This window comes from Pistacia vera, unplaced genomic scaffold (genome assembly GCF_008641045.1).
Source record: "Pistacia vera cultivar Batoury unplaced genomic scaffold, PisVer_v2 Contig405, whole genome shotgun sequence".
NCBI lineage: Eukaryota > Viridiplantae > Streptophyta > Magnoliopsida > Sapindales > Anacardiaceae > Pistacia > Pistacia vera.
In genome coordinates, this window is record NW_022196230.1 from 637,378 (window position 1) to 709,466 (window position 72,089).

Genomic DNA, 72,089 nt, shown 5'->3' on the forward strand with positions numbered 1-72,089 from the left:
AACTAAAGGACAACAATCCATTAGAAATCTCAAAACGATATCTTATATTATCCAAAATGGATACTGAAATAATGTTTCTAGAAATCTCAGGTACAAAATAACGGTCTTTGAGTTCTAATAATAAGCCCGAAGGCAAAGACAAACAATAAGTCCCTATAGCTAATGCAGCCATATGTGCTCCATTTCCAACTCGTAGGTCCACTTTTCTCTTGGTAAGCAATCTACCCTACCTTAGTCCCTACACATCAGTACAAATGTGAGTACCACATCCTGTGTCAATGACCCAAGATGTTGAAGAAGAGAAGTTAATCTCAATGATAAATATACCTGAAGTCGAAGCATCTGATTTCTTCTTGTTTGCGAGGAAAGCCTTGTAGTGTTTCCTCTAGTGGCCAAGCTTGCCACAATAGAAGCTGACTACCTTCCCACCTTTCCCAATGCCACCCGCAGGCTTGAGCATTCTGTCCTTTAGGCTTGGGCTTGGGCTTGGGCTTGGGATTGGCCTTGGCCTTTCCCTTACACTTACCCTTTCCTTTACTGGCAGTGTTAGAGTAGGTGCCCTAGAGCCAATCAATTATTGTAAAATTGACTCTGTAATAAATGTTTATTTATCAATAAAAGGCACATTCTTCTATATCGTGTATGTAATGATATATGTCCTTAGGATGGTAGAACCGTGACGAGGGTATCAAGTGTTTCAAATCTTGATAATGAGAACCCTATGATCACATATGGCGGCCATTCTAGAAACATTGTAGCCCCAGTATTATTATAACCAAGGACACAGATAATACGGTAAAGCTATCATAGTGTTGAACGACCCTGTCGTAAGGTAGTGACTAATCTCACTTGTCTAGGTTGTTTGTCGACAACCTGGTGTAATGCATGGGTGCTTGCTAGAGGCAAGTTCACTGGACAGACCCACCTGAGGATTCCATATGAATGGTAACCCCAGTGTCTATGGAATAAATCCTCTAACGGATGGTGGTGCATGTGATCCTTAGACTTGAGATCACCGGAGCACCTTTTGCACAAATTAGTGTAGTTTGACACTAGGCAAATGTAGCTCTATTCAGAGCTATTAATACGGTAGTGATTGGCTACATTGAGAAGTGTATCGAGACTACGGTGGATCGACAAAGGATTCATCACTCCTGGGTACGAGAGAAGTTATCTCATTGGGTAATTCAGTAAATGGTAGTGACACTAAATTTGTTGCCATAATGGGATTGAGTTGATGCTCAATCCAATTTAATATTCCTGTCATTGGTCCAAGAACTAAATATGTACCTCAGTCTCGATGAGATAATAGTTGATGAAAGGATTTGATTGCACGGTAACCATACCGTTGATAGGCTGCGGTTTCGCTGAATCTGAATATGTCAGGTGGCCATATGCCTTTCTAGGGGCCAATCTTGGTCTGTGTGTAATGAGACGATTAATTGATGTTAATCGCGATACTATACACTGTCGATATGATGAGGAACCTACGAGTCACACACTTAGAAGATAATTTAAGAATTGATTTTTGAGAAGGGTATTTTCGTCTTTTAGGATGAAAGGGTACTTTGGTAATCTCACAGTGCAATTAAATTTGCTAAGGTTGTTGCCTGTATTTAATTTTAATACTAAAATTAAATTAGTGATATTATATTTAAATATATCTATGTATATATTTAAATGAATTATTATTATTAATTGAATGTTAATATATAATTATTTATTAATTGATTTTAATTATAATAATAATTAATTAATTAATTAAAATACCATAAAGGGTGTGTTTGGTTGCAAGGGTGAACTGGGGTTGGAGCCCATGGCTATTCCAAAGTGGAATAGGGTGTTAATTGTTGCACAATATAAGTGCAACTTAAAATTAAAACAAGAGAGATTTATTCATTCAATTAAAACCCTAGCCACCCTATCTCTCTATCTCTCGAGAAGAAAACTTTTCTTGTTCTTCTTTCTTGATTCTTGAAGCCCTTGATTGTTCTAGCAAAATAATCAAGGGTTCTGCGGATTATCTTTGTGTGGACTTCCATGAGTGCGATCTTACTTTGGATTGACTGGCAAAAAATCACGTGAACAGTAGACTGTGAATAGTAACCATGAACAGCAATCGTGAATAGTATCATGAACAGTGTTCCTATTCGAAATCAGAGATATTCGAAGGAGCATCCAAATGTACGTAAGTATTCTAATCCTTGAATGGATTTACTTTATATAGATTTTTGTTTATAAACATGTAAATGGTATGTAACGCCCACATCAAGGTACGTAGCTTTATTTATGCCCTAATATCCTTAGTTGAATTTTGTTAAAGCTATCTTGGACAAGTGTGAAGAAAATTCCTTAAACCTTCATGAGGGGTAAAATGGTATTTTCACTCATAATTAGTTAAAAAAGTGGGGAGTGAAAAGAAGTAGAATAACATGGAGAAGTTAATAAAAATTAGGGCACTTTTGTAATTGACTAAGCGACATAGATGGAATTTTTAGAAAGTACAAGGGTAAAATGGGAAAAATATATATATATATATATATATATATATATATTCCCATCAAAATGACAAGCTCATTGAAGTCGTGGCACATTGTAATTTTCACAAAATTTTATCCAAACCCACAGTACTGATCAAGTCATTAAAATTGACCAAATAATATTAAATTCTGAATACCCTTGTGGATTAAATCCTGAACTCTTAAGTTGATTAATCCAAAAGCATAACCCAGACACACAAAATCAAGAAAAAGAGTGTTCCCCATGTTGAAACTTGAAAATCAAATCAATGGAAACATATCTAAATCTAGTTGTCAACAATCTGGCCCTGGCCGACCTGTGTTTATGGATNATGAGAAGTAATTTATTATATGTGATGAGAAGTAATTTATTAGTATGTGATGAGAAGTGACTTATTAGTATGTGATGAGAATTGATTTATTAGTATGTGATGAGAATCGATTTATTGGTATGTGATGAGAAGTGATGTATTTGTATGTGTTGAGTTGATGGGATTTTGGATGAAAAATGAAAGAATGGATGTGGAAGGGTGGAGGATGAAATTCGGCTAGGTTGATTGTTGGCTTTAGGGAGTTGTTTGCTCCAATTTTGGTGACTTGAGAGATATGTGGAAGTGTAACCAATTTAAGGCTTGTATGTGCATGTAAGGTGTTTGATGAAATGTCAAAAAAACTGCATATACATGAGTATGTTGGATTATTACTTTGTTATGGAAATGTTGTTGGTAGAGATAACTAGTTCCATGATGATATCTTTATATGCCATAATACATTCTTACATTCTTACATTTGTGTTTAGAAAGCATAGCAAAGGATGAGCATATTTACATACACATATAAATGTATGAGAACATTAAAGAATAAAGAGAAAGAAAGAAAAGCAATTAAATGTATAATTATTGTTTTAAGAAATATAATTAAAGAACAATTCAAATATGAAAATTTACTTAAAGAAATATAAAAAGAGAAGAGAAGAGAAGGTTTTTGCGATGGGGAGCCGTGAGTGACAGAGAAGAATAACCTCGCATGCACGCCGCCTTTAGTGAGTGGCCTCAAAATAAGAAAGAAGAATTTGTACAGTCCGTAAGAAGTGCATGTGGATGAGGACTGTACCCAAGAAAGAATTTGAGAATACACTCACATGGCCAGGGTTCAAAATCCATGCCTCAACTGAGTCCGATCGGCAAAGAAAGAATAGAAAAGAAAGAAAGAAAAGAATAGAAAAGAAAAAGAAAGAATAGAATAGAAAAGAAAAGAAAGAAAAGAATAGAAAAAGCAAGAAAGAATAGAAACAGAAAAGAAAGAAGAGAAATAGAAGAAGAAAGAAACGTAGAAAAAGAAAGAAAAACAGAAAAGAAAATGCATTGCATAGAAAAAGTTTATGCATTTGTGCATATGCATCATGTTATTTCTACTATCTCGAGTTGGTTTCCCTATTTGTGCTTACATATCGATAAGTGAGAAACTAGAATCGTAGAAAATAGAGAAGAATATAGAAGCTTGGTGTAAGGAAAGAAAATTCAGAATCTGAGTAACGGAGAAAGAACAGAAGTGTTATGGGTTTACTTACTGATCAATTACTGCTCAGCCTATTGATTTCACTGTTTTTGCTGGTAGTAGTTGAGATGCGGTCGGATGGGACGTCAAGTAGCGGAGGAGAAAGGCAACACTGTCGAACTGTATTTTTGAGTTTATTTTTGTGACTATGGTACTTGATGTAGAGATTTGTATATAAAAGTAATGCTATTTTTGGGCCCACTACCTTATACATATATCCATATATGTTTTTCTATGATATATTTAGTGAGTTTTCATTTTATACCCCCTAAGTATACTAGCTAGAAAGAATATTACACTGTATAATCTATACTCAGATCTAGGCAAAGAATGGTAATTGATTTACCAATTGAATTTTTGTTTTCCGTTGCGTATGGTAGATCAATCACTTATAGGCAGCTACCAGTAAAACAGGCTTGGACTTTTTCAAGTCATGCTTTGCAATCCTTAGCATGTTCAAAAGCTCCGATGGGATTTTCACCATAGCGTTCATATTGAAGTTCATTATGAATAGTGCATAAGAGTCAGGCAAGGATTGCAGAATTAAATCCACTTGTAATTCTGCATCCAACTCAAACCCCAAAGTCTCAAGCCTCTCCATGTGCTCGATCATTTTGAGCACATGAGGGCCGATTTGGGCTCCCTCGGTCAGGCGACTTCCATACAGTGCTTCTAACACCTTGTACCTCTCATGTCAAGCATTCCCTTTGTAAAGTTCCTTGAGGTGTAGAATAATGGCAGCAGCATCCATATTCTCATGCTGCTTTTGCAACACTAGTGTCATCAATGCTAACATCAAGTATTGAACGCCATCAGCATCATCAAGGAACTTTTAATAAGTATCCTTTACTTCATGAGTGGCATCAGGATCAAGCTCAGCCATGTCTGACTTATCAAGTATATAAAATTTCTTTTCGCACTTAAGTATAATCCGAAGATTACAATACCAGTCTAAGAAATTGGATCCACCAACCTGTTTTCTTTCTCGATTATCGGTCGCAGGTTCATACTGCTCATTTTTAAGTGAATCTAAAATTTAGAAAAGTAAAGTCAATATAATGTTTATTATTTCTTAATATGCTCTTTTATTAAAAAAACACTCCCACTATTTTCCTTAAGCCAATAGCCCTCACTATTAATTCGGGAAAGCCCTTGGCTTTTCTAGTGGACTAATATCCCATCTGGCCCATTTCAAACCTTCGTTGCCAAAATGGGTTGATTAGGTAGGCCAACAAACTTAATCCACATTAGTTGATAGCTCCCACTACCAACCTCAAATGTGAAGTAAGCCAATCACACAATCCAACGGCCTAGCCATCGTCCTCAAGTGTGATTCCCAATATCAGAAGAGTGGACACTACATGTTGCCATGTACACTCAACATGTGTACTTCTCTACTATGCCTATGATGTGTTTATCAACCTTGGCTATGGCGAACAAGTAAAACTGTCATTTTAAATCGACCCATCATCATTAAGGAAAACTCCAATAAATTTTAACCTCCCATTGGTAGAAGTGTACCCTTCGCCATGGCAAACAAGGTACTGACAAACAGTGATTTGATTAAAACTATGGTGATGGAAGGCATACGTGACTTACTATATCTTATTTAAGGGTTTTTATTTAATGTCTCACCAGATTATTATCTTTGCTAGAATGTCATTGTTTGACATGTTATTGAACATTCAACCTTAGCATGCATTCTAAACAAAATAAAACGTGCCGGCACATGGCCCACTAAAACTGATTTCCTCGCGCCTAGAGGAATCGGTGGGTCAACCTAGGGTTTAAAATAAATCTTGGATCTCCAAGTTATTCCTCTTCATAATTCCTTCGTTTCTTCTTCACGATCATTAAAAATAATTTTATAATAAAAAACCTATTCTAATTTACATCAATAAAATAGAAACCTCACGTTACATACGAGGGTGGTGAGATGAGGAGAAGAAATACATGGAGATTTAAGAGAGAGAGGCAGGACACGCATGTCCTATTTGTTTATAAAAAACCAATAAACAATAAACAACAGGTTTAAGGCTCATGTACCGGACACCATGCAATTATCAAACAAGAACATTGCATAGATTAAAAAACAATCAATTTTTGAATTGGGTGGGATGAATTATCAACTTACCACCTTAAACGTGCAGAATGAATATTGGCTTTAAAGGTTCAAAAAATAGCGATTTAGCCCCTGTGTGAAAAAGGGAAAGAAAAAACATAACAATAGGTTTCTTGCCACAGCAAAGAAATTCTTCGCCCCGATGAAGTTCATGCACACATGGTCGCTGCGGTGAAGTTTTATTTTGCCGTGACGATCGTGAACTTCAAGAAAACACAAATCATTCTAGAGAGTTTTATGCCACGACAAAGTTTTATTTCGCCACGGCTAGATCTACTTTTCCGGAATTTCACCGCGACGAGATTCACTTTTTGCATCTCGACACAATTAATGTCGTAAAACAGTGAATCAGGCACAATAACGTATTTTGCAATTTTTATATACCATAGCCTGTCAACGGTTTGGTTACCGTGCAATCAAATCCTTTCATCAATTATTATCTCATCAAGACTGAGGTACAGAAACAGTGTCAACCTCAAATATCCTCGACATGTTGTATTCAGTTACTAGACCAATGATAGGAATATTAAATTGGATTGAGCATTAACTCAATTCCACTGTGGTCACAAATTTAGTGTCATTGCCATTTACTAAATTACCCAGTGAGATAACTTCTCCCGTACCTTGGAGTGATGAATCCTTTGTCGATCCTCCATAGCCTTGATACACTTCTCAATGTAGCCAATCACTACCATATTGATAGCTCTGAATAGAACTACATTGGGCTAGTGTCAAAGTACACCAATTGGTGCACAAGGCGCTCCGGTGATCTCAAGTCTAAGGATCACATGCACCACCATCCGTTAGAGGATTTATTCCATAGACACTTGGGTTACCATCCATATGGAATCCTCTTGTGGGTCTATCCAGTGAACTTGCCTCTAGCAAGCACCCATGCGTTGCACCAGGTTGTTGGCAAACAACCTTGACAAGTGAGATCAGTCACTGCTTTTCGACAAGGTCATTCAACACTATGATAGTCTTACCGTATTATCTGTGTCCTTGGTCAGAATAATACCGGGGCTACGGACATTTCTAGAATGGCTATCATATGTGATCATAGGGTTCTCACTATCAAGATTTGAAACACTTGATACCCTCGTCACGATTCTACCATCCTAAGGACATATATCATTACATACATGATATAGAAGAATATGCCTTTTATTGGTAAATAAACATTTATTACAGAGTCAATATTATAATAATTGATTGGCTCTAGGGCACCTACTCTAACATTACAATCAGGTGGGATGTTAAGAAGCAGAGGAGTTTGGCGGCATTGTCCAAGACTATCTTGTACCTATTAAGTATATCAGTTATTTTGTGTATATACTTATATGAATTAAAATTAGAATTTTCAGATTTTGCATTATATACCTCTATGTATATATGTTTACAAAAGTTATTTTGTGGATTTTATCATATATTTCTCAAAGAATTACTAGCTAGAGAGTATATTATAGTAAAGAAGGTAATATCACTCTTGATGAAGCACGCTATTTCTTTTAATTAATTGTTTTTGTAATGTTGGTAGAGTATGTGATGGTTTTGCTGTTTTTGGGAGGATTTTGAGGTCGGGTTTTAGCCCAAATGTTGTGACTTTGAATTCTTTGATTAAAGGATTGCTTTTGGATAATAGTGGTACATAGGCTATGAGGTTATTCAAAAAAATGGCTGTGTTTAGGGTTAGGCCTTATATGTTTCTTATCGTAGTATTATTCGTGGTCTTTGTAAAGATGGGTTGGTAGATAGGGTGAAAGAACTTTTTTTGGAAATGAAGAGTAAAGGAATTAAGCCAGATGTGGTTGTTTGTAACTCTCTAATTGACGGTTGGTGTTTTGTGGGAAATATGGAGAAGGCTGAGAGTTTGTTTATTGAGATGGCGGATCAAGGTTTGCAGCCTATATTACTAAAGTATAATGCAATGATAAGTGGGCTTTTCAAGGAGGGGAAGATGGAGGAAGCTAATGGGTTATTGGAGTTGATGAGTAAAAGAGGTTTGCAACCTAATGTGGTTACTTTTAATACAATGATAAATGGGCTTTGCAAGCAGGGGAAGATGGAGGAAGCTAATGGGTTGCTAAAATTGATGATTCAAAGAGGTTTGCAGCCTAATATAGTGACGTTTAATTCAATGATAAGTGGGCTTTGCAAGGAGGGGAAGAAGGAGGAAGCTAATGGATTGTTGGAATTGATGAATCAGGGAGGTTTGCAGCCTTATTTGGTGACTTTTAATACACTGATAAATGGGCTTTTCAAGGAGGCGAAAATGGAGGAAGCTAATGGGTTATTGGAATTGATGAGTCGAAGAGGTTTGCAGCCTGATGTGGTGACCTTTAATTCAATGATAAGTGGGCTTTGCAAGGAAAGGAAGACAGAGGAAGCTAACGGATTGTTGGAATTGATGACTCAAAGAGGTTTGTAGCCTAATTTGGTGACTTTTAATACATTGATAAATGGGCTTTACAAGGAAGGAAAGATGGAGGAGGCTAATAGGTTGTTCGAATTGATGAATCAAATAGGTTTGCAGCCTAATTTGGTGACTTTTAATACAATGATAAATGGGTTGTGCAAGGAGGAGAAGATGGAGGAAGCTAATGGGTTTTTGGAATTGATGAGTCAAAGACGTTTGCAACCTGATGTGGTGACGTTTACTACAATGATACGTGGGCTTTGCAAAGAGGTGAAGATGGACGAAGCTAATGGGTTAATGGAATTGATGAGTCAAAGAGGTTTGCAACCTAATGTGGTGACGTTCACTACAACGATAAGTGGGCTTTGCAAGGTGGGGAAGATGAAGGAAGCTAATGGGTTGATGGAATTGATGAGTCAAAGAGGTTTGCAACCTAATGTGGTGACGCTCAATACAATGATAAATGGGCTTTGCAAGGTGGGGAAGATGGAGAAAGCTAATGGGTTGTTTGAATTGATGAATCAAAGAGGTTTGCAATCTAATGTGGTGGCATTCACTGCAATGATAAGTGGGCTTTGCAAGGTGGGGAAGATGGAGGAAGCTAATGGTTTGTTTGAATTGATGAGTCAAAGAGGTTTGCAGCCTAATGTGGTGACATTTACTACAATGATTGATGGGCTTTGCAAGGTGGGGAAGATGGAGGAAGCTAATGGGTTGTTAGAATTGATAAGTCAAAGCGGTTTATCAAGAATATCCATCAATCAAAAGAAAAATGCAATACTAGAACTAAGTAGTAATTACTGTTCCAAGAGTTGATTTCTAAGGATTTGATCCTAATTTCACTGAAGCTTTGCTTATAAAATTTCCGGTGTGAAGCATGTAAGCAGGGTGTTTTAGTTGATGAAATGGCAGTCGTCGCAAAGAGACTATGAGATATATATTGAGGAGAATGAGCGTTTTAGGTTGAAGTGAGTACAATTTGAAAACTCTTTCACATGAACAAGGCTGCAAAATTGTTGTTGAAATTTGCATGTCTGGTGTGGTAGAAGACAGAAACATGAGACCAACAATGGATTCAAAAGTCAAGGCTCTTTCAGAATGGGAAGCTGAAACTGAAGTCAACTATGTGGAAAATTAATAGCTGCAATATTTGAGGTATAATTTTGTTTTTTGTTTTTGGTATGTTTTTGTTTTAAGAATTTCCAAGATGAACTTTTTGATTATATTAAGTATTAACTCATGGGATTTGTAAATGTTTTATAGGAAAAGTGTAATGTTTATGCAATATATTTGTGTAAGGTTTAGAAAAATGATTTTGTGTTTTCTATTGGTTTGTGAGAGAACAATAGACCTTCCTAAATGAAACTGAAAAGATCACAAGATACAATATAGTTTATATTATGAAATGACGTCTAATAGATTTGATATAACATTATGGCAAAATTCTTTCTCTTATTTTTTAGTCTTAATAATAAATAACATTGGCAAAGTTGAAAAATGTACCTTTAAGCTATTAGAGAAGGTGTTGGGGCTAAGAGGAGGATCCATTGAGACTTTACAAACAGAAGGAAAAAAAATGAATGAATGTTATATGAAGAAAGGACATTGAGTAGCGATGAAATCTATGAAAAATAAATTTTTAAAATATTAGAAAAAAAAAATAACAAAGTGGGAAGTTTATGTTGTGTTGTGGCTTGACTGGTTTTACAACCAGAATGTTTAACTGTTTTCTTTTGTTTTTGTTGTTGGTACTTGGTAGTTTATTTGAAGCAATGGTGGAAGAGAGGGAAAGCTAGATAGATTGTGATAGGGATGGACGGCTATGATTTATAGAATTTTTTTACATTATTATTAATTGTTTTTGGCATTAAATTATTTGTATTGAAGATAATTTTATATTGAATTGATAATTAAAGAAATAAATAATAAAAATATTATATACCAAATAATGAGTATTAAATTTGTGCAAATTTTAAATATATATTTAATGTTGGTGTAAAGATACTGGACAGGTTCTAGTAGTTGTATCTCCACCCATTTAACACATAAAACAAACTCCTTGTTCATGACCTTCTTTCTTTATCTTTTTCTTTTGGAAAATAATAATAACAAATTGAAGTTCTTGGCCAAGTTTTCTCATATTGCATTGCATAACAAAATTGTTTAACTCTTTATAGTAAAACTACCAGTACTAAAAATTTTAAGCTATATATCTATCAACTTAATTGTCCAAAAACAAATGAACAACTTTCTTACTTTAGCACAAAAAACATATGTAAATCAATCTAACTTCTACAATTCAATCTTATTATCTCGACCTATCATTTTCTCTTCTTTCATCAAGAGGAGAAGCCCATGAATTTGAGTACTTGAGTTGAGGTTGGTGAACATGGTACTTGGGTGAAATAGCCACGAATATTATAATACCACTGAGGAAGGCTAACCCTAATCCTAAACTATTAACAACCATGGATTCTGGACATCATTTAGATACACTTCTCCTACTTTGAAAAAATGTCAATTTCTCTAAAAGACCTGTGTCTGCAGTCGCCACAGCCAACCCATATGTGTAGAGACCAAGGAAAATGTGCCATGGCAATGCACTAATTCTTGATGCAACACCTCCCCTCAATGCCAAAAGCTCAAGAAGCCCACTATCCCTTGCAATTTCAATCAAAGTAGCTGCAACATTGTTATACTGTTCTCTCCAGTGTTATGTAATACCAAAACTAATCTTAATTTTTGTAAAGTTTATACACCATCCGAACAAAATTTGTTTTACAACAAAACTTTGTTTGCTTCTCCTGGATTTCTTCTCTTTTTGTAAGTTATTTGCAATTGTCATCTTTCAACAACCAAATTTCACAAAATCCCAGACTTAAATTATTTAGTACACTCCAACAATATCTGTGCACACCAAACACATAAATAGCTTCCAATGATCTAGTAACTTTAAAGATCAAATTCAAATTATATGTGATTTTAACACTCCTAACCTGTGATATTTGCAAGACTTGGAAGTGAATTTGATGAGTCTATGGACTGAAAATCAGGCCTTTCTAGCTCAAATTAATCTAATTCTGAAATTTAAAATCACAGAAGCTGGAAATTTGCGAAATCCAATTCTCTATAGCTGTAAAAATGGTAGATCTCTTCTTTACAATCACCAATTGAATAATAAATAAATGAAATAGAACAATTGCGATTGAAACTAACATAAGTTACAGAGTAAGATGATATCTAGATGATTGGCTCTTGGGCACCTACTCCAATAGTGTTCCCATCCGAAATCAGAGATATTTGAAGGAGCCTCCAAACGTACGCAAGTATTCTAATCTTTGAATAGATTTACTTTATACAGATTTTTGTTTATAAACATGTAAATGGTATAATCTATACTTAGATTTTGGCAAAGAGAGGTAATTGATATACCGATTGAATTTTTGTTTTCCGCTACATATGGTAGATCAATTACTTACACTTAAATCATCTAGTATCTACAAAACAGTAAAATAACAGAGTGAGCACTAATTGCTCAGTAAGTAACCCAAACTGCACTACTGTTTTTCCTCCGTTACTCATATTATGACTTTCTTTTTCTCACTTTGATTTTTTTTTTTTTTTATGTTGCATTCTTTTCTGATATTCTGCATTCTTTTCTGATATTCTAATTTGCTACTTATCAACGTGCAAAGACAATGAATAAAACTGTACATTGTCGAGCACATAAGTAATGCTAAATCATGCAAGTAGCATATCACATATGCAAAATAATAAACTTTCCTAAGAAAAGAACTTTCTTTTCTTTTCTGTTTTCTGTCTCTTATGTTGTATGTATTTCTTTTCTTTTCTGTTTATCTTTCTTATTCTGTTCTAATTTGCCGATCGGACTAGGTTGAGGCATGAATTTGGAACCCTAGTCGTGTGAGTGTATACTGGGTACAGTCCTCATCTACATGCATTGTTGACGGACTGTACTAATTATGTTCTGCTGATCTAAGGTCGCTCACTGATGGCGATGTGCATGTAGGTATTTTCTACTGGGTACAATCCTCATGCACATACACTACTGACAGACTGCACAAATGTTGTTTCTCTCTGCTGAGGCCGCTCACTTATGGTGGCGTGCATGTGGGCATCTCTATCACTCACGGGTTCCCCATCGCAACAACCTTATAACATAACATGTTGTAGAAAGAGAACAAAAAGAGATACTATACACATTACCAAATAAATTTCCAAGCTATGGAAATTCTACACTTGCATTCTTTAGTAAATGAGAAAATATACGTACTTGCATGTTAGCTTAAAAGAAAACAACAAGCCATTTTCTTTTCTTTCTTTTTCTCATTCTTTGCTAACATATTCTTTATTGTTCTAATTTACCAAATCAAGGCTATATATAAATCATATGCACAATATATGCATGATCAAGCCCATTTTTTGATGTTCTTTCCAAGTTCACATACACAACCTTGAAAATTCATTATGGCATAATGGTATGTCATAACATATTCTACCATTTTCTACTATCACAAATGCCATATCAAAGTAACACTTTAACATGAAATTCTTCTCTAACACTTTCATGTGCTATTCAAGAAGTAGTAAAGGTTCAAGTAACTAGAACCAAGAACTAAGGGCCATTTCCCTCATGGAACTACATGACCAAGTGATATTCTAAATTTTGCCATAACAATATGCACTCTTGAATACTAACATTTGCACTTGGTTAAGCCCAACATAATCTTTCTACTCCAATTCTTGCCTTTCTCTAAACCTTTCTTCAATAGGGTTTTGTCAACTCATGCATGCATTTTCTCTTTGGATTTTCATCAAACACTTCATATGCACCTGCAACTACCATGTTGGCTACACTTCCACATCTCTCTAAACCCACCAAAATTTGAGCCAAAAACTCACTAACTATAGCATCAAACTTGTCCGTTTTTAACACTTCACAATTTCATCACTAATTCTTCCATAATTCCACCAATTCATCACATACTCATACACTACTTCCCATGGCTGGAAATTATGCATCATTAAACATCAAAAACAGCCAACAATTCTCATATACAATCACATAAAAACATGCATGAATCATTCTACACAAGTCTTGCTCAAATCAAGGCTAAAATTAGGTTTACTTACCTTGAATGTGTGATATAACCTCCTTTTGCTAAAAGTCTCTTCCTCTTGGACCTAGATCATATAAAAACCATAAGAATTTAAAACTTTAAAGGTTAATCACACACCTGGGGCTAGAATCTTACCTTTGGATGCTTTAGGATTGAAAACTGTAAAAATCCTAGCCAAATTCTATGATTTCCCTTTGAAATTTAGTGAAACAAGGGTTAGAATGGCTAGGGTTTAGGTTATTGCAACCTTATAACTATATATATATATTCGCATTTTGCCCTTGCACTTTCTATGAAATCCCATCTATATCCTTTAGTCAATTACTAAAATACCCTCATTTTTATTATCTTCTTCGCATTATTTTGCTTCCTTTCACTTCCCACTTTTTCATCTAGTTATGAGTGAAAAGACCATTTTACCCTGATGAAGTTTTTAAGGAATTTTCTTCACATTTGTCTAAGTTAACTTCAAAGACCTAAGGGTATTAGGACATAAATAAAATTACTTACCTTGGTGTGGGTGTTACAATTACAATCTTTTTGAAGGAATTTATCAACCCTCACTACCTCTTCAACGTTATGTACTAAATCTTTTGGTATAGTTGTAGTCACTTTACATGAATTTGTCAATAAAGATGAGATTTTGGTTCCAGTAACTGTTTTAGAAGAAGAATAACAATGACAACAAAGGTTTTGGATGCCATTTAAGTAGCGGTGTTTGTGGATTATCTGGGGTTCAAACTAGCTTAGTCTTTTGTTGGTTTAGGGTTAAATAATACAATCTCACAAGAAATGACAGTGGGATCAAATGTATTTATCTGAATCCTAGAGGGTTCTCATGTAATTATCCAGACACTGAGGGCATGTTAAACGAAGCAAAATTATTTAGTCTTTCACTCTCTCTCTTATTCTCTCGTTAATGTAATGACACGTATTCACCTTTACTCTTCATCTTATTTTTAAACCATATTTGCTATATTATATTACAACATTGCCATTTTCTCTCCTTTCCTTATGTTATTTGCACATGTTTCAACGAATCAACATACAGTATTTGTTTTTTAGTTATCAATTTTTATTATTTATTAATTGTATTCCTTTGGTTGTATAAACTGTCAATCAAGAAAAAAGTTAAATAAAATTTTATTGATGATTCTATGTACAATCAATTATGAATAAGTTTTTTTTTTTTTTTTCCCTTTTGATTGGTTGCTCATATGTACAACTGAAATAAAAAAGTTTTTCTTGTTCTCCTGGTTTACTGGTATATATCTATGACACAGTCTGATTCATAAAGTTGTAAACTGACACTCGAAGTTTGACATGACATCTTTTGATTAGTCGATTATTTATACAACCATTACAAGGAATCTTTTTCTTTCTTTTAACAGTAATGTTTAGGTCCACAATCCAATCTTACAACCTTCACTCACAACCCCCTACATGGTAACTCTTAATCAGTCAGCTCGCAAATGGACAAACAAGACCCATAACAAGCAAGCGAGACCTATTTGCGAGCTGACAAATTGCGAGCTATTGGGGGTTGTGATATTAGATTGTATAGCTCTTCTTTTAAAGGTTTGCAGGTACATATACATGATCTACTCTAATTCAAATAGTTGTAAATCTAGTTTCTCCCTAAAGTTTTTTCTTTAATCATTCGGATGTCAAATATTAATTTTATACCCTTATTTCTAACACCAAATTTTTAAGGTAAAAAATAAAAAATAAAAATAAAGAGTGGCGTTATTTGTAACTAAATTTACATTTTACACACTTATTTTGTTTTAAGTTTATACACAATATTTAAAATTAGGCATATTTGTCCATTATCAACATGCTTGCATAGGTACAACGCAGACAACCCTGGACACTGAAACAGTGTTTTTTAATCAATTTTCAATAAAGTTTATGATTTTTATTATATAATATCCCATCAACTTATCCCTAACAAGTCAAGCCAAAATCCGAAATTTGCTCAAAAATGGAAAAACCATGTAATACCTGGCAACCTAAAATCTGGCCATGTGATATGAATTTTGATCCATGACAAGTACTATAAAGAGAGAACTGGCACATAAATTTATTTATTATTTTTTTTTGATGATCGGATTGTCCGGGCCAGCTTGCGCGCACCTCAACTAATCACTTAGGACCCTAAAGTTGACAATCGGATAAATCCCCTTAGTGATCACCCCTATTCGAAACACATAAATTCCTACCTTACTTGGCCGATAGTTTTGTCTCTTGAGTTCAAGTCTCTAAGGTTGTTAATACTGGTGGCTACTAGAACACTTATTCGACCGATAATTTTTAAAATCCCTAAAAAATAGTTGAGATGTGCACAAATTGTCTGAACACTCCAATCATTAGAATAAAAAAATCAATATTGATATGGATCTAAATTCCGAAACTGCAAATGCCATGTTCCTCCCCACGTGAATAAGATTAATTTATAATTTACTAATGACCATTTATTTTCTCGAAGATCACAATCAAATAATAATTCCCATTAAATAAAATTTAATTATCAATTTCTACAATCTATTTATCTATATAATCCTGCAGCACACCCTCTCTATTAATCGCCATTTGGACTCCACGTAGAATTCCACGTAGGATGCCAAATAGGATCTTTGATAACAATTAAATAGTGGCATCCCAAAGGTCTCAAGAAAACTTTGTTTATATGTAAATTGCTATTTATTAGTATTAATAGCACATATTGGGCATCCAGAGGTCTAACTAAAAGATATATAGATTCATGTTAGTCCCTTCACATTCACCTAAATATTAATAACAATTAAATAGTGGCATCCCAAATGTCTCAAGAAAACTTTGTTTATATGTAAATTGTTATTTATTAGCAATAATAGCACACATTTGGCATCCAAAGGTCTAATTAAAAGATATATAGATATCCAAAGGTATAATTAAAAGTTATATAGATTCATGTTAGTCCCTTGACGTTCACCTTGTGTTGGAATCATGCCAAGAAGTTGTTTATTTTTTTATGGTTGTGTTTAGTTTTTCTGTATAATGATTTGTATGGTCCTGATGGGTTTATCTTTAGTTTCTGCTATTGATTTCACATTTGGTCTTTGATGGGTTGTCTATAATTTTTGTAAAGGCATAGATTTATCACTTTTGAGACCACTAGCAGGGACTTGGCACCCAGTTATAATGTAAAGATAGTAGCATTATTCAACCAGGCATTGTCTTTATGATTTGTTAATTTCCATGTGATTACTTTATTTGTAGGTATTGGAACCTAGGAAGAGGTTAGTGAAGAAGGATGGATCAATTAGGCTGGAGAAACTATTAGCAACAAGGATCGCTGCACAGTGTGTAAGGATGAGAAGGTTGATCAAGAGAAGAAGGTATTGGAATCAGTAGTTGAGAAGGGTATGCATAATGGACAGAAGATTACATTCCTTGGAGAAACTGATGAAGCTGTAAGTAAATAATTCATTTTTGGTTTTATTAGATTCTGTTTGATCTCAGAGAAAGTTGACAACCAAGGAAAGAAAAATGGAACTTAGAGTTTTATGTTATTTTTCCTTCAGATTTTTAAACAATGTCAATATGGCGGTTGAAAGATATGAGGTTTCAGTTTTGCGAAATATGTTTTGTCGTCGAGAAATTTGAGGAATACAGCTCAAGGAAAAGATATGTACTAAAAATATATATATTTTTTTCTCAAGTTTCTTAGCCTTCAAATAGAGTTGAGAATTAACTTTTTCAGTAATTAATTATTTGATCCACTTGATTGTAAACTGATTATTACGTAATTTGCAGGAATATGTATACAATAGGCTCCAATTTAGGTATAATTTGCATATAAATACTGTTGTATTTGGTAACATTTTAATGATTTTCTTTAAGTATTTGTTAATTAGTGATATGAAATTTCAAGGATTAGTTTGTAAATTTTGATCAATAGACACATTTTGTTTTCCCAGTTACAGTTGGTACTTCACATTTATTCAAGGATTTGTCTATATTGTTCTCATTTATCTTCAAGGTTTCACCACCAAACAAAAGGTGAGTCCATGGAAGACTTATGTGAACCTCTCTGCAGTCTTGATGGGTTCTCACGGACTTACCAAAGGGTCTTTGGCTTTCTTAACTATCCAACAAAGCTCACGTTCAAATCCACAAGGGAAATATTTAACTCCATTACTTTTTTTTAATTTCATGTTGAAAAAAATAACAATTTTCCTTACTAGACGTTTTGATAACTTCAGTTTTTGTTTGATAGTCAAATTGGATCTCTTAATCTGTAATGGTGTAAATGACTTAAATTAGCTCATCGATTCTTGCGATGTGAATCAAGTAAACGGCATCAATCTGGCTATAATTGGAAATTTATTTTGTCATCTCAGGTTTCGCCTGTAATGGTCATGGTCGTATTCATACCGAGCCTTAGATGAAAATACCCAGTTCATGAATATGTATCTGCAAAACTTTTAGCTACCGGGTTGATTCTTTTTACCTTAGCAAATGCACAAACTTCACCAAATTTTAGTATGATTGTTGTTATAATGGTATTGGGTGCTCTAATCATGGATTCATTTCTTGGTAATTTGCAAGAAGCAATCTTTAACATGAATCCTGAAACCACTAAGGTGACTATCCTGTGCTATGCTTTTCTGTTGTTTCTTAAATTGAAAAATTGTGACTTTGTCTAGATATCTTCTTACTCTATGACTTCTGTTAGTTTCAATCTCAATTGTTCTATTTCATTTATTTATTGTTCAATTGGTGACTGTAAAGAAGAGATTTGCCATTTTTACAGCTATGGAGAACTAGATTTTTCAAATTTCCAACTTCTGTGGTTTTAAATTTCAGAATTAGATTAATTTGAGCTAGAAAGGCCTGATTTTCAGTCCATAGACTCATCAAATTCAGTTCCAAGTCTTGCAAATATCATAGGTTAGGAGTGTTAAAATCACATATAACTTGAATTTGATCTTTAAAGTTACTGGATCATTGGAAGCTAATTATGTGTTTGGTGTGCACATATATTGTTGGAGTGCACTAAATAATTTAAGTTTGAGATTTTGTGAAATTTGGTTGTTGAAAGATGACAATTGCAAATAACTTACTGAAAGAGAAGAAATCCAGGGGGAGCAAACAAAGTTTTATTGTACAACAAATTTTGTTGGGATGGTGTATAAACTTTACAGAAGATTAGTTTTGGTATTACATAACACTGGAGAGAATAGTGTAACAATGTTGTAGTTACTTTGATTGAAATTGCAGTGGATAGTGGGCTTCTTGAGCTTTTGGCATTGAGGGGAGGTGCGTGCATCAAGAATTAGTGTATTGCCATGGCACATTTTCCTTGGTCTCTACACATATGGGTTGGCTATGGTGACTGCAAAAAAGGTCTTTTAGGGAAACTGACATTTTTATAATGGCGGAAAAGTGTATTTAAACAATGTCTAGAATCCATGGTTGTTAATAGTTTAGGATTAGTGTTAGCCTTGCTCAGTGGTATTATAATATTCGCGACTATTTCACCCGAGTACCATGTTCACCAACCTAAACTCAAGTACTCAAATTCCTAGGCTTCTCTTCTTGATGAAAGAAGAGAAAATGATAGATCGAGATAAAAAGATTGAATTGTAGAAGTTAGATTGATTTACATATGTTTTCTATGCTAAAGTAAGAAAGTTGTTCATGTGTTTTTGGATAATTAAGTTGATAGATATATAGCTTAAAATTTTTGGTACTAGTAATTTTACTATAAAGTTAACGATTTTGTGGTGCAATGCAATATGAGAAGACTTGGCTAGGAACTTCAATTTATTATTATTATTTTCAAAAAGAAAAAGATAAAGAAAGAAGGCCAAGAACAAGGAGTTTGTTTTACATGTTAAATGGGTAGAGATACAACTACTAGAACCTGTCCAGTATCTTTACACCAACATTAAATATATATTTAAAATTAGCACAAATTTAATACGCATTATTTTGTATATAATATTTTTATTACTTGTTTCTTTAATTATCAATTCAATATAAAATTAACTTCAATACAAATAATTAATACCAGACAAACAATTAATAATAATGTAAAAAAAAATTCTATAAACATACCCGCGCGCTTTCTATCTAGTTCTTTAATAAATCATAGCCGTCCGTCCCTATCACAATCAGTCCAGCTTTCCCTCTCTTCCACCATTGCTTCAAATAACTACCAAGTACCAACAACAAAAACAGAAGAAAACAGTTGAACATTCTAGTTGTAAAACCAGTCAAGACACAACACAACACAACACAAACTTCCCACTTTGTAATTTTTTTTTTCTAATTTCTTAAAAAAATTCATCACTACTTAGTGTCCTTTCTTCATATACCATTCATTCAATTTTTTTTCCTTCTGTTTGTAAAGTCTCTATGGATCCTCTTCTCAGCCCCAGCACCTTCAGTAATAGCTTAAAGGCACATTTTTCTTTTCTTTTTTGGTTTCTTCTACTGCATTAACATAAACCCACTTGTGTGTGATTTGATCCAGTTGTTTAAGTAAACTCAGTGGCTCTAGTGGTGGATGAAATGTTTAGAATGGACCTCTGAAACATTTGTACTCTAGGTGTAGTTTGTGTTTGTTTTTAAACTTTAGGGGTTTTACTGATTTTTGGATAACTAAAGAGATTTTATTTATTTACCTATCAATGAAACCTTTTGGATACAATTCATATGATTGTGATATAACTAGTTTGCTTCTTTCTACTGCATAAACCCACTTGTGTGTGTTAAACGAGTTATTTAACGAAATTCAATAGCTTTGCATGTAGCTGAATGAAATGTGAAATATCTGTACTTTTTGGTAGGGGTTAGCGGTTTCGGATACCTTGCATTTTTCAGGGGAACCAAAACTAGAATTGCACAGTGCAGGTTCCTTACCCGGGTACCATATAAAAAATCAGTTACAACCCTATTAGTTTAAAAAATGACAAGAATACCTTAAAAGTTTACAAATACACCCCTAACAAATTAAGAAACCTACATTTAGTAGTTTTCAACTTTTGATTATTCATTCATTTGTGTCCAATGTGACTCATAAATCTTCTGGCAACACTAAAATTTAATCAATTCATCACAATTCACATAAAATTTCTCAATCAAAACCAAAACACAAACAAGTTCCAAGCTTGGTACCCGCTTCAGGTTCTTTTCCCAGGTTCCAGTTCTGGTTCTAGTTCCAAAACCTGTGGGAACCAAAACTGAAACTGAAATTGCACAATGTCAGTTCCAATAAAATGGAACCAAAACCTACCCGCATAGTATCGATTCCAGGTAGGTTCCGATTCTGGTTCTACATGTTACCCGTGCTCACCGCTACTTTTTGGGATGGTTTGTGTTAGTTTTCAACTTTTAAGGGTTTTATTGGTTTCTGAGATAATTATGAGGGTTTTTCAATGTGGAGTCTTTTGGATTTCAATCATATGATTTGATGGTGGTTATGGATCGTTAGAATAAACCCCATTAGTTTGAGAAACAAGAGAAATTACTCTTGTGATATGTTTGTAGTTTCAATTTTCTAGTTTCTAGGACGGATTTTGTTATTTTTAAAACTATAGGGATTATATTTAGCTTAAATTATTTAGAGATAATACTTGAATCTTCTCAAACTTTTAGATGAGTTTTCTAAAGATACTAATCTCTCTAACATTTGATCTTTATTGTAACTTATAGACAAATTAAACTGAATCTGGTTTTGTATTTAAGCAATCTAAACTGTGTTGTATCTTCTGATCTTTTCAGTTTCTTCTTAATAATTTTAAGAAATGAGGCAAATTTCTTTCATTTGAATATGTAACGCTCAAATCCTACATATGTCATGTGTCGCTCATTTGTTTTTGCTTCATTTGGTCCATTTGGTCTATGTTACGCAAGGGATGGCTGGTTAGTAGACTTAAATACTAATGTAAGAAGTGACATGCATTATTGTAGTTCAAAATACCATTATGTGAATTTTTTTGACATTTTTAATGTACTTGGATATAATGTTTACTACCTTTGTAATAATATAATGTTTAAGGGTACGTTAATAGTTCATTAAACTTTTTTAACATTACGAAATTCATCCTCAAGTTTAGTTGACTTTGATGGTTCTGATTACTAACACAAACTATTTTATGCAAATACAAAACAACCCTTAAACACCTTCTTCTTCATTTAGAACGGTCTATAGTCCTCTCATAAACCAATTGAAAACACAAAATAATTTTTCTAAACCTTGCATAAACATTACACTCTTCCTATAATACATTTCTAAATTGTACTCATTTTAGCCTAAAACACTTCTTCTCCTCAAGATATATCTTCTAGTCTCTTCACGACAACCGCAATTTCATCAACTAAAACATCCTGCTTAGACACTTCACACCGGAAATAGTATAAACAAATCTTCAGTGAAATTGAGATCAAATCCTTAGAAATCAATTCTTGGAATAGTAATTAGTAATTAGTTCTAGTGTTGCATTTTTCGTTTGATTGATGGACATTCTTGATAAACCTCTTTGACTCATCAATTCCAACAACCCATTAGGTTCCTCCATCTTCCCCGCCTCGCAAAGCCCACTTATCATTGCAGTGAACGCCACCACATCAGGCTGCAAACCTCTTTGATTCATCAATTCAAACAACCCATTAGCTTCCTCCATCTTCCCCACCTTGCAAAGCCCACTTATCATTGTAGTGAACGTCACCACATTGGGCTACAAACCTATTTGACAAATCAATTCCATCAACCCATTAGCTTCCTCCATCTTCATCTCCTTGCAAAGCCCATTTATGATTGCAGTAAACGTCACCACATTAGGCTGCAACCACCCTCTTTGATTCATCAATTCAAACAAACCATTAGCTTCGTCCATCTTCCCCACCTTTCAAGACCCACTTACCATTGTAGTGAACATCACCACATTAGGCTGTAAACCTCTCTGACTCATCAATTCCATTAAGCCATTAGCTTTCTTTATCTTCCCCTCCTTGCAAAGTCCACTTATCATTGTATTAAACGTCACCACAACAGGCTGCAATCCTTTTTGACTCATCAATTCCAGCAAACTATAAGCTTCATCCATCTTCCCCTCCCTACAAAGCCCATTTATCATTGTAGTAAAAGTCACAAAATTAGGCTGCAAACCTTCTTGATTTATCAATTCCAACAACCCATTTGCTTCCTCCGTCTTCCCCTCCTTGCAAAGCCCATTTGTCATTGTAGTAAATGTCACCACATCAGGCTGCAAACCTATTTGACTCATCAATTCCAACAACCCATTAGCTTCCTCTATCTTCCCCTCCTTGCAAAGCCCATTTATCATTGTAGTAAATGTCACCACATCAGGCTTCAAACCTTTTTGACTCATCAATTCCAACAACCCATTAACTTCCTCCGTATTCCCCTCCTTGCAAAGCCCATTTATCATTGAATTAAAAGTCAGCACATCAGGTTGCAACCCACTTTGATTCATCAATTCAAACAACCCATTAGCTTCCTCCATCTTCCCTACTTTGCAAAGCCCACTTATCATTGTAGTGAACGTCATGATGCGTTGTAACTACAACATGCAAATTAGCCAGTGCACTAGTCGCACAAAGTAATAAAGTGATGAGTGAGTATTGTTCCCACGAGGATAGTATTACTAAGTACTGATTTCTCTAGTTTAAGTCCTAATTGAAGAAACAATAAATTGGATTGATGGAAAATTAACAAACTAAATACAAATTAACAAATATAAATGAATGATAATGAAATTAAAGCAAAACCCAACAACTTAACTAATTAAACAATGCTAAAAGAATGCTAGGGTGTTGATTTCACCTAGATACGCTAACCCAATTCATAGAATCTATTACCCAAGTTCTAATTCCTTGATTCAAAATCGAATTCCCTAAGTTGTAAAACATACCTTCTCAGGCTAAATTTCCCTACTTATCCCTATTAATCTTCCGCACCCAACAAAATGAAGATTAATAGTTCAAAGTTTTTTAAGCTTTATGGAATTCTATCTAGATTTCATAGATCGCTAAACCTATCTCTAGCGTTTTCTTAATCTAAGGTATTTAGCCCAAGAGGCACAATCAAAAATCACTTCTCAGTCTCATTGTGAAAAACACACATTTGAATGGTGATCAAGCATCCAAAAGTCATTAAGCAAAGAGATAAACACTTAATCTCAAAGTAAATCAATTCGTATAAATTTGAATCATTGTATCAAGATTACATCAAACCCTAGCTAAAAAACTCAATTCATACTCAAAAACGAAATAAAATAACAAAAATAAACTGAATCAAGATTCATCATTGAAAAACAAGCAAAAGATGGAGAAATCTTCTCTAATTTGAAGCCCAAATATTCAATACACTTCTCCTTCCAAGCTGCCTTCCAAATGACGAACCAAGCCCCTTTTCTCTTCCTTTTCGCTCTAATTTATACCCCTCTCACTTAAGGATGAAGCCCTAGCAAGCCAGAACGCATCATTTTATTTTTACATCTGATGCAGGTTTCGCCACGGCGAAGCTTTTTCCTTGCCACGGCGAGGAACTTTGGGGCCACATTTGAGCATGATAGAGTCTGAATCTTGAAAAGTTAATTGTAGCCCTTCCAATTATATTTCTAATCATTCAAGAATCAGCACAATTAGAGGTCTAAAGCTCAAGTTATGGCAGAAATACTGAAGTACGTCCAAAGACGTTTTTTCTTCAATTCCCAACGTACTTTTCATGACTTCAAGCCAAGTTTTCACCCTTGTCCGGTCAGAATTAGGAAAAACCCAAAACATGAAAGTTGTATCTCTGCTTCTTAGCTTTCCAAAGCTTCTAAATTCAGGTCATTCCGAGTTTTCAAGCTCAAGTTACACAATTTACGCTCAAAACTATCATTTATTCAAAAAATCATCGTTTAGGTCTGCAAAGACAAATTAATAGAATTAGGTAGCAATTATGACCCAAATTGTATGAAAAGTATCCTAAATCCTATCAAAATTCAATGCAAAATCATAGTGTAAAATATGATTATCACGTCACCAGATTAGGCTGCAAACCTCTTTGACTCATCAATTCCATCAAGCCAGTAGCTTCCTCCATCTTCCCCTCCTTGCAAAGCCCACTTATCATTGTATTAAACGTCACCACATCAGGTTGCAAACCTCTTTGACTCATCAATTCCAGCAACCTATAAGCTTCCTCCATCTTCCCCTCCCTGCAAAGCCCACTTATCATTGTATTAAACGTCACAACATTAGGCTGCATACCTCTTTGACTCATTAATTCCAGCAACCTAAAAGCTTCCTCCATCTTCCCCTCCCTGCAAAGCCCATTTATCATTGTATTAAATGTCACCAAATTAGCCTACAAACCTCTTTGAATCATCAATCCCATCAACCCATTAGCTTCCTCTACCTTCCCTATCTAACACAACCCCTTAATCAAAGTCACATACGTAATCACATTAGGCATAACCCCAAACACAGCCATTTTCTTGTACAACCTCGTAGCCTCCGAACTCCTATTCTCCAAACACAATCCTTTAATCAAAGAAGTCAAAAGTCACAACATTTGGGTTAAAACCCCACCACAAAATCCTCCCAAAAACAACAAAACCATCACATACTTTACCCACATTACAAAACAATTAATTAAAATATTCAAAGTAATCAAATCTGGCAACAACCCAACTGAACCCACTCTCTTGTAGAACAAAATAACGTCTTTATAAAACCTTTTCTTAGCAAGAGCTCCAAACAACTGGTTGAATGAAGAAATCGGTGGTTTGGGTTACATATGAGTCATTAAACAAAAGAAATAGCATGCTTCGTCAAGAGAAATAATACCTTTTTTACAATGTTTTTGAAGGAATTTATCAAGCCTCCTTACCCCTTCAATGTTATGTACTGAATCTTTTGGTATAGTTGCAGTCACTTTACATGAATTTGTCAATAAAGATGAGATTTTGGTTTTAGTAACCCTTTCAGAAGAAGAATAACAACGACGAAGAAAGGTTTTGGAGGCCATTTGAGTAGCAGCGTTTGTGGATTATCTAGGGTTCAAACTGGCTTAGTCTTTTGTGGATTTACATTTAAATAATACAATCTCACCCGAAATGAAAGTTTGCAAGTATTTATCTGAAACCTATCACTTCATCTCATTGTATCTTTAATGTAATGACAAGTGTTCTTCTTTACTCTTCATCTTATTTTTAAACCATATTTGCTATATTATATTACAACATTGCCATTTTCTCTCTTTTCTTTATGCTATTTGTGTTAGGAAACGATCCATATACGCAGCAGAAAACAAAAATCATAATGCAAGGATCATTCCAAAGAGCTAGGATCAGAGGTATAATTTTATAGTTTATATTATAGTAGAAATCTGCAGAAAATTAATCTAGAATTTAAGAAACCATATGCACGTTTGGAGGCTCCTCCAAGTTTGTCTCTAAACATGTTTTGCTACTGACCCAAGTGTAAGATCGAATCGACATAGTCCACACAAAGACAATCGTAAGGAATTAAGGAGGGATTTGCTAGATCCTCCTTAGCCTTAAGAATCAAGATGAAATGAAGAGTGTTTGATTTTAGGCAAAAATCAATTCTGGCGTGAGAGAGTTTAGGGGCTGTAGCTTTTTCCTTTTCAATGAAATGAAAATAATGAATGACTTATTTACTTTCAATTAACACTTTTCTTTTATAGTGATGTTTTTAATTGCCCTATTCCCATATAGAATAGGCTTGGGCTCCAACCCAAACACCCCATGTTTCCAAACACTCCCAATTAGATATTTATTTTAATTCATCATTATCTTCAATTAAAATCAATTAATATATATTTAATATATATATATTAACATTTAACAATAATGATAATTTATTTAAATAAATGCTAACACATATTTAGATGTAATTTCACTTATTTAATTTTTCTAACAAATTAAATAAAGCTACGACCTCAGCAAATTTAATTGCACTGTGAAATTACCAAAATACCCTTTTGCCTAAAAAGATGAAAACACCCTTCTTACTTCCTGAGTCTTAAATTATCTTCTATGTGTGTGACCCATAGGCTCCTCATCATACTGGCAGTGTATAGTATCACGATTAACACCAATTAATCATCTCACTTATACATAGACCAAGATTGGCCCCTAGCAAGGCATTATGGCCACCCGATAGATTCGGATTCGACAAAGTAGCTACCTGTAAACGATATGGTTACCATACAATTTGATCCTTTCATTATACGTTATCTCGACGAGACAAAGGCATAGAAATAGTGTCAACCTTTGGTTACTCTCGATATTAGGTATTCAGTTTCTGGACCAATGACCTGTATTATAAACTGGATAGAGCAACTGTAATGACTTCTTTCTACTAGTATATTTTAGAACATATATAATAAAAACATACATACTTAGCATATGAAAAATAGTTGGGCTCAAATTTTCTTTACTTATAAAATACAATTCTTTACATATACCAAAATAACAAGTACAAAAACTTTAGCAACGGTGGACAGTAATGCCAATTCTCTCTGCTTGTCGACTTACTCCCGACCGCACCTATTTCCTGCAAAACATGGAAAAAACAACGGGGTGAGCACAAAAATGCTCAGTAAGTAAATCCCTTATCTCTTCTCCTTCTTTGGTTCTTTCCTTAATTCTCTTCTTCTTTCTTTTGTTCCTAGTTCTTTCTCTTTTCTTTCTCTGTTTCTAATTCTTACTGTTTTTTCTTTCTTCCTAATTCTCGCTGTTCTTTCCTTCTCTCTGTTCTTTCTTTCTATTCTTTCTATTCTTTCTATTCTTTCTATTCTTTCTAACCATGATGGAATTCATGGTAATATACATGAATGATATGCATATGCAATAATGCATAAAAATGCATCTTTCTTTCTTCTTTCTATTTCTTATTCTATTTCTTTTCTTTTCTTTCTATTCTTTTCATTTCTTTCTTGTCTTACTTGCTCAAGCTTCTCTTTTCTTTCTTGTTCTTGTTCTTGTTCTTTCTTATTCCTTCTTTTCTTATTCTTATTCTTTCTCTTCTTATTCTTATTCTTTCTTCTCTTATTCTTGTTCTTTCTTATTCTTGTTCTTTCTTATTCTTTCTTTTTTTATTCTTATTCTTTGCTGATCAGACTCGGCTGATGCATGGATTCAGAACCTTGGCCGTGTGAGTGAGTATAGTCCTCATCTACATGCACTCTTGCGGACTGTACAAATTCTTTCTTTCTTCTTAGGCCACTCAATTAAGGTGGCATGCATGTAGGAATTCTTCTTGGTACAACCCTCATCCACATACACTCTTATGGGTCATACAATTCTTCTTCTTCTTATGCCACTCAATTAAGGTGGTGTGTATATGGGAATTTCTTCTTAGCACTCACAGTTCCCCATGACAACAACCTATTCTTTTCTCTTCTTTAACATTTTTTCTTTCTTTAATTCTTTAGTGCTTTTTCCTTCTTTCTCTTTAGTCTTAGAGTGTTTTATTCTTAAAATTCTTTATTCTTTCTTAAGTACTACGTATATACAAATATATGCATATGATGGCTCATGCTTAGAATTCTTACTTAATTGCACTCATGAAATGCAAATATGCAATGTTGCATAAAATTAAGGTTTCTACTCATACTCATTCTTCTCTTAGTTTTTTCATCAAATAATAAATGTGTATATACAAACTCTACTTTAACTATAATTCTATTTGTTTCTTAAACCATCCAAAATGAGAGTAAAACTCTCTTGTATCATCACAATCCCTATCACGGCAAAACACTCCCAAAACTTTCTTAAACTCTTCCAATTTCAACCAAACTTCAATCTATCATCATACAATCAAAAACACTTCTCATACTCCAATATATCCAACAATAAACATAAATAATCACCAATCTCATCTCAATTTCCCAACAATCATAACATCATGCTTAAAGAAATCTCTACTCAATTGATTTCTTAAACTTTAACTTTAATTGGATTTTGAGTTGGATTTACTTACCTTATACTTGAGTAGTCTCCACTAAAGCTCTCTATTCTTGTTGGACTCAAATTTCCCCTTAACCCTAAGCATAAACTTAATGAGAATTCAACTTCTACACAAGTAAATCTTATATAGATAGAGCAAGAATTCTTACCTCTTGTTGCCTAGAACCAAAACCTTGTCAAAATCCACTCAAAAGCCTTAAAAATTCCTTGGAAAATTGAGTGAAAAGTTGAGAGAAAATGGAGAAGGAAAGTGGCGGTGGAAGAAGAGAAATAAGGGGGTTGTAAGACTAAACCCTTAATATCTTATTTTACAAACATACTTTCCCATTTTGCCCTTACACTTTCTTAGAAATTCCGTCTTTGTCCCTTAGTCAATTACCATAATGCCCTCATTTTTATTGCATTCTCCATGAAATTCTATCTCTTTTCACTCCCCACAATTTCAACTAATTTTGAGTGAAAAGACCATTTTACCCTTAATACAAGTTTAAGGCATTTTCTTCACATTCTCTCAAAATAACTTTAACCAAAATCAACTAAGGACTATAAAAACATAAATTAAATTATATACCTCGGTGTGGGCGTTACAATTCTCCCCCTCTTATAAGAATTTTGTCCTCGAAATTCAAACAAACAACTCTGGGTAACTGTTCTGTATATCCTGCTCCACCTCCCATGTAGCTTCTTCAACTTTATGATTTCTCCAAAGGACTTTCACTAAAGGGATACTCTTGTTCCGGAGCTCTTTAATCTTTCTGTCCAAAATTTGCACTGGATGCTCCTCATACACAAGATTCTCTTCCAAGTCTACATCCTCTATGCTTAGAATATGGGAGGAATCATTTATATACCTACGAAGCATCGAGATTTGAAATACATTGTGAACTTTGTCCATACTGGGTGGTAGTGCTAATCTGTAGGCCACCTTTCCTACTCGCTATAACACCTCAAATGGACCAATGAATCTCGGTGCTAACTTTCCTTTATTACCAAAACGCATCACCTATTTGTAGGGGGAAACTTTCAGAAAAACTTTGTCCCCCACTTCAAACTCAACTTCTTTTCTTTTCAGATCAGCATAGCTTTTCTCCCTATCTTGGGCTTGTTTCATTATGCTTCTGATCAGTTTCACATCTTCTATCATTTGCTAAGTCATTTCTGGCCCAAGAGCTATATTTAACTCATCTTTGTCGCCCATCTCATCCCAATGCAGTAGAGATCTACACCGTCTACCATACAAGGCCTCGTAAGGAGCCATCTTAATTGTAGACTGGTAGCTATTATTATAAGCAAACTCCACCAAGGGTAACATCTCATGCCAGGATACTTTATAATCCATACAACATGCTCTCAATATGTCTTCAAGCACTTGATTTGTTCTCTCCGTTTGGCCATCTGTCTGAGGATGATAGATAGTACTAAAAGCCAACTTGGTACCCAAGTTCCTTTGTAAACTCATCCAGAAAGCTGAGACAAATCTGGAATCTCTGTCCGATGCTATTGTCTTGGGTACACCATGAAGTCTTACTATCTCTTTAATATACATCTAGGCCAATTGATCCAAAGTGGTACTCTCCTTTACTGGAAGAAAATGGTCTGATTTAGTCAATTTGTCTACAATCACCCATATAGCATTGTATCCTTTCTACACTCTAGGGAGACCTGTAATAAAATCCATCGAGATACTCTCCCATTTCCATTCAGGAATACTAAGTGGCTGAAGCAACCCTGATGGCCTCTAGTGTTCTGCTTTCACTTGCTGACAAATCAGGCATTTAGCTACAAACTCTGCAATATTTTTCTTCATACCTGGCCACCAATAGCCTTTCTTTAAATCTTGATACATCTTGGTTGCTCCAGGATGAGCACTGTACGGTGTGTCATGAGCCTTTATAAGGATTTTCTTTCTCAACTCATCATCCTGAGGAATACACAACTGACTCCTAAAACGGAGGACATCATCCAACAACTGAAACTCTGATGTCTTGCCCTCATGCACCTGTTGAACTAGTTTCTGACACCACTAATCGGTTAGTTGCTTTTCTTTAATTTCTTCCAGTAAGGTAGACTGGACCTCTAACCTGGCAATCCTTCCTGGTATGACCTCAATCTGCTCTTTACACAACTCTTCTATTAACTCTTTCTTTCTTATGAGTCGGGACAAATAAGCTTTTCTGCTCAAAGCATCGGCTATTACATTAGCTTTCCCTGGTTGATACTTAATCTCACACTCATAATCTTTAACCAGCTCTAGCCATCTTCTCTGTCTCATATTCAACTCCTTCTAAGTAAATAAATACTTTAAACTCTTATGGTGGGTGTAGATATTACTCTTGGCACCATAAAGGTAATGCCTCCAAATCTTCAAGGCAAAAACTATTGCTGCCAATTCTAAATCATGTGTAGGGTATCTTGTTTTGTACTCTTTCAATGGACGAGAAACATAAGCTATAACCCTACCTAACTGCATCAATACGGCACCAAGTCCCTGCAGTGAGGCATCTGTATAAATGTCATAATCTACACCCTCTTGTGGTAACACTAACACGGGAGCTGTCGTTAATCTTCTCTTCAACTCTTGAAAACTCTCTTCATAGGCAACTGACCATATAAAAGGAACTCTCTGTTTGGTAAGAGTTGTCAATGGCTTTGCCAACTGGGCAAACCCTGCCACAAACCGGCGGTAGTAACCAGCTATTCCCAAGAAACTCCTCACTTCTTTTTCTGTCTTCTGTCTTCGGCCTTTGCCATTCTAGGATTGCCTTTACTTTACTAGGATCCACTGAAATCCCTTCGCTAGAAACAGTATGGCCCAGAAATATCACCTGATCAAGCAAGAACTCACATTTAGAAAACTTGGCATACAACTTCTTTTCTCTTAGTCGCTGCAGCATAAATTTTAAGTGTGCCTCATGCTCTTCTCTCGACTTCGAATAAACCAGGATGTCATCAATAAATATCACTATAAACTGATCCAGACAATCATGGAACACCCAGTTCATTAAGTCCATAAAGACTGATGGGGCATTAGTTAACCCAAAAGGCATCACCACAAATTCATAATGCCCATATCTTGTCCGAAAGGCAATCGTAGCTACATCTTGTTCTGCCACTTTTACCTAATGATAACTTGACCTCAAATCAATCTTGGAAAATACTGCTGTACCATTTAGCTGATCAAAAAGATCATTTATCTGAGGTAACGGGTATTTATTCTTCACTGTCACTTTATTCAACTCTCTGTAATCAATACACATCCGTAAGGACCCATCTTTCTTCTTTACAAACAAGATTGGAGTTCCCCAGGAAGAATGACTTGGTTGGATAAAACCTTTATGTAGGAGCTCTTGGAGTTGCTTCTTCAATTCTTGAAGCTCGGCTGGGGCCATTCGGTAAGGGGCTTTAGATATAGGTGTTGTTCCTGGTGCCAGTTCAATACTAAACTCAACTTCTCTTTTCGGAGGCAAACCCGGTAAGTCTTCCGAAAATGCATCTGAAAATTTTCGGACTAGTGGCACACGCTGCAATTCTGGTTGTAGGACATCTCTACATTGCACCGCTATATACCCAGAACACCCTTTTCTTAGCATCTTTCTAGCCTTCATGCTACTAATCAACATACTCAATTGATGGCCTTCTCCGAAACTAAACTTATCTCCACTATCAAGATTAAATCTTGCTTTCTTCTTTCGACAATCAATTTCTACTCCATACCTCCCTAGGAAATCCATACCCAAAATTACATCAAAGTCAGGCATATCAAACACTATTAAATCAGCTACTAACTCCCGACCATGGATCACCACGGACTCTCCTGACAACATCTCATGGGTCACAACACTAACCCCATCAGGTAACTCTATCTTAATGGGTCAACTCACTCTAGTAGGTTTCAAAGCTAATCTTTCTATCATCCCATAAGATATAAATGAATGAGTGGCTCCAGAATCAATTAAAACATAAAGAGGAACTGCATGAAATAATAACTAACCAGTAACAGCTGATGGGTTAGCCTCTACTTAACCTTGTGCTACTGTAAACACCCTGGCATTAGTGCCTCTGGAATTATGTGCTATAGATGGAAGAGGAGATTTACAACCTTTCATCAGATGCCCTGGCTGCTGGCATCGATAACATACATTACGGCCTAACTCTCTCAGACACTCTCCTGGATGAGTCTTCCCACATTTAGGACATGGGGGAAACTCCACTGTTTTCGACAGTTTATTTTGCCAATCTTTTATGTTCTTCTTTGGCTGAAACTTCTTCTTATTCTTCACTTCTCTATTTCTTGCACTCTCAAATCTTTCTCTCTGTGGAGCGGGAAAGGGTTCACTTGGTCCTGCTGGGGTGAGCTTGTTTACAAAAATTTATGCCCTTAAAGCCCGCTCTAAAGCTTCACTATAGGTTTGAGGGGGCTCAGCTCCTGTCATTATATCCTGGGCTATCTCTGGCTTCAAACCATGGACAAACTTATCTCTTCTCAATTCTGCGGTACTGACTATTCCGGGCCTGGCAAGGGAATTAAACCTCATAGAATACTCTTTCACTTCATTGTACTCGGCCCTTGCTTCAAATTAATAAACTCTTGTATCTTCTCATGTACCCGATCCACTGTTCTGTACTCAGCATCAAACAATCTTCTAAACTCACCCCAGGTCATCACAGGAACATCATGAGTGTCTTCCATCAATTCCCACCAAATTCGGGCATCCCCCCGAAACAAGAAATTGGCATACCGGATATTCTCCCTGTCCGTCATAGTAAATAGTGCCATCGTACGCTCAACGGACCTAAACCATTTTTCTACCACTAAAGGGTTTGTTGTACCTTTAAATTCTGACGGCTAATGTTGACTTGGAAGCCCACAAATTGGTTCAATCCGATTCTGTATTGTCTGAGGTACTGACCTTTCTCTTTCTCCTCTAGGAGGCGGTATTTGAACAGGGGTTTCAACTCTTTCTGGTTCAACTCTCCCCTGTCTTTCTACTAAGACGTGCTGTACAATTCCCTGTATTCTAGCTTCATCAAGGGTAGAGAGAGTAGGTTCTGATGGGTTAGAAGGTTCCCCCGTACTCACTGTTTTCTTACTACTTGCTCAGGTTCTACGTCTCATCTACAAAACAACCCCCTTTAATCAACTCATGAAACACTTTAAGTAAGGAAAGAAAATTTAACTTACAACGGCTGGCTATGGAACGTCGCGGTGGTGAGAGTGGCACACTGTCAAATTCCAAAATCTTTGCTCTAATACCAAAAATGTAATGACTTCTTTCTACTAGTATACTTTAGAACATATACAATAAAAACATACATACTTAGCATATGAAAAATAGTTGGGCCCAAATTTTCTTTACTTATAAAATACAATTCTTTATATGTACCAAAATAACAAGTACAGAAACTTTAGCAACGGTGGACAGTAATGCCAATTCTCTCCGCTTGTCAACTTCCTTCCGATCGTTGCTCACCTATTTCCTATAAAACATGGAAAAAACAATGGGGTGAGCACAAAAATGCTCAGTAAGTAAATCCCTTATCTCTTCTCCTTATTTGGTTCTTCCCTTACTTAATTCTCTTCTTCTTTCTTTCGTTCCTAGTTCTTTCTCTTTTCTTTCTTTGTTTCTAATTCTTACTGTTCTTTCTTTCTTCCTAATTCTCGCTATTCTTTCCTTCTCTCTGTTCTTTTTTCTATTCTTTCTAACCATGATGGAATTCATGGTAATATACATGAATGATATGCAAATGCAATAATGCATAAAAATGCATTTTTCTTTATTCTTTCTATTTCTTATTCTATTTCTTTTCTTTTCTTTTCTTTCTTGTCATGCTTGCTCAAGCTTCACTTTTCTTTCTTGTTCTTGTTCTTTCTTATTCCTTCTTTTCTTATTCTTATTCTTTCTTTTCTTGTTCTTATTCTTTGTCGATCAGACTCAGTTGATGCATGGATTCGGAACCTTGGCCGTGTGAGTGAGTACAGTCCTCATCTACATGCACTCTTGTAGACTGTACAAATTCTTTCCTTCTTCTTAGGCCACTCAATTAAGGTGGCGTGCATGTAGGAATTCTTCTTGGTACAACCCTCACCCACATGCACTCTTACGGGTCATACAATTCTTCTTCTTCTTATGCCACTCAATGAAGGTGGCGTGTATGTAGGAATTTCTTCTTAGCACTCACGGTTCCCCATCACAACAACCTATTCTTTTCTCTTCTTTAACATTTTTCTTTCTTTAATTCTTTAGTGCTTTTTCCTTCTTTATCTTTATTCTTAGAGTGTTTTATTCTTAAAATTCTTTATTCTTTCTTAAGTACTACATATATACAAATATATGCATATGGATGGCTCATGCTTAGAATTCTTACTTAAATGCACTCATGAAATGCAAATATGCAATGTTGCATAAAATTAAGGTTTCTACTCATACTCATGCTTCTCTTAGGCATTTCATCAAACAATAAATGTGCATATACAAACTCTACTTTAACTATAATTCTATTTGTTTCTTAAACCATCCAAAATGAGAGTAAAACTCTCTTGTATCATCACAATCCCTATCACGGCAAAACACTCCCAAAACTTTCTTAAACTCTTCCAATTTCAACCAAACTTCAATCTATCATCATACAATCAAAAACACTTCTCATACTCCAATATATCCAACAATAAACATAAATAATCACCAATCTCATCTCAATTTCCCAACAATCATAACATCATGCTTAAAGAAATCTCTACTCAATTGATTTCTTAAACTTTAACTTTAATTGGATTTTGAGTTGGATTTACTTACCTTATACTTGAGTAGTCTCCACTAAAGCTCTCTACTCTTGTTGGACTCAAATTTCCCCTTAACCTTAAGCATAAACTTAATAAGAATTCAACTTCTACACAAGTAAATCTTATATAGATAGAGCAAGAATTCTTACCTCTTGTTGCCTAGAACCAAAACCTTGTCAAAATCTACTCAAAAGCCCTAAAAAATCCTTGGAAAATTGAGTGAAAAGTTGAGAGAAAATGGAGAAGGAAAGTGGCAGTGGAAGAAGAGAAATAAGGGGGTTTGTAAGACTAAACCCTTAATATCTTATTTTACAAACATACTTTCCCATTTTGCCGTTACACTTTCTTGGAAATTTCATCTTTGTCCCTGAGTCAATTACCATAATGCCCTCATTTTTATTATATTCTCCAAGGAATTCTATGTCTTTTCACTCCCCACAATTTCAACTAATTTTGAGTGAAAAGACCATTTTACCCTTAATACAAATTTAAGGCATTTTCTTCACATTCTCTCAAAATAAATTTAACCAAAATCAACTAAGTGCTATAAAAACATAAATTAAATTACATACCTCCGTGTGGGTGTTATAGCAACAACTCAATCCCACTGTGGCAACAGTTTTAGTGTTATTGACATATACTGAATTGCGCCGTGAGATAACTTCTCCCGTACCCGGGAGTGATGAATCCTCTGTCTATTTACCATCGTCTTGATACACTCCTTGATGCAGCCAATCACCACTGTATTGATAGCTTTGAAAAGAACTGCGTTAGGCTAGTGTCAAACTGTACCAATCGGTACACAAGGCGCTCTGGTGATCTCAAGTCTAAGGATCACATGCACCACCATTCTTCAGAGGATTTATTCCATAGACATTGGGGTTACCATCCATATGGAATCCCCTAGTGGGTCAGTCCAGTGAACTTGCTATAGTGTATTCGCCTACAACAAGCACCGATGTGTTGCACCAGGTTGTCACCAAAACAACCTTGACAAGTGAGATTAGTCACTGCCTTTTGACAGGGTCGTTCAACACTATGATAGCTTACCGTATTATCTGTGCCCTTACTTCAAAATAATACTAGGGCTACAGATGTTTCTAGAATGGCCACCATATGTGCTCATAGGGTTCTCACTATCAAGATTTGAAACACTTGATACCATCGTCATGGTTCTACCATTCTAAGGACATATATCAATACATATTGCAATAATAATGATTTACGCGATATAGAATAAAATTCCTTTTATTATTGATTAATGAAAATTATTACAAAGAGTCAATTCTACAATAATTGATTGGCTCTAGGGCATCTACTCTAACAATTTGCTCATGTTTTCAACATACATTATTTGTTTTTAGTTTTCAATTTTTATTATTTATTAATTGTATATTTGGTTTCTTCGGATGTATAAACTGTCAATCAAGAAAAAAGTTAAATAAAATGTATTGATGATTGTATGTACAATCAATTATGAATAAATTTTGTTTTCTTTCGATTGGTTTATTGTATGTACAATTGAATTTACAAAGTTTTTCTTCTTCTCCTGGTTTACCCCTATATATCTATGACACAGTCTGATTCATAAAGTTGTAAACTAGCACCCGAGCTTTGACATGACATCTTTTGATTAGTCAATTGTTTATACAACCATTATAAGGTAGAGTAATGCTACGCCAATAACCTTTTTCTTACAAACTTCTCTTACAACCTAATTAGGTGGCAGCTGAGTTAGTGTTGTTACGTCAAAATAACTTTAACTAGACCAAAGAAGCGGTTGTTCCTTCATAAGTAACAACCGTTCTTTATGGATTGTTCCTCACGGAAGGAATGGCCGTTCCTTATAAAAGAACAACTAAATCAATGGTCTTTCATAAATAAGGAACAATCATTTGTAACTAAATTTACATTTTACACACTTATTTTGTTTCAAGTTGATACACATATGGTAGCGTGCCGAATGCACCAAATTAATTAACCTTACTAACCTAACTACTAAATTATATATAAGGTGAGCAAGGGTCGATCACACAGGGAATGATTCGATTAAATCCTATATTCTATGCCAATAGCCACAATAAAAACAATAGAAAAACACAATAAAACCCTAAACAGTAAACAGGACAACAGAGTAATGAAAGGGGGTGTGATCAATGCAATCTAAACTGAAAACAAATAATGGTAGAAAATATCAAATGAAAACACCAGTTCTCGGTTCAAGATCCACCTAAACATGCATTGGATATACTAACTGTAACATTATTCTGTCTCGTTATTATGGAACTACTGACCCTAGGAAACAACAAGCTGTGTTACCCAAATTTTCCCTTAATTGTCACTACTGAAATAAGCTCTTCAAGTAGATTCTAACCCTTGAACAACCTAGAATAAGCTCTCTAAGTTTAATTCGATGGAAGCCTTAAGAAATAGGAAAATAGATCAATCTAAGCAACAATCACACAAGCTCGGATTATTTAACTTAGGCTATGCTATTCAAGATGGCAGAATGAAAACTTGTCCATTATCATCTATCATCATGTGTTACTCATTGAATAGAAAAAGGACAATTATGGATCACAATTCCTAATTCTAACAGATAAAATTCCGATTAAACAACTCAGCAGGCCATTACTAAATCACTCAAACAGAAAATTATAAACAATTAAAACAGAATAACATAAACAATTCCAATAAAAACGAGATTGAGAATAATGTTACTGAAGTTAAGTTACACTAATGACATGAATTCAGGCTTCAAAATCCCCTTAAACTGAAGAAGAAAGATCAGCCTCACATCTTGACGTAGAAAGTAAAAGAAAACCGAAAAAACTAAAAACTACTGCTATCTCTTCTCCCCCCTTTTTAACCTAACAACTCATCAATAAATAACATATGTTTTCCTTAATTCTACCCCAAGAATCACGGAATTTCTTTCCTAGACGTTTCCTAGAAGATAGACTTCCAGNAAAAACAATTAATAATAATGTAAAAAAAATTCTATAAACATATTCTATCTAGTTTTTTAATAAATCATAGCCGTCCGTCCCTATCACAATCAGTCCAGCTTTCCCTCTCTTCCACCATTGCTTCAAATAAACTACCAAGTACCAACAACAGAAACTTCCCACTTTGTTATTTTTTTTTCTAATTTAAAAAAAAAAATTATTTTTCATAGAATTCATCGCTACTCAATGTCCTTTCTTCATATAACATTCAGTCATTTTTTTCTCTTTTGTTTGTAAAGTCTCAATGGATCCTCCTCTCAGCTCCATCACCTTCTCTAATAGCTTAAAGGTACATTTTTCTTCTCTTTTCTTTTCAAGTTTCTTCTGCTGCATTAACATAAACCCACTTGTGTGTGACTTGATCCAATTGTTTGAGTAAACTCAGTGGCTCTAGTGATGGGTGAAATGTTTAGAATGGACCTCTAAAACATTTGTACTCTAGGTGTATTTTATGGTAGTTTTTAAACTTTAGGGGTTTTATTAATTTTTGGATAACTACAGAGTGTTTATTTATTTACCTTTTGGATTAAGATCATATGATTGTGATATAATTAGTTTGCTTCTTTCAACTGCATAAACCCACTTTTGTGTGTTGAACCAGTTATTTAACTGAATTCCGTCGCCTTGGCGTTAGCAATGAAATATGAAATATTTGTACCTTTTGGGGTGGTTTGTGTTATTTTTTAACTTTTAAGGGTTTTATCAGTTTTTAAGATACTTTGAGGGTTTTTTTAGTTGTGGAGTCTTTTGGATTTTAATCATATGATTTGATGGTGGTTATGGATCGTTATAAACCTCATCAATTTCAGAAACAAGGGAAATTACTCTTATATATGTTTGTACTTTCAACTTTCTAGGGTGGATTTTTTTATTTTTAAAACTATGGGGATTATATTTAGCTTAAATTATTTAGAGATAATACTTGAATCTTCTCCAACTTTTAGATGAGTTTTCTGAAGATACTAATCTCTCTAACATTTGATCTTTATTGTTACTTATAGACAGATTAAGTTGAATCTGGTTTTGTATTTGAGCATATGTCATTCTGAAATGTTTGATAATTCAACTTTGCCAGTGTTATTCATTATTAAAACTGAAAAATAAGAGAAAGAATCTTGCCATAATGTTATATCAAATCTATTAGTCATCATTTCATAATCTAAACTGTGTTGTATCTTGTGATCTTTTCAGTTTCTTCTTAATATTTTTTTATGTACTTGGATAAAATGTTTACTACCTTTGCAATAATATAACGTTTAAGGGTCCGCTAACAATTCATTAAACTTTTTTACATTAAGAAATTCATCCTCAAATTAAGCTGACTTTGATGGTTCTGATTACTAACACAAACTATTTTATGCAAATACAAAACAACCCTTAGACACCTTCTTCTTCATTTAGGAAGGTCTATTGTCCTCTCACAAACTAATAGAAAACACAAAATCATTTTTCTAAACCTTACACAAATATATTGCATAAACATTACACTTTTCCTATGATACATTTGCAAATCCCATGAGTTAATCCTTCATATAATCAAAATGTTCACCTTGGAAATCCTTAAAACAAAAACATACCAAAAACAGAAAACAAATTTATACCTCAAATATTGCAGCTATTAATTTTCCACACAGTTGACTTCAGTTTCAGCTTCTCATTCTGAAAGAGCCTTGACTTTTGAATCCATTGCTGGTCTCATGTTTCTATCTTCTTCCACGCATGCAAATTTCAACAACAATTTTGCAGCCTGGTTCATGTGAAAGAGTTTGCAAATTGTACTCACTTCAGCCTAAAACGCTTCTTCTCCTCAATATATAGCTCCTAGTCTCTTCACAACGACCGTCATTTTAACAACTAAAACACCCTGCTTAGATGCTGCACACCGAAAATTGTATAAGCAAAGCTTTAGTAAAATTGAGATCAAATCCTTAGAAATCAACTCTTGGAACAGTAATTAGTAATTAGTTCTATTGTTGCATTTTTCTTTTGATTGATGGATATTCTTGATAAACCTCTTTGACTCATCAATTCCAACAACCAATTAGCTTCCTCCATCTTCCCCACCTCGCAAAGCCCACTTATCATTATAGTGAATGTCACCACATTAGGCTGCAAACCTCTTTGATTCTTCAATTCAAACAACCCATTAGCTTCCTCCATCTTCCCTATCTTGCAAAGCCCATTTATCATTGTATTAAAAGTCACCACATTAGGCTGCAAACTTCTTTGACTCATCAATTCCATCAACCCATTAGCTTCCTCCATCTTCCCCTCTTTGCAAAGCCCATTGATCATTGAATTAAACGTCAGCACATTAGGCTGCAAACCTCTTTGAATCATCAATTCCAACAACCTATTAGCTTCCTCCATCTTCCCCTCCTTGCAAAGCCCATTAATCATTGAATTAAACGTCACCACATTAGGCTACAAACCTCTTTGACTCATCAATTCCATCCCTATTGGCTTCCTCCATCTTCCCCTCAAAGCCCACTTATCATTGTAGTAAATGTCACCACATCAGGCTGCAAACCTCTTTTACTTATCAATTCCAAAAACCCATTAGCTGCCTCCATCATCCCCACCTTGCAAAGCGCATTTATCATTGTATTAAAAGTCACTAAATTAGGCTATAAACTTTTTTGATTCATCAATTCCAACAATCCATTAGCTTCCTTCGTCTTCCCTTCCTTGCAAAGCCCATTTATTAATGTGTTAAAAGTCACCAAATTAGGCTGCAAACCTCTCTGACCCATCAAATCGAACAACTCATTAGCCTCCGTACCCCTATTCTCCAAACACAAACCTTTAATCAAACAAGTGAAAGTCACAACATTTGGGCTAAAACCCCATTTCAAAATCCTCCTGAAAACAACAAAACCATCACAAACTCGACCCATACTACAAAAACAATTAATCAAAATATTTAATGTAAAAAGATCTGGCCTCAACCCCATTGAATCTGCTCGCTTGTAAAGCAAAATAACATCTTCATAAAACTTCTTCTTAGCAAGAGCTCCAAACAATCGGTTGAATGATGAAATCGGTGGTTTGGGTTGCATATGAATCATTAAACAAAAGAAATAGCGTGCTTCATCAAGAGTGATATTACCTTGTTTACAATCCTTTTGAATGAACTTATCAAGCCTCGCTACCTTTTCAACATTATGTACTGAATCTGGTGGTATAGTTGTAGTCACTTTACATGTATTTGTGAACAAAGATGAGATTTTGATTTCAGAAGAAGAAGAACAACGACGAAGAAAGGTTTTGAACGCCATTTGAGTAGTGACGTTTGCGGATTATCTAGGGTTCAAACTGGTTAAGTCTTTTGTGGTTTAAATAATACAATCTCATGGGAAATGAGTGTGGGATGAAATGTATTTATGTGAAACCTGTAGGGTACACATGTAATTATCCAGGCAACGGTGGTCTGTTAAAAGAAGCAAAATTATAATAAAATTGGAGCCTTTCAGTCCCTCTCTCATTTCTCTCTTTAATGTAATGAGACCACTTTGCCATTTCTTTATGTTATTTGCTCATGTCTCAATCGATTACTTGATAAGATTGTTTTAAGTGAAATCAGTGGCTCCGATGGTGGGTAAAATATTTGTGCTCTAGGTTCATTTTGTGTTAGTTTTAAACTTTAGGGGATTTATTGATTTTTGGATAAATGTAGAGTGTTTATGTATTTACCTATCCATAAGATCATACGATTGTGATATAACTAGTTTGCTTCTTTCTATAGTATAAACCCACTTATGTATTTTGAGATAAGTGTGAGAGTTTTTTAGTTATCCATGGATAGTTATTTGTGGAGACTTATGGATTTGAAGGTTAAAGTAAACCCCATCAGATTTAGAAACAAGAGAAAGTACTCTTATGATACTTCTACACTTTCTACTTTCTACTTTTCTAGGGTGGATTTTGTTGTTTTTAAAACTTTGGGGATTACATTTTTTCTGCAATTATTTAGAGGGTGTATTGTACTTGACATGGATAGCTATTTCTGTAGCCTTTTGGATAGATCATATGATTATGATATGATGAAGAACAACAAAAACTATTTTTTGTTCTTTTTTCCTTTTTTAATGTTGTAGCCCAGGCATCAAATTTTGTTCATGTAACTTTGCAATGAAATATGTAGCTCCTTAAATTGACATACCTTGCATTACTGGCAACTAAGTGTTCGAACTAGTTTATAAACCTTCTATCGTCTGAACTAAGTAAACGTGTTTCAAGCAAAGGATGTTCATGTAAAGCTTAAAAGCAAATCCATCAAGTTTAGGAACTCTTAACTGTGATTAACAAAGCACAAAGTAACTGTGATTAATCTTTTATATGATCAAACTGTTCATCCTGGTAATCCTTCAAACGAAAACAAACCAAAAACAGAAAATAAATTTATAGCTCAAATATTGCAGGTACTAATTTTCCACACAATTGATTTTAGTTTAGCTTCTAATTCTGAAAGTGCCTTGACTATTGAATCCATTGCCAGTCTCATGTTTCTATTCCCTACCATAACAGACTGGTTCATGTAAAAGAGTTTCCAAATTGTACTCACTTTAGCCTAAAATGTTTCTCTCCTCAGAATATATCTCCTAGTCTCTTCACAGCAACCGCTCTTTCATCAACTAAAACACCTTGCTCAGATGCTTCTTCCACACCAGACTTGCCAATTTCAACCAAAAATTTGCAGCCTGGTTCAACTAAAAGATTTTCCAAATTGTACTCAGTACTCACTTTAGCCTAAAATGCTTATTCTCTTCAATATATATCTCCTAGCCTCTGCCCTTTCATCAACTAAAACACCATACTTAGATGCTTCACATCGAAATCATATAAGCAAAGCTTCAGTGAAATTGAGATCAAATCTTTAGAAATCAACTCTAAGAACAGTAATTAGTAATTAGTTCTAATGTTGCTTTCTTTTGATTGATGGATATTCTTGATAACCCTTGGTCAATGTTAAACTAATCAAAACACATTTACCTTTGGTTGGATCAAGAAAATTTCAATGCCTTGAGATCTTTGGCACGTCATTATCAAATTATCCTACCATACCACTTCAGATATCTTCATTGGAAAATCCTATAAATTTTATGGCATCAAAAATCTTAAACAAGCTTTGAATGCTTGGAACATAAATCAGCAATCGACTTTGAAAAATAGGAAAAGGATTAAAACAATAGTAGCTCTAAAATCATCGAAAAAATTCTACCATATTCCAAGATATTGAAAGTCATACAAGAAAGAAGAATTCTCATGATGTAAAACAAGACGCGATGAGATTCCTATACTACCTTATCATACAAAGCGAGGAACGAATCCCTAAAATACATGATATATGGAAATTTACATTCTTGATAATGAAAAACTGAAATACAACTTCGTTTGGGAAAGGAAAATCATACCTATGGAAGTATACGTTCACCACTAAAGAACTTAAGTAAACAGAGTATGCCACAGATATATCTAACTTGTCAAGCCATGCGCTGTGGAAGAAAAATGATACAATAGTATTTGAGCAAACAAAAAGTTGGACAACGTCCACAAAGGCAAAAATAACCATTGGATGTTGGACTTCTAGCTTCATGCTTTGAGAGAACTTTGGCAAAACAACATTTAAAAAAAGGAAAAAACAAGTCTATTTCCTCAATGGCTATCTTAAAATTTTCCTTCACAGTTAGATACGACGTGGCAGATATTTGCAAAAAGTATCAAGTGCCATCTTTGCCTAATGATATATACTCTCAGAATATTCAGAACTCATTGCAAAAAGAAGAGTTAAAACAATTAGAGTGAGAATTCAGGTGAGCAACAACAAATTGAAATAAGCAAAAAAAAAAAAAAAAAAAAAACTTAAAAATAATATAAAGGGGTATATGTCAAGATATATGATCGAAGGATGCAACATATAAAGATACCAAATCAACCTATGGGTCCTGATAAAGGTCAAGACTAGAAGATTAGATCATAGGCTACAAACCTCTTTCACTCATCAATTCCAACAACCCATTAGCTTCCTCCACTTCCCCTCCTTGCAAAGCCCATTTATCATTGTATTAAACGTCGCCACATCAGGCTGCAAAACTCTTTGATTCATCAATTCCATCATCCCATTAGCTTCCTCCATCTCCCCCTCCTTGCAAAACCCATTTATCATTGAATTAAAAGTCAACACATTAGGCTGCAATCCTCTTTGAACCATCAATTCCATCATCCCATTAGCTTCCTCCATCTTCCCCTCCTTGCAAAGCCCATTTATCATTGTATTAAAAGTCACCACATTAGGCTACAAACCTCTTTGACTCATCAATTCCAACAAACTATTAGCTTCCTCCATCTTCCCCTCCTTGCAATTAAAATCATCACCTTAGGTTGCAAACCTCTTTGAATCATCAATTCCATCAACCCATTAGCTTCCTCAATCTTCCCCTCTTTGCAAAGCCCACTAACAATTTTTAAAGTGTTGAATTCTTATAGTGTTTATGCTTAGGGTTTTAAAGGAAGAACAAGTCTACCAAAAAAAGAGAGATTCTAGTGGAATTACTCAAGCACAAAGTAAGTAAATCCTACCCAAGTTATGATTTGAGAAATCAAGTGTGTAGAGATTTTACATATATTTATATGGTTATAATTTTATAGAATTGTTGATGGATTTGGTGTTGAATAATGATTAGAACTTATCCATGAGAAGTTGTGCTGGTGTAGTTGTTATTTGATGAATGTTTGGATGAGATTTGGAAGAATTGAAGTGAGAATTTTGAAGTGTGTATTTTGGGCAGATTTGGTGTTAATTATGGAGGAGTTTATTCCAATTTTTTGGTGGCCTAGAATAGAGATAGAAGTGTAGCCAAATTAGTGTTGATTTGTGCATTGGTTGATGAAATGTCCAAGAGAAGTGTATGCATGAGTTTTATTCATTTATGAATTGAAATAAGTTTGTAGATGGTAGAGAGAAACTTATTTTTATGCTACATGGCATCCTTGCATTTAAACATTTGCATTTAGAGAGAATTATAAGCATGAAACCATCTACATGCATAAATATTCATAAGAGCATGAAAAAGCACTAAAATGTGTTAAAGAGAAAATAGAAAGAAATGAGAATATTAAAGATATTCAAATCTGAAATTTTAGTTAAAGAAGTGTAAAAAGATAAAAAGAAGAGAAGGTTGTTGTGATGGGGAGCCCGTGAGTGACATAGTCCCACATGCGTGCCACCTTTAGTAAGCGGCCTCAGAATTCAGAAAGAAGAATTGTACAATCCGTTAGAAGTGCGTGTGGATGAGGACTGTACCCAGAACTAGAGAATTCACTCACACGGCCAAGGCTCCAAATCCATGCCTCAACCGAGTCCGATCGGCAAGAAAAGAAAGAATAGAAAGAAAGAAAAGAAAGAAAGAATGGAAAAGAAATAAAGAACAGAAAGAAAGACTAGAAAAGAAAGAAAGAAATAAAGAAAAAGAAACAGAAAATAGAATAAGAAAAATAGAAAAGAAAATGCATAATTTATGCATTTGTGCATTTGCATCATGAATATGCATAATATCATGCTTTTTATCATGAGTAGAGAGAAATTAGAAAATTGAGAGAAAAACAGTGAGCAAAACAGAGAAAGAATGAGGAAGAATAGAGAAAGAACAGAAAGAACAGAGAAAGAATAGAGAATACTCGGAAATGAGTTGTAAGGAGAGAAAATTCAGGATTTTAAGCAACGGAGAGAGAAGGGTAGCATAACGGGTTTACTTACTGAGCAATTAGTGCTCACTCCATTGTTTTCAATGTTTTTACAAGTAATAGATGAGTTACGGTCACTCGGAATGTCACATTGTGGAAGGGATTGGACTACACTGTCAAGCTGCTATTTTGAGTATATTTTGTAAATATTTGTATATAAAGAAAAATTAAATATGGGCCCATACTTTAATACTCTTTTATATGTGTATTTTCATATATATATATTTTTTAGTGAGTTTTATTTATTATTTTACGAGTATACTAGCTAGAAAGAAAATATTACAGTTAACACAGCAAGCACAGATTGTGGAGGACCAGCAGCCAAACTCAGATCCAGAGTAGTTGTTTGTGGCTTCATGTAGTGCAGCTCAAGCTCACAATGATGATTGGTTGATAGATAGTGGATGCACCAATCACATGATAGCAAACTTGGAGGACTTTGTGAATTTGGACAAGTCTTACCATTCCAAGGTCAAGGTTGGAAATGGGGAATCTGTGGCTATGAAAGGGAGAGGAGATATTATTGTGCAAACGAAAACAGGTATCAAACTCATTCCCAATGTCTTGTATGTGCCAAATATAAGTCATAATTTGTTGAGTGTTGGATAAATGATGGAGAGGAAGTATGCCCTGCACTTCCAAGATCAGTTTTGCACAATCCTAAATAGTGAGGGGAATGAATTGATGAGAGTTAGGATGATGGGAAAAAGCTTTCCCATTAGGCTAAACAAACTAGAACCAGAAACATATGTTGTGAATGTAGATGAGACTGAATAGTGGCATAAAAGATTAGGCCACTTAAATTACCATAGCCTTAGGGAAACTCAAACCAAAGAGTTGGTCTGTGACCTGCCCGAAATTGCAGAAAAAAAACCATTTGTGCTACTTGTCAACTTGGCAAGATGAGTAGATTACCCTTCCCTGTAAACAAAGCCTAGAGAGTTGGTGAGAGGCTACAACTTATCCACACGGATGTGTGTGGACCTATGCAAACACCATCCCTAAATGGAAGCAAATATTTTATCCTCTTCATTGATGATTATTCCCGAATGTGCTGGGTTTATTTTTTGAAACTGAAGAGTGAAGTTGTAGTGGTGTTTGAGAGGTTTAAATTGCAGGTTGAAAAACAATAAAGCCGAAGTATTAAGACAGTTAGAAGTGATAATGGGAGTGAGTATACCTCTAATGAATTTGAGAAAATCTGCAGGGAAGATGGAATTGTTCACCAATTCAGTTGTCCCTATACTCCACAGCAAAATGGAGTTAGTGAGAGGAAGAATAGGACTGTAATAGAGATGGCAAGGTGCATGGTTGCAGAAAAGAGGCTGCCCAAATCCTTTTGGGCAGAAGCTATAAATACAAAGGTCTATTTGCTTAATAGACTCCCTACTAAAGCCTTAACCAATCAAACACCCTATGAAGCCTGGTATGGAATGAAGTCTTCAGTGAGAAACTTGAAAATCTTTGGGAGTGTGTGTTATGCTCTCATTTTAGCAGCTAAAAGAAGTAAGCTAGATGAGAAGGCTATGATAGGAATTTTTATAGGATACAGTAAGCAGTCCAAGGCCTATAGAATTTATGATCCTGCAACCAAAAAGATACACATTACAAGGGATATGAAGGTGGATGAAAAAGGGACTTAGAACTGGGTGAAAAATGAGGTTGAAGAAGATAGAAGAGAGCAGATTGCAGATACACTAGTGGACATATTTGATGATCCAGAAGAGGCAAATTTGGATGGTGATTTTCCAGTCAGGGTACAAGGTCTTTGGCAGAGGTTTATGAGAGATGTAATGCAGCCATGCTTGAGCCTGCAAACTTTAGGGAGGCTGCCAAGCCAGAGGTCTGGAGAAATATAATGGAAGAGGAGATAAAAATGATTGAAAAGAATGGGACATGGGAGTTAGTTGACATACCAACAACTAGGAGGGTGATCCAAGTAAAATGGATTGTTAAAAAGAAGCTGAGGCCTGATGGATCAGTGTACAAACATAAAGCAAGACTGGTTGTTAAGGGTTTTGCTCAACAATTAGGAGTGGATTTTTCTGATACTTTTGCACCTGTGGCTAGACATGATACTATAAGGATTCTCCTTGCATTGGCAGCCAAATTTGAGTAGAGAATCTACCAATTAGATGTCAAGTCAGCATTCCTAAATGGTTGGCTCAATGAGCAAATTTATTTGGAGCAACTGGAGGGATATGAAGTGGAAGGGCGGGAGTATAAGGTGTCTTTGCTTAGAAAGGCTCTATATGGCTTGAAACAGGCTCCTAGAGCCTGGTACAGCAGAATTAATGAGTATTTGATTAGCTTGGGTTAGGCAAGGAGTGCTAATGAGCCCACTTTATAAGTTAGGAGGCTGGAAAATGAGTTCACCATAGTCTCACTATATGTTGATGATTTACTCATCATGGGGAGCAGCTCAACTCAACTTGATGATTTCAAACAGCCATGCACAAAGAATTTGAGATGACTGATCTTAGAGAAATGTCCTACTTTCTTGGGATAGAAATGTCCTACTTTCTTGGGATGGAAATCTACCAAAGCCACCATGGGATATTTGTTAATCAAAGGAGGTTTGCAAATGAAATTCTGCATAAATTCAACATGGACAGATGCAAATTAGTGGACATTCCACTTGTTGTGAATTTGAAGCTGAGTAAAGATGATGGGGCTAAGAAGGTTGATGAAAAAATGTATAGAAGCATCATTGGTTGTCTTATGTACTTGACTGCCACCATACCAGATTTAATGTTTGTAGCCAGTGTCCTCTCTAGGTTCATGTCTAGCCCGTGTGAAATCCATCTCAAGGTAGCCAAGAGAGTGTTGAGGTATGTTAAGGGAAGTGCTGAGCTTGGAATATGGTTCAAAAGGGTTGAAAACTTGCAACTTGTTGGTTACTCAGATAGTGATTGGGCTAGATGCATTGATGATATGAGGAGTACATCAAGTTATGTATTCTTATTGAATTCAGGGGCCATATGTTGGCATTCCAAGAAGCAAGACACCATAGCTTAGTCCATAGCAAAAGTAGAATACATTTCTGCTGCTACCGCAGTTAACTAAACTCTTTGGTTGAGGAAGATCATGCTGGATTTGAGGTAGATTCAAGAAGAACCTACTGTAATTTTCTATGACAATCAATTAGCAGTTGCTATGGCAAAGAATCCAATCTTACACGACAGAACAAAACACATCAAAATCAAGTTACATGCTGTGAGAGAAGCTGAAAGTAATGCTGAAGTGAAATTAATCCATTACAAGGGTGAAGATCAACTTGCGGATATTATGACCAAGGGTCTACCTAGAACCAAGTTTGAGAGTTTGAGACTTAGACTTGGTGTTTCTAGCAAGCTTATAAAGGAGGAGTGATGATGTAGGTGATAACCTACTGGAAATGGGAAAAATTCCAGTTGAAGATTCAAATTGGATTTTTGGAGCCAAAGTTTCAGTTCATATTTTGTTAAGATTGTAGTGGTTGTGGAGCAGATATTAGGCCAATCAAGTGAAGATTTTATGATTTGTTTAGTTGAGATTTAGACTTGGTTTGGTGCATATTTTTTGCTAAAGTTCATTTGCAATATTTTAATATACTGCAGTAGGTAAAAACAGTGACACAACTTGTATATATGTTTTTTGTTTTATGAATGAAAGATGCAGAGAGGAAAACTCTCAATTTCTTGCCGTTTACTTCATTGCAACATGTGATTTTCACTCTAAACTTTTCTTCCCTGAACCAACAGGTACATGTTAAATGAATGAATAGTATGATTAAGCATGGGAGATGTTATTCCACATGTTTGCATTCATAATGGTAATGCATATAGCTTATTTAGTTAACTTATGAAATGTTAAAGAATGAATTCCATGAGTCTCATGAGGTATGAACCAAGATCATAGGAATGGAATTCTTATGGAAACCATGAGTCTTTTGAGGTGATGACCAAGAACAAGGTAACGGTTCAAATAAATCCGATCGGATAATAAAGACTAATTAAAACATCAAGTACAAAGACAAAAGAAATAGGCATGCCATGTTTATGAATATTGCATAAGTCATATATGTTCTATGTTATTTTATGTATGGTTATGTTATGACTTATGTTTATGAGAAAAGTCCAAAGTGTATGACATGTTTTATGAACTTGTTAATGTCAATGAATGAAGGTCATGTCTTGTAGGTAGGTAAGGTCCTAAGTAATATACTTGTATAATGAACCTTAATAGTTTATAAATGGCCATATTCCCTTACTGAGCAATTGGTGCTCACCCCACGAAATGTTTTAAAATATTTTGCAGGTAAGGATTAAGGCATGAAGCTGGGAGAGGATTCCGAGGGAGGCTATAAGCATGAGGGATGTTTTAATGATGATATTTAGTGTAGTAATTATGCTCATATTTCATAATGTAGTAAATATGTCCATGTTCTATAATGGAGTAAATATGTTTGTGTTAATAAAGGAAATCAAATTGCTAGTAAAATTTGTAAAAGTGTGTATGTTTCTAGTAATTATTACTATGGATTTAATAATTTACTCCAAGAAAGGAAACTATATTATTTGACTTGTACAATGAACTTATTATAGTTTAGAAAAAAAAAATGTTTTTAAACTACAAGTTTATTCTTTGAATAGGATTTTAAAATAAACTTCTTTCCTAGGCATGCGTTTTCTAGGTTCTCAATGGCCAAGGGATACTTAGGAAATACCCAGCTAAGAAGGGGTTTTACAGCTATATTTGGGTTGGTCTTTATATCTGAATTTGGGCTTGGTTTATGTAACATGTGAAGTTGCCTGTTACAAAGCTGAATATCATTGTTGTGCCCTTACCTTTTCAAGCTTAAGCTTTTAGGTCAAGTTTTTTATCATCAAATTTGCTTTTTAAATTTCATTATAATTTCAATTTCTTATGGTCTTTCTTGCTTCTAATATAAGTAATCAGTTTATGTAAACTTTAGATCTTCTCTTCTTCTTCTTCTTTTCCTGAGGGTGGGGGGTTGTATAAGAACTTGCAATGTGGCAATAGGTTACCTTTTTCTTTTTTTTTTTTCCTTCGTTAAAGTGTTAATGCTATTATTTTAATTTGAAGTTTTTGCAGATCTACCTGAAGTTTGAACAGTTTTCTAGAGATCCAGCCCATGTTCCACTTCTCTATGAACGTGCTATTACCAAGTTTCCTGTATCAAGTGATCTCTGGCTTGGTTATACTCGCTATTTGGATAAAACCTTGAAGGTTTCACTCATATTTTCTCTTTTCAATTCTTTATGTTCCAGGTATTTGTAATTTTAGCAATTAGTCATCTCTTTTTCCTTCATGTAGGAAATTTTGTGCGGGATGTTCATTCCAGGGCTAGGAAAAATTGTCCTTGGGTTGGTGATCTTTGGGTAGATCTTTGCTTGCTTTGGAACATTGCTATGCACCTGAGAAAGAGATATCTATTGTAAGTTTCAGTTGTTACCCTTCATCTGTTGAGAATTATGAGAGATTATTATAAGTAGCTCAAGAGTAATGAAGTTTCACAAACTTTAGTGTTGGAATTTCATTCTGCTCCTTTTACAAATGTAGAGGTTTACTCTTGTTTAAAAAGATTTTTATATCATATTCAAGTCTTTGAGAAGTCCCTTCTATACACTTTTTCGACCATTGAGGAGGTAAAGATATCTTTTCTCTAATTTGCAGGCTTGACTTACTACTCTTTGTAACTTGTTATTGTTTCATCTACATTTTATGCATTAAAGATCTTTGTTAATTGGATCCTTTTTGTTTCAGTACCTAAACTTATTCCTCACTCGAGTGGATGGTTTGAGACGAAGAATCATTTTGCCTAGAGCAGAAGAGGATGCACTGAATTTTTCATTAACAAGGGAAACATTTCAGGTTCGCATATGTATACTATTCATTTTTCCTTGTTAAAATTGTTTATACTCGATGTCAAGAACTTGAAGCTTCTCAAAGACATTTGTAGATGCTCTATTCATGGTGAATTTTAGTTGAAGAAAATGTGGACCTTGTAGTTATTCTACTCTTTCAGGGTCCAGGCATAGATCTCTTACGAATGTGTATCAAGTGCTTCTACCCTTAGACTCTGAAGAAAAGATCTTTTAATTTACTTCATTTAGTGTGTTGTTATAGTACTATTATGACCACTTTATGTAGAAGTTACAATGCATAACTCTCGATACTCCAAGATGGCTTTTGCTAGTTGCTAGATTGTTACCTTTGTTGATTGTTTTCTCATGGAATAGTGTCCTTTGCTAAAAAAATTCTCATTCAGCATTGGAGTTGCATGCATGGAAGATATCTTTATGGATCTATGAATTTATAAAATTTGCATGTCATATTCAACTGGTACATTGTTATTTTATAACGGTTGTTTTCAATATTTGTGTTTATAAACAATTAGCCTTATGTCTCTTTAGTGTACCATCAAATTTGTAGGCCCTGTATGATTGGATGTATTATATATACTTGAATACTTAACTGTGAAGTTTCTTCCTTTCAATGTGCGTCTGATTACTTATCTCAACATATGAAGAATACAGATGGTTTGCTACATTTATACACTTATTGGGCTCATTTGGAGCTAAATTTGGGAAAAGGTCAAGCTGCAGCTCGAGGCTTTTGGGAGAGCCTGGTTAAGATCTAGTTTGGCCCATTTATCTTTTTCTCTTTCTTATCCTGTATATTTCAATATGATTGATATATGATTCATCTTTGTATTTTTTTTTCCGTATAACTTGCTTTTTGTCTGTGCAGCGGGTTAATGTTGGAAGCCTGGCAAGGTTATATAGCTATGGAAATTGAATTGGGACATTTAAATGAAGCTAGGTCCATCTACAGGAGATACTATAGTAAAAGATTTAGTGGGACAAGTTCAGAGATATAATTCTTTTACATACTTGCTTTCAATTATTTAGATTGATTTATGGATAGGATTTGAATTTGAAAGTTTTTAAACTGGTTTTTTCCTCCTTCCTTCTCATTTTTTTTTTTTTTTTGGAAAATTGTTTCTTTTAGTAGTATACGATGTAGCTTTATTTAATTAATTGATATTTGTCATCTGCAATGCAAACATTTCTATCTTTATTCTCTTTTTATTGCTGATGGAAGTTGAAACCAGACAAATGACTTAAGTCAAGGTTGTTAAAATGTTGTTTATCAAGGAGGGCAATTTATGGAGATCTTTTGAACTCTTAACATAGAATCATGCTCTACAGTCGAGAATATTTTTAGAGAGTAGCCTTGCAATAGGTCAACCTGTTACTCAGGCACCAGAATCACAATGGTTTAATATGTCATTTTGAATAATTTTTCCAAATCATATGTAAATGATATATGACAGTATCTCTGGGGATCATGCTAGGTGAAAATCCATGACGTTTATTTTTTTAACTTCAAACTTTAGAGTTACTAATATTCTGATGAAATTGTGGCATATATGAAGCAATCACATTTAAACCATAGGTAGCAGAGTAGTTTTTGAAACACAATAGGTTGATATCTTTTTCCACTTGGCTTATTTTTTCCAATATGTTTGAAGAAAAGTTTCTTAATTCAAGCTTTACTTTCTGAGTTTCATGTCAAAAGATGCTATAGGTTAAATAAAACTTATTGATGTAAATAATTTATATGACCTACATACAGTCATCTAAGTTCTCTCTTTTCTATGATCAATTTAGGGTTTAGTTTGATAAAGTTAACCTTGTTATTTTCATTTTATCTTGACTGGCCTTACTATATTTAATCGGATTGTTTCCCAACTCTCTACTCCTGCTCCTGCTCCCATTCATATTATATGATCTCATTGATGATCTCACTACATCATCTAAAGTTGCTGACAATTCTTGCTTCTTGATTTTATGATATTGAAAATATTGTTTTGGGTCCACAACTCCAGGGTGACTTTCTTCAATTGTTTTGAGAAATGATATTTTGCTTGTTTTCTAATTTTACACTAATTTTTAGGATTATATGCAAAATCATTGTTTTGAAAACATTTCAACTTATTTTAATAAAAACGTATTTTAATAAAATTCCTTATAGTCCTTGTTTTAAAAATAAAACACTATTTAAAATTAATATCAAATAGGCTCTTATTTAGATTACAAATTTGTATTTGTATTTATGTTATATTTATGGTTGTGATTGCGGGTGTTCAGCGCATGGGATTGTGTTAAATTTTAAGTATGGTTGTTGGATGCTTTACTATCAATTTAAGCTTTTAAGTCGAGTTGTTACGTAGCATTGTTAAAGATGTCACTGAATTATGATACATCTGCTTAGTATTTATTTAATGTATGCAATCCTTGCTATTTTAACTCAATGCATAAAGATACTTGTCTTTGTTCCCTTTCTCAGGTTGCACCACGCTTGGAAGAGCTGCAATTATTTAGGTTACAGCAGGAAGCCAAATCTGTTCTTGAACTAATAGATCAGAAAGAGAAGTCACATAAGAAAAGTGTTAATGGAAAGAGAAAAACAGATTCGAACGTGACTAATGAACAGTCTCCAGCTAAGCGGAAGAAAAATACTGCCCAAAACCCAAACAAAGGTGCATGGGAAAGAAAGGGGACAAGCACAGAACTTAGCTGAAAAAAACGAAGTAGAAGAAGAGTGTTAATGGAAAGAGAAAAACATATTCGAACATGATTGACGAACAGTCTCCAGCTAAGTGGTAGAAAAATACCACCCAAAACCCAAACAAAGTGCATGGGAAAGAAAAGGGACGAGCACAGAACTTAGTTGAAGAAAACGAAGTAGAAGAAGCAAAACCCAAGTTTGAAGAGCATCCAAATGACCAGCACATCAAAGACTCCACCACTGGAGGAGCTAAAGGATACACTGACAAGTGTACTACATTTTTATCAAACCTTAACTTCAAGGCAAATAGAGATTTTCTCGAACTTTAGGGAGAGATTGCTTTTTATTCTTTTTTAACGCTGGACAGGCAAATACAGAGAGATAATTATGATGGTTTTAAATTTTTTTTCAGGAAAAATTCTGAAGATTTGAAAAAAAATTTTAGCGATGTTGGTGGGGTTGAATCTGTTTGAATTATGTAGGACAAGTTCACTGAAAAGTCAAGGGTATGACTCTCTTTCTCTCACTCATTATTTGTCAATGTTCTTTGTGCTTTATGCTTCAAATGAAAAAGGGGAAGCTATCCACTGGACCTTCCATATGCTCATCAGTCTTATAGTCAAATCCTTATTTAACATTGCCTGACCTTTAAAATTCAACATATGTAAGCATAATGTGGATTGTATCACAGAAATTAGCCCTAAGGAACTAATTTTAATGAGATTGGGAGATCAGCATGGTTGACGCTTCTGAGAGATTGAAACTGCTAAATGTAGTGTATTCTCTTTGATCAAATTTCTCAAGGGTGCTCACTGAAACTTCAATTTGATTTGTTCCTTTCATGTTGTCAATCAATCATTTAGTTCTTACGCTTTTGGTTTTAAGATGAATGTCTTTTCCAAAGATGATTACCTAGTCTCAAATAAACTGTAGAAGGGTTGAATTCCATAATTATGGTAAAATTGCTTGATTTTCTAAGTATTGAATTCCATAATTATGGTAAAATTGCTTAATTTTCTAAGTATAAATAGTCTAACTGTCTAAGAGCATATTTTTTCATTTTGATGGCAACTGATATGCTTAGGAGATTCAACCGTAGTCCCATACAGATTTACCCACATTCCAGCTTGCCCTATGTCTGGAAGCGTTGCATACTAATTTATACCCACAATCTCTGGTCGATTTTTGAAGGGCCTGGCATATGTGGATTTTGCCGATGATTCACACCTTGCTGCAGCTGAAGAAAAGAACAAAGAAATGTTTGTTCAGAAGAAGACAAGCATTGCAAAATCAAATCCGAAGCAAAAGAGAAAGGATTATACTAGTCATGGGGCCTCTGGAGAACATGGTAGGCTAAGTGGAATTAGGTTTTATCTTTGTTATTTGTGTGTGTGTGTGTGTGTGTGTGTGTGTGTGTGTTTGTGTACAATGCAGCCTATAGACGTTTGCATGTTTGTGTTTCCCACTTCTACATTTTATTTTCTTACTCCTTTGGGTTAAATGGTAGCGCAAAGTAGTAATCAGATTTTCAAGGAGTCTAGAGCGCCACACTATGCTACTAATAAACGTAGTGATAACATTCAGCTGAAGGAGAGGAACACATTTACAATGCCAAGGAATGTCAGACCACTTGGTGTGCCCTCGCCAAATCCAAAATCTGGGGAAGTCAAAGATGAGAAGCTGAAGTCAAATAATGAGTTAAGAGAAATGTGTTAGTAAACGATCCATATATGCAGCGGAAAACAATATCATAATACTGTTAGGAAACGACCCGGTTGCGTAGCGGAAAACCAAAAATTACAACCATGGATCGTTCCTTAGAACCCAAAAATCAGGGTACAGAAAATTACAGTTTATATTTTATAAGAATCTGCAGAAAAATAAATCCAAAGGTTNAGTTAATGCTTTGTGATCGTCACCCGAAAGTCATGAGGAACGGGTAGGTGCTTTGTGGTCTCCACCCGATAGTTACGAAAACCGGGTAGGTGCTTTGTGATCCCCACTCGGTAGTCACTAAGAACGGGTTGGTGCTGTGTGAACTCCACCCGACAGTCATGAAGAGTGAGATGGTGCTGTGTGAACGCCATCCGGCCGTACCTCCGGTAAGATGAGGCCATGACGTTTAGATGGGGCCATGACGTTTAGTAGGAAACAGATAGAGGGTTTTACTTACTGAGCATTATTTTGTGCTTACCCCGTTATTTTCCTTTGTGGATGCAGGATCTAGGTGATGATGCAATCGGAGGGGCGTCGGCAAGCGAGGAGCAATAGCTACACTATTTCCCCTGTTTTTGTCTTTTAAAATGGCTTTTCGTAAATGATGCTCTTTGTGTATAAAAGACATATTACTTATAATAAAAAGAAAAGTTTTGGACCCATTTTCTATTGTTATTATGCATGCATTGTACTAGTTTACAGCAGTTGTTACAGTACTGAATTTTACAATTTTTATTTGGATGGTTGATAACATGTATTTGATGATATAATGTTGCCTTATAAAATCTGCCTTAAATCATGTTTTTGAGAAATTGATTAATCAATTAATCTGATTTGTTGATGACCTACAAGTTTGGTTTAATGCATGATGGATTTTTTTTTGAGATCAATGAGTTTGGTTGATTGCAAAATCCGTTTAAAGTGTTTTTGGTTGTTGTATGAACAGATCCGGAGCTACAGATTTGTGTATGCTCGCTGCGGTGATATAACCCATCGTCGCAGTGAGCATTGTTCACGCTGGCGTTGGTGACGAAACCAGCGTTCGCAGTGGCGATCGTCCCTGGATGAGCGCTGGTGACGAAACTAGCACTCACCGCAGCGATCGTCTTCTGAACAGCGCTCATCAAGGCGATATAACCCATCACCGCGACGATCGTCCTTAGGACGGGTGCTGTACCAAATCACCGCGGCTATCGCTGCGGCGAAGGTATGTTAAGCGTGAACATCAAGTAATCAATGTGCGCTGCAGCGATCTAACTCATTGCTGCAGCGAGCGGACTTCCAAGTGTGCAGGGGGTAAAATGTAAAGTTTCAAAACTTTTGGACCAAACGTAATTCTATAAATTATGAGGGGGTAAATTAATTAACCCACAAATTTCAAAAATTGATTGTTTTTTAAATGTATGCTTTGTACTTTTTTGTATATTGCATGGTGCCCGGTGCATGAGCCTTAGACCTAAGGGTGAATGTTTTAAAATATTTTGGGTATGTATGGTTGTATTATTTATTAAATAGGGCATGTGTGTCCTGCCTTTCTCCTCTTCTTGATGTACATTCTCTTCTTATCTCATTCTCCTCGAATGTAAATCGAGGTTTCTAAATTTATTGATGTAAAGAATTTGTATAATTATTTATTGTAAATTTAGAACGATATTTTTTTTTTTTTTTTGTAATGTACTTAAAGACGGAGCAAAGGACGAGGCAACCATACTTGAAGACTCATGATGTTTATTGCAGGACCCCTAGGTGACCCACCGATTCCTCTAGGCTCGAGGAAATCGATTTTAGTTGGGCCATGTACCGGCACGTTTTAATATTTTGTTTAGAATGCATGATAAGATTGAATGTTCAATAACATGCCAAACAATGTCATTCTAACAAAGATAATAATCTGGTGAGACATTAAATAAGAAAACCCTCAATCAAAGTATATTAAGTCACGAAAGCCTTCCATCACCATGGTTTTAATCAAACCACTGTTCGTCGAAACCTTGTTTGCCAAAGCGAAGGGTACACTTCTACCAGTGGGAGGTTAAAATGCATTGGAGTTTTCCTTAATGGTGATGGGTCGACTTAAAATGACAGTTTTGCTTGTTTGCCAAAGCGAAGGGTACACTTCTACCAGTGGGAGGTTAAAATGCATTGGAGTTTTCCTTAATGGTGATGGGTCGACTTAAAATGATGGTTTTGCTTGTTCGCCAAAGCAAAGGTTGATAAACACGTGTCATAGGCATAGTAGAGTAGTACACATATACTGTGTACGTGGTGACATGTAGTGTCCACTCTACTGATACTGGAAAAAGGGCTGATACTCGGCTTGATAATCCCCGAAGCTAACATCTCACTAATGATCTTCTCAATCTCATTTTTCTGGTAATATGGATATCTATAAGGTCGAAGGTTTAGGGGTTGGGCATCAAGGTTTAATCGAATGGCATGATCTTGGGGTCTACTAGGCAGTAATCGCGGCAATGGCTTAAAGATAGATTGGAATTTTGCTAACACTGAAAACAACCTACTACTGACACTGGCTTCTTTACCCGACTGTTTTGTAATTGCCCAAATTCGACCAGATAGCCAGTTCCTTCACTCTTCAATGTTCTGATCATTGCTTTCAAGGAGACCATTGTTTTACTAAATGCCGGATCACCTATAAAAGTCACCATTTCCTCACCAAGATGAAATTTCATTACCTGCTTTCTCCAATCCATCGTAGTTTCTCCTAACGTTTCCAACCAAGCCATATCTAGGACTACATCTTCACTACTAATGTCAAAAGGAAAAAAGTCTTGAATTATTTGCACCTTCTGAACTTCTAAACAGACTGCCTTACATTCTCCCTCACTCCTTACCTTATATCCATCTCCAACACGTACCCCGAACGCCTGTGTTTGTGCCACAACAATGCCCAACTTCTCTACAATCTCTACTAATGAAATTGTGGGAAGCCCCACTGTCAATCAAGATAATAACCTCCCGACCCATAATACTTCCCTTCAACTTCATCGTTTTTAGGCCATTGATTCCAATAACTGAGCTCAGGGAAAGTTCAACATTACCTTGGCCTTGTTCTTCTGTTGTTCTTTCACTGGTTTCCACGTCACCCGGGTCTAGATCTTCTTCTTCTTCATTAACGAGAATTACTTGAAACTGCTTCTCACCACACTTATGACCAAAGAAATACTTCCCATCACATTTGAAGCACAACCCCTCTACCCTTTTTCGCTGTATTTCAGCCTCTGTCATTTTTCGAAAAGGAAAATCACGTCGCGATGGATAAGCTCTATCAAATGACCTAAAGGTTGTAGATGTGTATTCACGAGAAGAGGAATTCACCAATGAACCCATGGCATCACTCTCTACGTTTCGTGGTCCCGAGTTGGAGAAAGAATTTGAGAATGAATTTGTTCTTAGGGATTCAGTCGAGTTTGGGGATTTGAGTGAATCGGGTCGGGTTGTAATCAGGTTATAACTTCTGGATCCAAGGTTATTTGACCTGACATGGAGACCAGGCCCATTCCACCTATTGGTTCTTGTTGGGCCATTCTTTGCCTCCTCTAAAGCCCAGTTATGTTACTCCACTCTATGGGCTCTCTCTATGGTCTGAAGAAGTGTGTTGGGTTGGATCAGTCTTAATTCGGCCCGAATTTCTGCCCTAAGTCCATTAAAAAATACAGCATTCAAGATTTCTTCCTTCTCCTCCACGAACAAGGTAGCTACAGCCTCAAACCTGTGTCTAAATTCTGCAACTGTACTGGTTTGTTTCATGGCCATAAGAGTCTCGTAAGGGTTACTCTCTTGAGATCCACTGAATCTCTGAATTAAGGTGAGTTTGAACGATGGCCACGAGTTAACCGGTGCTCTGACCTCCATTCACTAATACCAGCTAATGGCTTCCCCTTCCATACATACTGCTGCAACTGTGAGTTTCCCTTCATATGGAATTCCATTTAGACTGAAGTACCTCTCAATTCTAAAAATCCACCCATACGGATCTTCACCCACAAAAAATGGGTAACTCAAGTTTACGTCCTCCCACTTCACTCTGATTCTGTCTTGAACTTCCCGATCCACTAGTTCCATTTTGGTTTTCTCCACCCTGATTTCTCACGTTCCGGGATGATGTTGGTTCACCTCGCCCAGCTTCTTCTTCATCTTTTCTTCTCATCCAGCTTTGTATCTCGACCATGCACTCACGAATCGTTCCCATGTCAATCCCCAATTTTGTCATTTCTCTTTCCACATTTTCTAGTCTAGATTCCATTCTCATTGCAACCATTACCCACACGCCTGCTCTGATACCAAATTGATGTGAACCTACTCCGTTTTACTACTCAACCATCCATAAATTACCAACATCAGAGTATTAAACGATTAATTGTAAACATCTTGAAACATCCAGAACCTCATTGTATATATTCCATGGAAAAGTTCAAAATTACATTCATGGATAAACTATATCTCAACACCATAATTCAATTAACAAACAATGAAAATAAATGGAAACTAATACGCTGGACTTTGAGGGCCAACTACCTCCCTTTTACTAAATTCTCTCTTGATGCCTTTTTAAACTCTGCTGCTCCCTTTTTATTCATTTCCTTCCCTAACAGAATTCAACTCTCAGCCACTCATCTGTCGCCACCTATCCACTCCACCTTTTTCTTCTCTTCACACTTTAGTTGCTCCCTTTTTCATAATTGATTCCCTGGTGCTTCTTCCCACGCCTCTTATTATAAACCCTCAGTTAACGTTATAGGGGATGCTTGAACGAGCTTCCTCAATTTCCAGTCCAAAAGCGAAATTGATGTTTACATGATAAAACTTTAGCGAGTGTTAAACTTTTTTTCGGAGCAGAATCCTGCAAAAGTTCGTCCAGTTGCCCAAATGCTCTATATTGGTTACGGTAAGCAGAAGGTTCAGTAAACACTTTTATCTGTTCGAATTTGACAGGGATGGTGATGAGGGTGATTGAGAATGATAGCTTTCCTGATCAGGCATACGATACGTAATCTCTATATTGTAAGTACATATATTGGAGGTGGCAGCATTATAGGTTGTGTTTGGATTTGCACATGTAGTAGATCTTAAGGGTTTGAGGATTATTTTTGGTGTAAATTTCAGTAAGCAAAAGTTGTATATGAGGAATTGTGGAATGGTTCTTACTTCAACTACGACAATAATGGTAGCCGCTCAAGTTCATCTATTTAAGCTAATCAGTTTACTGGACCACATGTAGTAGATCTTAAGGGTTTGAGGATTATTTTTGGTGTAAATTTCAGTAAGCAAAAGTTGTATATGAGGAATTATGGAATGGTTCTTACTTCAACTACGACAATAATGGTAGCTGCTCAAGTTCATCTATTCAAGCTGATCAGTTTACTGGACGATGGTATGTTGCAACTAATTAACTTCATTCATTGATATTCTTAAATATCTAGGCCTGATAAATCTTGATTTATTTATAGTGTTTCACATGTTTCTGTTTCTCAATATATATTCTTTTTTAGTTCAAATCTGATAAGACTAGAACTTAGCAGGTGTCTCTAATGTAAGTCGCAATGCATTTTGGAAGTTTTAATTGCATGTTGTAATCTTTTTCCCTACTTTTTGTGGAAAATTAAGTTCTTGCTACTTTTAGTCAGATTTTGCATATATGTGGAATCAGGGAATAAAAACATTAATTTCATTCTTTAGAGTTCCTTTATCTAAGTAATTCTATAAAATTGAATGACTAGAACTTGTTCTGATGCAGTCTATCTCACTTTGGTTTGACTGCTTAAGATTTATGCAAGAATATGATCCATCTGTACATGAATTTTCACATGATGGTTGAAGTAAGGATGCTATAATTGCTGCTGGTTTGCATGTTGCTGAAGGCAGTAAAATATGGGAAGCATACAGGGAATTTGAGCAAGCCATTCTCCATACCATAGATGAGATCAGCATTAAGGTGAGAATTTATAATATATACATTAGAAACTTTTTAGAAAATGTGCCTGAAGGGGATGCATTCTATTAATCTATTTACTTGATTATTTAAAGTCTTATTCCATCCTACTGGTTTGGTATTATGGTTAATAATGCTCTTGTGGGTCTTCCTTTATATTTCCTAGAACCATGGCTCAAGTTGCATGCCCTGTTTATTTTAGAAACTTCTTTTCTTCTTTTTGTCATCTATGTATAGTTCATAAATTTTGTTCTTTCATTTCCCTATGAAGTGTTATATACCAAGAAAAAGTATCTGTTTTCAAAATTTACATTTGGAAAATTATTGCTCTTTTGCAGGAAAAAGAAAAACAGGTTCAGCGCATTCGAAGTATATTTCACCGTCAGTTGTCTATTCCCCTTGCTAACTTAAGGTCAATCCTTCTTGCCTACAAGTCTTGGGAGGTGGAACTGGGGACTGCTCTAGATATTGAATCAGGTGATTTAGATGGGATTCCTTCTACTGTTGCCTCAGTGTACCAAAAGGCATTGGAGATGTATAATGCTCGAGCTGATTTTGAAGAACAGATTGCAAGGCTGGATATATCTGACTCCAAAAAATTTCAACAATTCACAGTATATGGCATTTGCTATCAGATATTGTTTTAGACAGCTAAATGATAATGCTCAGTTCTTAAAGTTTAGGTTAATGGTAACTTGATATGGGCTTGATATGATAACTTGATATTAAAGTGTAGAGGTCATGATTTGAGTCTCCCATTTATTACATCCTGCTATATTTGGGTTGGTCTTTCTGTCTGAAAATGGGCTTGGTTTATGTAACATGTGAACTTGCCTGTTACAAAGCTGAATATCATTGTTGTGCCCTTACCTTTTCAAGCTTAAGCTTTTAGGTCAAGTTGTTTATCAACAAAGTTGCTATTGAAATTTCATTATAATTTCAATTTCTTATGGTCTTTCTTGCTTGTAATATTAGTAATCAGTTTATGTAAACTTTAGATCTTCTCTTCTTCTTCTTCTTTTCCTGAGGGTGGGGGGTTGTCTAAGAACTTGCAATGTGGCAATGAGTTACCTTTTTTTTTTTTTTTGGTCCATCGTTAAAGTGTTAATGCTATTATTTTAATTTGAAATTTTTGCAGATCTACTTGAAGTTTGAAAAGTCTTCTGGAGATCCAGCCCGTGTTCAAGTTCTCTATGAACATGCTATTACCGAGTTTCCTGTATCAAGTGATCTCTAGCTTGGTTATGCTTGCTATTTGGATAAAACGTTGACGGTTTCACTCATATTTTATCTTTTCAATTCTTCATGTTCCAGGTATTTGTAATTTTAGCAATTAATCATCTCTTTTTCCTTCAGGTATGAAATATTGTGCAAGATGTTCATTCCAGGGCTAGGAAAAATTTTCCTTGGGTTGGTGATCTTTGGGTTCGATCTTTGTTTGCTTTGGAACGTTGCCGTGCACCTGAGAAAGAGATATCTATTGTAAGTTTCAGTTGTTACCCTTCATCTCTTGAGAATTATGAGAGATTGTTAAAAGTAGCTCAAGAGCAATGAAGTTTCACAAACTTTAGTGTTGGAATTTCATTTTGCTCCTTTCACAAATATAGAGGTTTACTGTTGTTTAAAAAGATTTTTATATCATATTTAGGTCTTTGAGATGTCCCTTCTATGCACTTTTTCGACCATTGAGGAGGTAAAGATATCTTTTCTCTAATTTGCAGGCTTGACTTACTACACTTTGTAATTTGTAATTGCTTCATCTACGTTTTATGCATTAAAGATCTTTGTTAATTGGATCCTCTTTGTTTCAGTAACTAAACTTATTCCTCGCTCGAGTGGATGGTTTGAGATGAAGAATCCTTTTGCCTGGAGCAGAAGAGGATGCATTGAATTTTTCATTGATAAGGGAAACATTTCAGTTTCGCATATGTATACTGTTCATATTTCCTCGTTAAAATTGTTTTTACTCGATGTCAAGAACTTGAAGCTTCTCAAAGACATTTGTACATGCTCTATTCATGGTGAATTTTAGATGAAGAAAATGTGGACCTTGTAGCTAGTCTACTCCTTCAGGGTCCAGGCATAGATCTCTTACGAATGTGTGTCAAGTGCTTCTACCCTTAGACTCTGAAGAAAAGTCTTTTAATTTACTTCATTTAGTCTGCTGTTATAGTACCATTATGACCACTTTATGTAGAAGTTACAGTGCATAACTCTCGATATTCCAAGATGGCTTTTGCTAATTGCTAGATTGTTACCTTTGTTAATTGTTTTGTCATGGAATAGTGTCCTTTACTAAAAAATTTCTCATTCAGCATTGGAGTTGCATGCATGGAAGATATTTTTATGGATCTGTGAATTTATAAAATTTGCATGTCATATTTAACTGGTACATTGTTGTTGTTTAATGGCTGTTTTCAATATTTGTGTTTATAAACAATTAGCCTGATGTCTCTTTAGTGTACCATCGAAATTGCAGGCCTTGTATGATTGGATGTATTATATATACTTGAATACTTAATGTGAAGTTTCTTCCTTTTAATGGGCGTCTGATTACTTATCTCAACAGATGAAGAATACAAATGGTTTGTTGCATTTGTACGCTTATTAGGCTCATTTGGAGCTAAATTTGGGAAAAGATCAATCTGCAGCTTGGTGATTTTGGGAGAGCCTGGTTTGGCCCATTCATCTTTTTCTCTTTCTTATCCTGTATAGTTCAATATGATTGATTTATGATTCATCTTTGTATTTTTTCCATATAACTTTCTATTTGTATGTGCAGTGGGTCAATGTTGGAAGCCTAGCAAGGTTATATAGCTATGGAAATTTAATTGGGACATTTAAATGAAGCTAGGTCTATCGACAGAAGATGCTACAGTAAAAGATTTAGTGGGACAGGTTTAGAGGTATAATTCTTTTACATTACTTGCTTTCAATTATTCTAAATTGATTTCTGGACAGGACTTGAATTTGAAAGTTTTTAAACTAGTTTTTCCCTCCTTCCTTCTCATTTTTTGTTTTTTTGGAAAATTGTTGCTTTTAGTAGTATACAATGCAACTTTATTTAATCAATTGATATTTGTCATCTGCAACGCAAACATTTCTATCTTTATTCTCTTTTTGTTGCTGATGGAAGTTGAAACCAGACAAATGGCTTAAGTCAAGGTTGTTAAAATGTTGTTTATCAAGGAGGGCAATTTATGGAGATCTTTTGAACTCTTAATATAGAATCATGCTCTGCAGCTGAGAATATTTTTATAGAGTAGCCTTGTAATAGGTCAACCTGTTACTCGGGCACCAGAATCACAATGGTTTAATATGTGATTTTGAATAATTTTTCCAAATCATACGTAAATGATATATGACAGTATCTCTAGGCACCATGCTAGTTGAAATCCATGACGTTTATTTTTTTAACTTCAAACTTTAGAGTTACTGATACTCTGATGAAACTGTGGCATATATGAAGCAATCACATTTAAACCATAGGCAGCAGAGTAGTTTTTGAAACACAATAGGCTAATATCTTTTTCCACTTGGCTTATTTTTTCCAATATGTTTGAAGAAAAGTTTCTTAATTCAAGCTTTACTTTCCGGTTTCATGTCAAAATATGATATAGGTTAAATAGAACTTATTGATGTAAATAATTTATATGACCTATCATAAAGTCATCTAAGTTCTCTCTTTTCTATGATCAATTTAGGGTTCAGTTTGATAAAGTTAACCTTGTTATTTTCATCTTATCTTGATTGGCCTTACTATATTTAATCGGATTGTTTCCCAACTCTCTGCTCCTGCTCCCGCTCCCATTCATATTATATGATTTCATTGATGATCTCACTACATCATCTAAAGTTACTAGCAATTCTTGCTTCTTGATTTTATGATATTGAAAATATTGTTTTGGGTCCACAACTCCAGGGTGACTTACTTCAATTGTTATGTATTGCCTTTTGGATTTGTTGATATATTCGTTTTCCTAAAAATTGCGTGATTCGGACATATTGGCCCACAACTGGTTGTTTTTTCAGGGGAATACGGGACACTTGAAATTTTGCCTTGCTCGTCAATTGTTACTGTACTCGCCTTTTGGATTTGTGATATATTCTTTTCCTCAAAAAAGAGTTTATCGGAGACATATCCAACCACTGGGTGCGTTTGAGGGGGATACGGGCGAACATTTGAGCAATTTTGACCCACGCTGCACAGAAGGTACACTTCCTGCTGCAGTTTTAATTTATTTGTGTTTTAAGTGCCAATTAATCACGTATTTCTTTTTTTCAGTCTAATGGTGTTGATCATTTGCATTGCTATTGAGAATTAATTGTATAGATTTTAAAAAAACAATTGAAGTGTTTAACTAATGATATTTTAGCTGGTGCGATGTCCCACCTTATCTAGTACAATATGTGTTTTGACTAAAATGTGCCACGTTAGCAGTTTGTCTTTGATGACCTCAAATGATGTGCTTGTAAATGAGTTGTGTTTATGTGCCTCTGTAACATATTATAACTCTTTGCTTCTCTCTTGTCGAGCTTAATACTACTGGTGGATCATGCCTATCTTTTTACATTTTTAGTTTAAGTTAAACTAATATAGTATTGTAGCAAGGTGGTCCAACAGTCTTGGTGTTTAAAATCTCTCTATTGGATTTTGGGCCAGTTTGTTGTTGATTCAAAAATAATTTTGAAAAACTAGTTACATTTAAAAATTTTAAAAGTTTTTATTCTCATATTTTAAAATATTTGAAAATATTTCGGTATTAAAAATTGTTTTTGAGTTAAAACTCTATAAAGACCGCAGAAATGATATTTTTCTTGTTTTCAATTTTACACTAATTTTTAGGATTATATGCAAAAACATTGTTTTTGAAAACATTTCAACTTATTTTATAAAAACGATATTTTCATAAAATTCCCTTATAGTCCGTGTTTTCGAAAATAAAACACTATTTAAAATTTATATCAATAGGCTCTTATTTAGATTATAAATTTGTATTTGTATTTGTTATATTTATGGTTGTGGATTGTGGGGTTTTCAGCGCAGCAGATTGTGTTAATTTTAAGTTGGTTGTTGGATGCTACTATCATTTAAGCTTTTAAGTCAAGTTGTTACGTAACATTGTTAAAGATGTCACTGAATTATGATACATCTGCTTAGTATTTATTGAATGTATGCATCCTTGCTATTTTAACTCAATGCGTAAGTGCTTGTCTTTTGTTCCCTTTCTCAGGTTACACCCGCTTGGAAGAGCTGCCAATTATTTAGGTTACAGAGGACCAAATCTGTTCCTGAACTAATAGATCCAGAAAGAAAGTCACATAAGAAAAGTTAATGGAAAGAGAAAACGATTCGAACATACTGACGACAGTCTCAGCTAGCGGCAGAAAAATACTGCCCAAACCCAAACAAAGTGCATGGGAAAGAAAAGGGACGAGCCACAACTTTACTGAAGAAAACGAAGTAAAGCAAAACCAAGTTTGAAGAGCATCCAAATGACCAGCACATCAAAGACTCCACCACTGAAGAGCCAAAGGTATACACTGACAAGTGTACTGCATTTTTATCAAACCTTAACTTCAGGCAGTAGATTCTCTCGCACTTCAGAGAATTGCTTTTTCTTTTTTAATGCTGGATAGGCAATACAAGAGATAATTCTGATGGTTTAAATTTTTTTTCAGCAACTTCTGAAGATCTGAAAAAATTTTCTTTAGCGATGTTGGTGGGGGTTGAATCTGTTCGAATTCTGCAGGACAAGTTCACCGAAAGTCAAGGGTATGACTCTGTTTTTTTCTCATTCATTATTTGTCCAATGTTCTTTGTGCTTTAGCTTCAAATGAAAAGGGAAGCTATCCACTGGACCTTCACGTGCACATCATCTACAGTCAAATCCTATTTAACATTGCTGACCTTTAAACTTCTCACATATGTATGCATAATGTGGACTAGCACAAAATTAGCCCTAGAAACTAATTTTAATGAGACTGGAGACAGCATGGCTGATGCTTTAGGGAGATTGAAACGGCTAAATGCAGTGTATCTCTTTGATCAAAATTTCTCAAGGTGCTCACTGAAACTTCAATTTGATTTCTTCCTTTCATGCTGCAATAAATCATTTAGTTCTTACGCTTTTGGTTTTAAGATGGATGTCCTTTCCAGAACGATTATGCGTCTCAAATAACCTGCAGAAGATTGAATTCCATAATTATGGTAAAATTGCTTAATTTCTAAGTATAAGAGTCTAACTGTCTAAGAGCATATATTTTTCATTTGATAGCAAGTGATATGCTTAGGAGACTCAACATAGTCCATACAGATTACCCATATTCCAGCTCCTTTAACTAGAGAGCTATGTCTGGGACCGTTGCAACTAATTTATAATATCCTCTGATCGATTTTTGAAGGCTTGACATATGTGGATTTTGCCGATGATGCACACCTTGTTGCAGCTGTAGGAAAACAAACATGTTTCTTGGGAAGAAGATAAGCATTGCAAGATCAAATCGAAGAAAAGAGAAAGGATTCTGCTGTCATGGGCCTCTGGAGAACATGGTGGCTAAGGTAATATTTTTATCTTTGTTATTACTTGTTGTGTGTTTGTTTGTGTCCAAACAGTCTATAGACGTTTGTTATTCTTCTACATTTCATTTCTTACTCCTCTGTTAAATGGCAGCGCAAAGTAGTAATCAGACTTTCGGGGAGTCTAGAGCGCCACACTCTGCTGCTAATAAACGTAGTGTAACATTCACTGAAGGGAGGAACACATTTGCAATGCCAAGAACGTCAGACCACTTGGTGCCCTTCGACAAATTCAAAACGGGAAGTGGAAGATGGGAACCGAAGTCAAATAAGTTTCAGAGAATTATCCTTAAAGTGAGGTTTGTTCCTGAGGTATACAGTTACTGTTAACTAGAATCCACAATATTGACAACTTCTCTTTTCTTATAAAAACCATAAGGTTTTGCCTTATGTTTCTGTAAACACAATTATGACAAACGATACCTGTTTGAGGACAAAAAATATATCATACCCTTCTTGTAAATTTTCTTCCAATATGTCAAGTTCATACCCATTTTATTCAAAGGGTAAGTTCTAATATGTTTCCTTGGAACACTTATTTCATCCAATTTGTGATGAGGATAGCCTCAATCCCTACCCCAAGATTTAGAGAAATTTAGTCAATTAATGGCGATCAAGTTCCTTTTTAGTGACAATGACCAATGTTATAGAGCCAACGATCATGAAAACTATTTGGGTGGTGGTTCTATTCTTGTTCTAAATACATTGAATACCATCAGTGCACTGTTAGGTTCTTTTGCTTTTCTGTACCTATTGTTCTATTCTAGCGGAGAATCCATTTTACTATTTGTCATAGATGAAAATCCTAATGCAGAAATGGACCACTAGAGCACTATTGAGTTCGTGTACTGAAAACAGCAATGGCCTTGCATCTCATGCTTGTGGAAAATGTGAAAAATGTCGTTGTTCTGGAAAATGTTTGAGGAGATATGAAGAATATCATCTTATGCCTTGCTTGATTAAAATTTGTACACATATTTCATTTTTACTGTCTATTTGAATGAATACAATCTCTATGATTATGTTTGTTTCACTTAGACTCTTCATGATTCTATTGGATGCTTTCATAAAATTTCTGAGAATCGAGAATGGGGTTTTCGCTTTGTACTGTTTAGATCATGAATTAGTACAATCTTCAAAAAAGATCTAATTGTTTCACTTTTCTATTTCGGAATGGAATATTTACATAATCCCCATGAATGGATTAAACGTATTTCATGGTATTTGTAATATCTTTCTTATTTAAGCAGTACTTGAGAGGGTTTAAGTGATCTATGAATTAGGTTTCTTTTTCGTTTCTTTTGTACTAAGTCACTAGTGCAGATATCCCCTGGACCATTATTACTTGTTCCCCCATGGGCTTTTCCCATGTGCCTCCTGAATCACTTGTGTTCTCAACTTCACCCCCATGAGTCCTCATATTTGGACTTTTTGCTAACCCTTTCTCATTTTGGAAGGGTTATTTATACAAGTTTACACCAAAGGAATTAGGAGAAATCTGGGATTGCCATCAGACTTGGCAAGGCAATTTCGTGATTTTAGTGATGCGCGCTAGGATCCGCAAATATTGATTCGTTCTTATCCCTCCCAGATGTTCGAGATAAGCTTAATCCCTTAGTCTGTCGCACAACTTTATTGGATGGTAGCGACGGTTATTTGATTCGACTTCAAGATTCATGACCTTGAGATCACGTCGATCTACTGATTTTCGGGCTACCGAGACTTTCGGCTCGACAAAATCACACACAAAATTTCTTTGGTCTTTCTTCTTTTAATATAAGTATCAGTTTTGCATTTTAAAGTTAAATGTTTTGCACTAAATATATTTTTAATAAGAGATTAAATTAATAGTAATCATTTTGATTAAGCATTATTGAAGTTATAAAAGTAGTTATGTTCTCTCGATTGACGTAAAATTTTAATCATAAGCAAACATTGATTATAAATGTTTACATTAAAATTCATGATTCCTTTGAAATTAACTTGCTTCTTAGTATCGTGATTAAACATTATTAAAATTATCTCTAAAATTTGTGGTTCATAGGATTAACATAAAAACAAAGAGGAGAAGATGGAAAATTTAATCAATAAAAACAAACGAATGTTAATAAATACATAATGATCCATCCACTACCATTGAATAAGAGAAATTATTGCAAGAATAGCATGTCAAAAGATTGAGAGAAAGTTCAAGATTCTGTCTCATATTTCATTAATTCTCTCGCAAATATGATGCTAAAAATTAGATAAAAAAGTCTTATGGCTATAAATTTTTTCTCTCTTTTAATTTCTTCCTCATTATTTGGAAGTATAGTCTCTGATGAACTTCAAATCCAACTTCTCGCCTCGAGGCGCACCTCTAATAATAGTTTCCAATAAACAACATTAAAACTGATCTTTTAAAGAATAGTTTAACTAGAAAGGGATATGGACTAATTGTTTCTCGTGCAATACTTTAATCAGATGGTTGCAAGAATAAAGAAGTCAACGAGGTTCTTATCTTTATCAAGAAAGATTTTAGAAGGAATAGTCTAATGTATTATAATGACAATTTGTTACTTGCATTTTCCATTGATAGACTTTGCAAATGATGTGTTTTCGGAAAAGTGGAAATGTTTCATACTTTAGTAAATAATAGCTTTTGGTATATTTAAAAATTTTGAAGAACAAATAGAAAAAAAAAATTATATATCATTTAATATTTACAAATTCATAGCATGATTTATTTAAATCTATAATTTTATTAAAAAAAGGAAATTGAATACTTATATAATTGGTTTGGTTTGATCACTGGAAATAATTTTGGATTTAGTAGAAACCCAACTCAACCCAAAACACCTGAACGGGGATTTACATTTTATACCTTCAATTTTCGAAAAATTCATATAGGTGTTTGAATAGAAATCGATCCTGACATGTTTGCAATTTTGAAAACCTTAAAGGTTTGTTGTGAAATTTGTCAAAACATTTCTCTTTA

At 34.9% G+C, this 72,089-nt stretch overlaps 1 protein-coding gene and 1 pseudogene across 1 annotated transcript; one reads left to right on the forward strand and one right to left on the reverse strand.

Moving 5' to 3' along the window:
• Positions 1–22,077: 22,077 nt before the first annotated feature.
• On the reverse strand, positions 22,078–33,531 carry LOC116142113 (pentatricopeptide repeat-containing protein At5g39710-like). The gene is made up of 6 exons (XM_031427560.1): positions 33,408–33,531; positions 25,215–25,299; positions 25,027–25,079; positions 22,916–22,967; positions 22,671–22,863; positions 22,078–22,134 (listed from the first exon to the last, which is right to left on the reverse strand). Exons 1-6 carry the CDS (start codon positions 33,529–33,531, stop codon positions 22,078–22,080), a joined length of 564 nt encoding a protein of 187 aa, XP_031283420.1.
• A 28,391-nt stretch (positions 33,532–61,922) lies between these two features.
• On the forward strand, positions 61,923–64,656 carry LOC116142114 (annotated as a pseudogene).
• The last annotated feature ends 7,433 nt before the right edge of the window (positions 64,657–72,089 follow it).

Bases quoted from the DNA above. Each gene is read 5' to 3' on its own strand.
- LOC116142113 (XM_031427560.1), bottom strand. From the start codon at position 33,531: ATGGCACTATTTACTATGACGGACAGGGAGAATATCCGGTATGCCAAT. The intron at 25,080-25,214 runs GTATGTGACTTT...TGGGCTTTGCAG, and splicing joins GTTATGCCTAATGTGATTAC to GGAGGGGAAGATGGAGGAAG. The intron at 22,968-25,026 runs GTATGCAGCCTA...GGGCTTTGCAAG, and splicing joins GGAATTAATGAGTCAAAGAG to GAGGGGAAGACGGAGGAAGC.